The sequence below is a fragment of the Macrosteles quadrilineatus genome, unplaced genomic scaffold (assembly GCF_028750875.1).
Source record: "Macrosteles quadrilineatus isolate MER2022 unplaced genomic scaffold, UCM_ALF_1.0 Scaffold_8__2_contigs__length_117827958, whole genome shotgun sequence".
In the NCBI taxonomy this organism is placed as follows: Eukaryota; Metazoa; Arthropoda; class Insecta; order Hemiptera; family Cicadellidae; genus Macrosteles; species Macrosteles quadrilineatus.
Genome location: NW_026542601.1, coordinates 27,856,525 through 27,928,613, shown reverse-complemented (window position 1 = coordinate 27,928,613; position 72,089 = coordinate 27,856,525).

Below are 72,089 nucleotides of genomic sequence, written 5' to 3'. Positions count from 1 at the left end.
GTTGTTTGAGTTGATCTACTATTACACAAATCTAAGAGATTTTATTTCAAAAGTATTTAAACTTTCATACACTATCAAGTGTTACCTTTGACAATTGTTATAGATCTAATAATTCTATAGGCACAATCAGTACAAGGGTAAACTGGTAGGTAGGCAATCACTATAAGGCTGAAAGGCTTATCCTATTGTAAAAGGAGCTTACCCCGGAGCTCTCTACATTGTCAGTGTAGACAACAACCCTCACTGAGTGTAATGGAATTGCCAAGCTTTACTAATGTCTACAATGTTACATTGGCCGCTAGCCATTACAACGTTACTGAAGCATAAAGAATGCTTTGCTTACACCTGTTGGAAGTGATTGACTTTCTGCAAAAAATGTGCAAGCCGAAATTGTTTAACCGTTTTTAATCGGTTAAAAAAATACAACGTCATCGAACTAATAGTAATTTTGTGCAGATGTGTAAGCTAAGAGTAGTTATAATTTTGGTTTATTTGCGTGGTTATCTTCCCTTTATCTAGAACCTGTAAGGAAATGTGTGCTATGTTGATTACCACACTAGCTTTTAATACCACCTTAGATTAGGAAATTTAGCAAGATCGAGGGGTTGAAAAGCTTTTATATCAGGAACAAAATATATACCCTATAGCACTGATATTCTAAGAAGTAATAAATAGTTTAAAACCAATGGGGATTTTTTGGATCTCTACTGTTGTCTTGATTTTTTGGAACCATTTACTGTGTAGTATATTTAAGTATGGGCATTTCATAGTTTAAATTATTTGCATGCTACAAACTACAAGACAATTGGTTCATTTTTTAATTTGTTTGTATAATAATTAAGTTTTGTCATACACATTGTTTTTGAATCATGATTGTTGTATAATCTTTAAGTTATTTATATTGACATGAGTTACTTTGTAAAACAATTCTTGTACTGAAAGATGCTCGTAAATGTAGGCATGTTTATTCATTTATTCATTTTAAGTAATTTTATTAGTAATATTTTGTAAATTCTTCATCACACCAGAAATGTCCTTTGTGTGCTCGCTTGTCGTCTTAAAACATAATCAAGATTAATGAGTTTACTAAACAGTTTTAACTTATTTTAGGTTTAAATGTAACCCATCGTAATAATGTACAATTTACACAATGATGCTGTTTTACTACGAGGAAAACATCAAGTGACTAAAGACCCCAGAAGAAAGTGTAATTTAGAAGGCAATAAGCAACAGCTGGTCGCGAGTAACACGGTGTCAGCTGCAGAAAATGTATCTTCACATTTTCTTTGTTATTATTCGATGGCATTTTCGCAAAATCACTTTGTTTTGTAAAAAATGCAAAGTATTTTACCGATTGTGTTTTAACTTCTAATCTTCAATTGTACTTGACAGCGTGAAGAAAAGTGATTAACAAAAAACCTACTTTCATCTATAAGAATACGATGTTAATTTCAGTACATAAATTAATTAACAGCCACAACTAACAAGCTAATTGGTGCTTGTCAAGTAATTTAGTTGGTAATATTTTGTATAAAAATCACACAACAAATTTCCCTTGTCCACTCCTTTGTGTTAATTTGTTGTTTGTTTGTTCATTCAATATTTTATTATTTAACCGTAATATTGTTTATAGTTTATATTATAATAACTTAATATATCTAGAGGCCAGCTTATACTCCACTCCCATATGTGTAGGTGTGATATATTCTGTAGTAATTCTCTATGGCAGTTCACTAATGGCCCCAAGACACATTACAGTAGCAGACAACCCAGCACCTCATAACTGTATTAATTATGCCATAAATTACCTCTGTTGGCGTCCACAAACTTACGGAGCTCATCGTAACAGCCGTGTGTAAAGTAAGCTTCACAACTTTCGAATCATATTGTTTATTCATTTTAGTAGTTTTGTCAAAGCAAAAACTCTTGTAAGGAATTTAAAAAATCTTATTCAATTTGCTGATATTTATCACACTTGTTTTTTTTTTAATTTCTCGGTACTAATCCTAAAAAAAACGGTACATTTTAAAAGAGTATTTTTAAATAACAGTTTTAACCTATAATAAACTCATATTGGTTATACTCATACATTTTAGTCTGTCCAAAATATATATATTTAAAAGTAAATAATATTAAACAATATCAAAAAGTAAGGAAGTGCAATTATATTTTAATTTTTTAATTGTATTGTTGTAAGGGAAGAGAATATAATATAAACGCCATAGCTTGTTTAACGGTTACTTCTATAGAGTTAACGAAAGATCGATAACATTACTCCAATACTTAAAAGAGAACTACATGTATATTTTTTCCATTTCAAAAGAAACTACCACAAAAAATTGCGATCTATATTGAATACAAACTCTATTGGGGATATTTTAGATTTTCCCCAACAATTAACTGGTTTAAATAGCTTATCCTGTTGAAGGAATCGAAGCGTGTGATTCCCAATATTCCTCGGATATCTCAGCGACGTAAACATCGTAAACTAGGATCAGGACGAGCCTAGAAGGGATTTCACGTGTTAGTTAACTCTACTGGTAAATATATGGCGACGTGTAATGTACGTTAATTGTCTAGGCATCTGAGTTGTTACAGGGCATGCTTTCAGCTCTGAATGATGATAACTTAATTTTATCAAAATTATATTTTGGATTTTATCAAAGTTATATTTTGGATATAAAATTTAATTGATCTATGTTCAGTTTATATGCTATGTCAGGTAAGACGATTAGAGACTAGACTTTGTTAAAATTGTAAAAGTTTAAAAGTCGTGTATTAACACAAGCATGCATTCCAACTATGTTAAAAATATATCGTCACTTATCTGTTTCTTCAAAATCTATTATTTTTAGCCGATCTGTTTTTACAACAGGAAATATAGCAATAACTATACTAGAGTGTAAAACCTTTCACTAAAACCCAATAGTTAACTAATTTACACAGTGCAATTTTAGTATATTTCTTGTAGACTTCATAATACAATTTAACTAGGTATTTACAGTTAGTAGAGTTTCGTTATAGCAGGGTTTGATGTCATGGTACGATGTTTGTAACTGTATGACGTGTTAAGTATAACAACAATAATACATGTTTACAGTCACGTGTTGTACGTAATATAAGTAATCCACTTACTTCTAAAGCTGTAATGCATTACCTTGTATATAAGATATTTAAATAAGACAAGTAAGGTACCTCATGCATGATATAAACTCTACTCAACATTCATGTGAAGTCCACACAATTTGTCTTGAAGAATAATGACGTTGCCCTCATGAAACGTCCGACACGACAGATTTACCTTGGATATGTTTTAAATTATATTACGTCATAACGTGTTTCTTCTTAACTAAATGCAAAAATAGGATAAATAGCTTAACTATGCAGTTATTAAACAACAGTTATTAACATTTGTGATGTTAAATAAAGTTTACTTGCATCCATTTTCTCTATTGTAGGTCTGTGGTATTTTTGTTATTAATAAAGAAATATAATCTCTTTTGTTAATTTTTAATAGCTATCTGCTAAGCGTAATTAACACTAATGGAATGGAAATGTAACGTTTTAAAGAATGCTTATGTGTTACTTTCTTTTTATTTCACCTGTAAAATATTAATTAGATATTTTATTAAATCATACAAACTATGAATGAAAACCTTGCATTGTTATATCACTAAACATCAGGTAGGTTTATAATGGTTTAAGTACCTGCATTCACAAATCCAAAAGCCCATCCAAATTTGGATTACTGAATGCAGGTACTTAAACAATTATAAATATTCAATCGTAATCCGGAGTCTAACAACTCTTGAATTTGAGATCATGTGACTTATTAAAATAATCGGGGGATTTAAATGGTTTTAAAGTTTGCACTACCAGATAATCAGTACAGTAGCAATATTATTTGTTATCAATTAATTTTGTGCATGATTTGTTACTATGATTGGCCTAAAAACAAATATTATTCCTCATGGACATAAAACAAACATTAACATACAAATGTCCTACAAATAAGTAATAGATAATAAATTGAATTTATTCATTAAATCAAATGGCAAATACCTTTACAGCTTAATACAAAATGCCACATTTTACATAAATAATATAGGGCTGCACCTTTAAAAACCTTTTAAAGTAATTTTTCCGTTCAGAGAACTGTAGACTACATTTATTTGTGAATTTAATGTTTTTGAGCCGACACGAACACTCTCCTCGTGTAGCGTTAATCACAGGTTTTCAGTGTTTCTCTGAATTTGGACGATTTCCAGCAAACACTTTTAGAGCAAGAGCTTGTTGTATAGGAGTGAGTTGCTCTTACGGTTATTTTAATGTTTTAATTACAATAAATGCCTATTACGAATGAAAAGCACTTAAATTTAACATTACGCACACATAATAATAGATTTAAAAATAATTATTTGATCCAAATATTTGTTCGTAGTAGAAATCCCACAGAGAGGCCCAAGCACACATAGGAGAAGGCGGAGGGCAAAACAAACAATGGACACTTTAATGGACAAGACTGAGATCTCTGCTTTGCTCTTATCTGGAAGACAGAGATTTGATAAGCTTATCCTCAAAGGCATTTTAATCTGGTGATTCCCTGATACTGAGCTCAATATTATATTTATAAGCGAATCTTATTAATGTTAGTAATTTGTTTGTGTCCTAATTTACCATACACACAACAGAGAAATAGAACATTGTAATGGTACAGTAAATAAAATCTGCATGAACATAATATAATATAATTAAGTACTTAACATGATCTGTTAATGTCTAGAAATTCTTCTAGTACTGTTATTGTGACCAATAATCATATTGTTTAATGATAGGTAAGGAAAGTAAAGTAACATGTCTATATAGCAACATAGTTTATTTTACATTTAAACGAAAAATATACATACAATTTTGTCAAAAGAAATGCAAAAATGTATTTTTTTACTCAAGACTATATATACATACATGGTGAACATAATTTTCAACCAAATTGATCAAGTATTCTATATTTAAAGGAACACTTTTAATTTTTCTAATTCTTTTCCTAATGCTTCACTCATCATAAATTGAAGCACCCTCTGAAATAATTTTTATAATCCCTGGAAAAAAGTTTAAAAGTTGTTCAGAACTGGAACACAATAACTTCTTGCTCTAGAAAGGTTTACTGGAAACCATCCAAGTCTGGAGACCCTTTACAAAATAATGCTCTTGATTTACTACTTGGGAGTAAAATGCTTAAAGAATCTAAGCATAGTTACATTTTATACGAGCCAGAACACATACAACCACTATTCACCTAGTTTCTTCTTCTTGTTCAAAATCTGACCTAAGCAAGAGTTGACGAATCTTGTGTTTTACAACGTGGATGAGTTCACAAAACACCGTTGGAGCTAAATTCATACGCAAAATTATCATTCCCCAGAGGTTTAGTTCGTTTTAAGTTTTTATTGATTTATTTATAATTGTTATCCCTTTTTGGAATGCACTTTATTCATTGTTATCAATTAATCGTTTTATAATTTTTTGCATATACTCGTATATAGATTTTATAAATAAATTACCGGTACCCATGTTTTACCTTAGTTTCTATATTATATGATATATGTTATAATATATTATATATTTGTCGTATGAACTGTATTATATTTAATCTTGACGTTTGCTATACAGTGTCAAAATTGTCTGAAAGCAATAAAGAAATAATTATTATTATAATTCTGTGCCTTCTTACCTTAGCATACTTTTTTAAGGGGAAATCAAATCAATTGAATTGAAGTAAGCGCTGTAAGACGCACCTGTTATTGCATTTAACCATCTTGATTAGTGTCATGAATGTGTAGAATATAGAATGCAGATTATTATACGAGCCTAAAAATAGGTTTGGCATTTTATTGAAAACTCAAGACTTAAAAAAGGAGTATTTGGGAAGTTAAATTGACGTTGGAACTTAGCAAAATTACGGCTGTTATCTCAAGTGGTTTAGCTGATAGAATTGCCGCCAGGGGCCGTTAGTAAAGCGTCCTAAAGGCGGCAATCTTGTTGTAAATTAAACTGTTTTAAGACTCGGCTCATGGTCTTTAGTTTGACCAAAACTGATCGTGGGATAGTGCTTTGGAATTAATAATCAACTCATTTTATTATCCCAAATACAAACTAGTATACACAAGTCAAACTCCTTTTCTCTGTAAATCATATATAAACTATTCCAACTAAACTTATTAAAATAAAACTGATTATATTTTAATTTACTAAATGTACTTTTATTCAGTTTGTCCACGATAGATTATTAAATTTTAAAACATATATTGCTGTATTAAATATGTAACAAAACAAAATGCTTATCATGCAATTAAGAATTTCTGGTGAATTGCATTCCAGTTATATCTATTTACAAAACCTTAGTCTTTGAATTATTAGCTCCTTAGAAACCATTTGTTGGTATTGAAACATTACGACGAAACAAGAAAGCATCACACGTATGTTAAGGTAGATAAGAGAGGTTGCTTGATACAAAATGTAGTTTTAAAGGTCACTTGGGGCATTACTAACTCAATAGGGACAGCTGGAAGGAAGGGATTTTGTGCTTTGGACCATTAAGTGTCCAATGTTTGCCCAGTTTGGGTTGACTGCTTTTGCAACGCAAGCACCGACCCAGTAGTCTGACTGAGCTAGTCCAACATCGTCCTCTGATTGGTTTCTCGTAACTTGCTGGCAAATATCTAAATTGTATAACTATTACATTACCTATTTCGTTTAGCTGCACAATAAAATGTTTATTCGTCTGCATAAAAACTGTTTCAAAATGTTTTATTTGTTTTCCAGTACAGGATAAATCTCTTGTCTAGAGGGCTGTAAATCAGATATATCAAAGTATCTATGTAGTGAACTACATAACCAAATGGATGGAAATAAATATAATGCATTGTATATAATGCATACAACATTATTTAGAATTTTCACAAATTTAATGGTATTATTTGATACGTTCATTAAATAAGTAAGGGTTTCAACTATTTGTTCCCATACATTGTTAGGCTTTTTAACTGTTAAGTGAAATTTTATGTATTAACTTAGTAAAGTAATATATTGTAGCAGTAATACTGCCATTAAACATCGCACCAACGAATCGAATGGTTTATAGGCTTAGGTATTCCAACAGGGTTTAGTTAAGGGATTACACAACTATCAATCAGAATCATCTGCACTACTGAAATAACTAACAGTGATATCATTATTTGTAATGGAAATTCACACATACAGTATCAACAAGATGTTCATACCTTTATTTAAAATATTAGTTTTTTCGAATCAATTTGCATAAAGTTTGGATATTCTTGAACCATCGTTATCATTACTTTGTTGATACAGTAATTGTTAAAAATTATGTTATTTCGGTTATAATCCTTAATCCATAAGCTTAAAACTACTTTAGTCATTGAAAAAAGTGTGATGTATAGTAATTCCTATTCAAATTACAAAATTAATATCACATATTCATTAAAATTAATATTGTACTTATACTAATATAATGAGGAGTATGTTGGTCCGGTGGTAGAGCGTAGGGCTTCAGTGCCTGAGGTCCCGAGTTGAAATCCCGTCAATCACCAGTAGGTTTTATCTAAATATAATGTATGTGATAATGCCGCGACCTACTAGCGCTAGCCTGATTGAAAACAGTTCGGGGCTAGAACTAGCGTCCTAGGATGTGAAGGTGGAACAAAAAAATATTTAATAAAAAATAATAATACGAATAAAAATATACACTGTATCAACTGTACAAATAGACTAAAAGACCTAAACACATAAGACACTTGTGGTATATTTCGTTTGCTTGTAAATGATTGTGTCTAAACATTACTATATCTCTCTTCGTTAAGAACTGCCAAACAAAACATACCTTAATTTTGTCTAAGGAAGCATTTGAATTACCTAGAGGTTCAGACTAGCTAAGTTAACGAGTTGAAATACGTTAAAATAAGCCACCTAGTTTTGCTTTACTTCTTACTATAGTAGGGTAAGGTCGTTTTTAAATCTAAAGGAAAATGCGAGACGGGGAAAAGAAAATTGTGGAAATAACCAGACACATAAAATAAATGTTTTATTACAAAACTTACTACTGTCAAAGAATGAATAAATTATGGAGTATTATCGCCTTTTAATACACTCTTTGTTAATATATTTTAACAAAAGTAAAATTTATGAAATAAAACGCAACGCTATTTCATATTATTAACAATTCTACTGATTATGGGTTTTCGAGTATTTATTTTTTTTATGAGTAAAAGCTCATAGTCGTAAAGTTATATACTTAAAATTTAGATTGTCAGTTACTTAATCAAATATTGCATTTCACCAATTAAAATACTTATGACTAATATTTGCATGTATTCCATATTTTCAATCGGTCATGTTGGTAACACCGTGTTGTTGGCCACACTGGCGCTTCACATCATCAGCTGATCAGGTATTCAATTTGCTCCTGTGTTGTCGGGGCCATTATTCTGCTTACCGTGTTCATCATTTGCCTTTGACAGACTGATTCAATCATTTCGTATAATGCTTCTTTATAGCTAATGAACTAGTACGGATGAAAATTATGCAAAATCTGTAATAACGTATTGATATTAATAATTGTTCTTAAAAATTGTGTCTGTCTGAGTAACGTCAAAGTTAATGATTGCTGTTCATGTAAATGTATAAGATAGTGAAACTTTGAAACGTATTTTCTCTTACCGGTTATTAAATTATCTAACCATGATAGTTAAGATGTGTAAGTAAGTATTATGCCTTTGTATATTACTGTACTATTATGCATCCATTCAAAATGATGATCAACAAAGAGACTAATACAAAGATGGAATATTATCATACTATCAAGTATTATTAAAATTTACTGATCATTGTTTTTCAATAAAATACACTTTAGACTATACTTATCACTTGCCTTTCTATGTTTTTCTGTTTTGTAGCATTGTAGTATTGGTGATTAATTGATACCTAATAATCTCTTTTAGACATGTAATTTAATCAACGTAATGAAAACTATTCTTTGCTTAGATTCACGTCCATGATGATAACGCTGAACTAAGTACAGTTAGCTTATAATATTTTAGATGCAACATAAGGGATGACGTAGCTTGATTGTTCTCAAACGTCTGCTGACTGTAGCCTCTCATCCCCTAATGAACCTGTGGCTGAACATTTTATGTAGACATGTTCATGTCAACAAACATGATGCTGTTAACAATACAATCGTTGTATTTTATCTTCTGACGTTTGCTAATGAGGACATATACCTTACCAAACTTGTCATTGTCTAATTAGTCAAAAACACCATTCAGTGTTATCCTTAGTAATCGAACCATCCTTTCCAGCATAAAATGTACACACATTATAAAAATACAAATTTATAATAATACATTATTCAATACAAACTAAACTATTTACATTACTTCAGGATAGTCCTAGGGACATTATCACATGGATAAAATTCATTGATGATTGGCGAGATTTGGACCCAGGACCTCATTGCACAGGACACGTTCTGAAGCCCCGAGCTCTACCATTAAAACAGCTCGCTTCCCAGCCCACGACCCATGACAACTAATTTTAGTAAAGATCAAACTACAAATGAATGTATCGTAGTAGACCGGAACTCGTATACTGACTTATATGTATTTTACGAAGCTTGGGACTAGTTTTATAAATAAATTATTACGAATGGAATCTACCCATCTATAGATTACTACGAGGTAACACTAATTGAGCCCCAACTGTCAAACAAGACAGCTTTGATGATTTACAGTAAGTAGTACGTAATATATCTCTGCTTGTCTCCTTTGACCTTGTAAATTAGATTATGGACGTACTTTAGCAAAAGTTGTTTTCATGCTACCTTAATTTTTATAAAGTGATAATCCAACGATTGCTCTGTTAATGTGATTTAAAACTAATTGTCGTGTAATAGGTTTATACTTTTCACATGGTTTAGTAGGATGTTCTGGGTATGTATATTTATTTTTGAGGATATAAATTATTTAATACTTTATAGTATTTTTTTCTGTCAGGAATCTTCTTATGGAGCTCCTTCTTTTACTTTGATGTATTCCCTCTAGTTAAGACGGAACGACAGGGTGTTTTTATTGGTATAGTAAATTGCAGTTTTAAGCCGCATCTTTCTATTGAACATCGTAGTCCTTTGTGTGATCTATTGTGTTTATATTTTTTTGTGTGATAGTGATATACTTGATATAGTATTTCACTTGATTACGTTGGCAAAACCCGAAATCTAAAATAAAAAAAAATCTGATTTGTACATATTTACGTTATACTAGGTCTATTTAGTAAATGACCAACAAAAACTGTATATATAAAAAGGTTTTTAGCTTGTCATTGGAGGTAAACGAGAGTAGTCTAAAGTCAATACTAATGAGACAATCAAAGAACAAGTAATCATAATGTAATATGCACAAGAAGTCAGGCATATGTAAATTAGGCAAAGTGGTCAGAAAATTACCAACTAACGTCCAAAATTAAAGTCCTAAGACAACCCACACACTGAAAGGTATACACATTTTATATCAAACGAACCCGCTACACGAATTTGATTAAAGGTAGATTTTGCACATGGGAATCCAATATACTATTACAGATAGCATACAGCCTGAATATTAACCTGTAAAATTTAAATTGGGATTGTTAGCAAAACATATAGCATAGGATCTAAACTAGTACATTTTAGTTTATCCAACCGATGCATTTTTATTAAACTAATTTTGAGCTTTGCTGCAGATAGTGCTTTAATTATTACAAGCAAAGAAGATTAGTTCAGCAAAATAGATTACCTAAAAGCAAAAAGATAAGTTCAGCTTAGCTTAATGTAAATGAAGCGTAATGGAATGTTTCCCCGGGTTGGTTGATGTAAGGAATATTATTTGTTTGGTATCCATTTGCAAACATATTCCGCTCAAAATTGTTTTAATTTGATCAATTTACAATACTTATTACCCTTCGTTTTGGATTGTTAAATTACTCCCCAATTTATTTAACGTTTAGAGCTCTAAAAAGAAAAAGATACAGTTAGTTAAGAAATAATGGTTTCTATGTGCATACATATTCATCACCTTCTATGATATTCTTCACCTTCTTTAAACAAAACATCCCTTTATCTCGTGCTTCATTGGCTAAAGGCAATCTAAGATAAAACATCTACCAAGAAAAATTAAAGTGAAATCAAAATGGTACCTTGTAAAGGTTTTTATTTTCCAAGGACGATAAGGAGTATGAAGTTAGATTCAACATGGAAATAATACAAATTATCTGCAAAGGAAGCAACTAATAACCTTCGGTAAATTATTTAATGTATTTCATTTTGCAATTATGAACAACTAAAGAAGGGATTTCGGGAGTTTTCACTTTTTTAGGGTGCACAATTCATTTAACAACTGTGTATCAGTTTATACAAAGTATAACATGTATACACCCAAGTACTACATGTAAGTATTTTTTGTTTGTATTTTACATATTATTCACCGGTTAATTGACAACCTATTTACACAAGGACTCCATATGATTTTGGTTGTTGTAATCCACTAAATATAAAACCTATAAAGCGATTTGATTCCATTCCAACATTCAGTCACAAGCATGTAAACTGCAGATAACTAATCAGGTTGATCTATGTTCTAAACATGTTCCAAATGAACTAGTTGACAACATATTATTGTCACTACAAGTGCCAAAACATAGTATTTCATAATTCCCAATTTTCTGAACCACCATAATCCTGTGATTGTAGATCAATGATAACTACTTACTCTAAAATTGTTTATGCTCTTTAGCGACTAAATATGTTTTCATCTTCTTGGTACATCATTAAAGGATGATATACATTTATTTGTTTTAAAATCAGTTTGGTAAAAATTGTATGTCAAAGAAATTTTGAGTTTAAAGATGCCTCAAAATGAATGTTCAACCATAAACAAAAGGTTAATTTAAATGAAGAGAGATACTAGCTAAAACACCTGTCCTTCCCGACGGAAGAGGATGCGTAAGAAATTAATGTGGTTTTTTAGATATGCTGAAATAATAACACTACGCACCCATTAACTGTAGAATAATTAAAGATTGATTTGACCACTTAAAGGGTAAAATACTCATTTTTTTACGTAAGGCCTTTCAATTTCTAAGCGACCTAATATGGTGTACCTATATGCGAGCCATATACACACACAATAAAAATAATTTGTAAAAGGCTTACTTGCATCAAAACCCCTTACTTAAATTATTGAAGTCAATAGGAAACGACTCCCGAATTCTGTAGTGTAGCAGTAAAATCTACACATATATAGTTTGAAACTAGGTCATCCTTGTTAGTAAGACATCTTTACCTGTAGCTCATTATAAAAATTCCAGAATTAAATAACTTAAATTCTTCTAAAACTTTATAAATAAGAACTTCAATAGTCACATATTGAATAATTCGAATATATCCATAATATAATTAAACCCTCAATAAAACGTGTTCATAAGGTTGTTTTTTACTAGTATGGTAAGTATAATACTACGTTTATACATAAATAATATGCCAACTCTGGAAGCCTTTTAAGGTGAACTATTGAACCTTGTTTAGTAAAAAAAGGCTCATGTCCATCTATTGTGTATAGGCTCTGTCTCTGTAATATTTCACCTAAATTAGTCAAGTAGTGACCATGTGGCGACTACATCCAAACATTCAGATTTATGACAATGGTAAGGTTAGATAAGATCAGAAACATGTATGCACTTAAATTAATGTTTAAAATACTTTTGTAGGACTGTTAAGCCACAACAATTTAGTGCTTGATGCACCAATAAATCTAAAGTTTGTTTGTACCTGGTGTCAAGCAAGGGAGTGCCAACTGTCAAACGAGACAGCTTTGGTGATTTAGTATGTTATGCATCACCCATTGTCTCTTTTGTGTTAGAAATCTGAGTTATGTGCTTATATTGCTTTCATAGCAAGTTTTTATGTTATAAAAATCTATATAAAATTTATATAATAATAAAAAAAAATAATATAATAGCTTAGAAATTATGAAGCAAAAAGTTATAACAAGTAGATGAATATTGGGTATTACGAAACTATTTTAATAATCCATGAGTTCTTTGGTAACCAACAAATCAATATCAACGAATCTTTTAGTATAAATCACTTACGGATTAGTAAATTTCAAACCTCTTTCGATAGTACAATACTTAATTGGCTCTCTTACAACATGTTAGTTAAACATGTTATTGAATTAATTTTTTTTACTATATTGTCTAGAAAAAGCAGTAAACGTTTCGAACTGAGACATTCACTGTGAATTGTGAGGTAAGAAATCTGTCTGAGCCTTAAATCTCCTTGGTGTTAGGAGGTTTTATGACCTATAATAAGATGTGTAAACCTACGTAGTATACTTTATTTCTATTATTTCCATAAAATAGTTAATAAAAAAACCACTGAACAGTTTAGATTATTATCAACACCTTTTATAGATCTAGAGACACCTTTTAACTACGTCAATAGTAACCATGTCGTCAATTATTTGGTAAAATAAATTTTACTGAGTATAATTTATATTTGATCAAACATGCAAGCTATTACAGTTGACTAGACAATACAATTTTGTAAAATCTCCATAACCACGGTGAACGTATTATAACGGTTCTACATCATTGCAGTTGATCGCGTGAATATTCAATTTGTTCCAGCATTGCCAAGTCCATTATTGTGTCCGTCCATGTGAATCATCGGATAAATGTTTTATTTGTCACCAAAAATGTTATAAGCTAGTTGGGTTTAGAGCATATTAAATGGACTGCGGGATTTTTCTTGATTTTTTATGGTACCATATGGAATCGTTCTATGCAGTCATATTAAAAAATATTATAAATGGATAAGGATGTCCCAGCAAATGGGTCATTCCCCATGTGTGGGGCAAATGGGGGGTTGATTTTGGTCATTTGACATACCATAAGCAAAAGAGAAATTACCGATTTTGGTAGGATATATTATTTCAACGCTATAAAGAGTTTATTCGTATAGAAGTGCTACGAAATAATATATTGCATTCGTATTTGTTCAAAGATCGCGCCTTTTTACCATCATATAGGCTAGTTTTATAAATATTTTATTGAATCACGTTGAGCGATTCCTTTGACCAGAGATGATTTTATTCTTTCGAATCTTCTTTACATTCCGAATGGCTTTTTTGTATACAACTTATTTTTGTTGTTATGAAAACCAATTAAACTGCGTTGAAATTAAATTTGTAGAACTGTTTTACAATGTTATTTTTTACCTGCATGAATGATTTAAATAAAATCAAATCATTTATGGTTAAATATGTACAATGAAAAAAAAAACTTTGAATGTCTGACTAATGTTACTATACGATCCCCACACAGTTGGATTATAGGTAGTATTACCGTACTAAGGAGGTCAGGACCAGATTCATGACACGTACAGCCTGAGCCAACCACATCACATTAGTGGTTACCTCAACGTCTGTTGTTAGATAGGAAACTTTGATGATGTACACTGATTATACTATACTGCTGAAGAAGATTATACAAACTATTATACTATGGACTTATATTGATCACTCGTAAATTGAGTATTCAGTGTGATGGTATAACTATTGATTCAGGCATGATATTTTCGGTCAAAATACAACCTAAAATCAGGTTCAATGTTGTGTATTAAATACATTAATATAATTTTGAATAACATTGTAACGATTCAAAACAAAACAGCTCTATTTTTTATAAAAGAACTTACTAAGTGTACAGTGCTAATTAATATCTAACTAGGTAGCTGAGAAAATAGTGCTTGCCTCTGGTAAAAAAGAATATCAGTTTGTTCAGAAAAAATCAAACATTTTTATAATGCTAAAACCTGGACCCAGCTGTCTTTTATCACGATCTTTTGATAATAACCAGCTGTCTTAGATAGCAAAAAAAGCTGTCTGCTCATTTAGTTATCAATCACTGTTAACTAATACTTGCCTTGAATCTGGTGTGTCAGCTTATTAAAACTATTAGGAGAAACGTTCTGAAACTAACTGACCAATATAAAGGTATTACTATTTAAATAATTTTAGAAGTATTTACACTCGGCTAAAATAAGATAAGTATGAGTTTTAACAGGAAGTATACGGTCGATTGTTATGCATCTCAATATACTGCAAACATTTATTTCCAGTGGGAATTCCCCTACAGTTAACGGATTTATTTATTTATTTATTCCAACGGTTTCTCCGTTTATACAATTTTGTCTAAAAAACTAGATTTACAAGATGGCAGTTCTAAAGATGAAAGTTCTAAAATCATAATTCGTGCTAATTCAAACTATGAACTATAAATAAAGTAGCAAATAATAAGTGAATATCAGTGGTAACACAAATCGTGCAATAATAATAAATAAGGAAGCTGACAATAAATACATGAGTAAGACCTAAAAACTACAATAAATAACAACAAAGTAGGCTATGCCTAGTAATAATGGTAACAAGCAACAAGTAACAAGCAGTAATGATGGTAATTTTACAACAGGCAATAACAACAACGATAAAATAAGACCAACAAAAATAGACTATGGCAACAAAGATAACATATTATAAACTGTGAAAATAATAATAAGAGACATTAAAAGATTACAAACGCATTAACAAAAGTATAATTTGCGGGAGTGTGTGTGTGCATGCATGACATGGAAAGGACACTGTCAACACCATAAACCATGCTAAAAAGCACCTTTCATTTGTGGCCCTTTAAAGGCACCACCTAGCTTGCACTGCACCTTGCTGAGGTAACACCAGCCTCAAAACAGAACTAAGGTGTGGCACTTCAAAGGCACCACTTAAACAAGCACTACACATCACTTGTTCACACAGGAAAGCAGGAAAATGCTTTTAAGATGTTCCCTCGAGGAAATATCTTGAGGCGTCCCTCTTGAATGAGGAAGAAGAAAGCCCGAAGAAGTCTATGTGAGTCGAAGCCTCTCCACCCAACCTCAGCAACCTGGACATCCCATGATGGTAGGAGTAATTTCTTGCTTGGAATCCTCTGGCGAATAACCTTTTGGATTTGGTTCCTCTAGGGGCAGAGAATTCTATATTATTTAGCAAAGATGTGCAGTCGATGATGCCATTCACGAATTGGAAGAGAAACTGCAGGTCGTAACATCTCCTTCTCACACTGAGTGGTTGCAAATCATAGTATTTCTCCAGGGTGATAATAGGGACATTCTGAAAGTGGTACCCAAATCTAAGACCAATCAGTCTAATAAATCTTCTTATCTATCAGCATCGTGTCTTATCTAGCATATCGATGTGCGAAGATTGATTTTTAACAGATTACACGAATATTGTTATGAGTAAATTATAAGGAAGCTATAAAAAAACAATTTCCTTAACAACTAATTGTGAAGAACCTAAACAACTTTAGACTTTGTTGTGCAACATTTTGTGTTTGGTCATCTTGAGTAAGATAGACGGTATTTAAAAATTGAATTTATCAGTTAACCAGTATTTTGAAAGATAAGATAGGATTTTGTTGACTAAATAGTGCAATATTATAAAAGCATATTCTTTTCCGACACAAACCCCTAAAAATTATACATATACAAATATGCCACTATAAAAAGACGAAAACCAAAATATAATGATGCTGATAATATTAATTATAATTGTTAAGGATAGAAATATTTTTGGTGAATTATTGTAATACTTGAAAAATAGCCTGCAACAATTTTAGTCCAAAGATTACACGCTAAATACCAAAAGTTCGGGGAGTAAATAGTTGATGATTTTGAACATTTTTACTAATACATGATTAAATGTAAAAATCAAATACTCTTCTTGTAGGTCTACTTCAACAATGGTATTCAACGCGCACACAAATGTGTGATTTATCGTTATTTGTATGTTGTCCATTGCTATTGTTAAACGGTCTGGAGCGTTCCTATGAAATGGAAATTCCACTATCATTGTGGTATTTGCATTGCTACAGTTCTCGCCTTCCTATGTAACCGTTGAACGTTTAAATGTAATATTCTCTGTTAATTTATAAAAGAATTCCTATTGACATGTATTACTACTAGTAAAGGTTGTATGGCTGATTTTTATTGGCTTTGTCGATTATTTTTAAACGTAGAGTAGGCCTTTAATTAAGTTTTTTCTTCAAAATTAAGTCCTGGAGCAGATTTGCACCTGATGCAAATCCATTTTTGCTATGAAAAGAATTTTTAAATAATACGATAACGACTTTTTATGTTCCCACCATAGTTACAGCGTATGTTAATACGAACATAAACAAGTTTAAAGTGGAAAACCATTTGTTTAAGCACATTTAAAATACAGTGCAGAGGAAATAATCTGGCTGAAAACATATTACCTAAGATTACATAGAAGGTGGCCTATGTTACCGAGTATTGAGGAAATATTGTGATCATGATCTCTCAAACAAATCTTGATTGGAAAGTACCAAAATATGCAAATACCTTGCAGTGAAACTTAGAGTAAATATTTACATTGGTAGTTAACTTAACTCAGCATAAAAAAACAAATTCAAACGGCTTTTTTTATCTAACTAGCCATCTCCCTAATAAATATACACCCAAAGCTTCCAATAGACAAATCTCTTTAATAAATGACAAACTTAGGGAAATCAGATCAATATTTATCTGATTGGAAGCTCCTTTGGTTTGGTGAGCTACAAAGAGTAGGCTACATCCTAATACATAATCGTCCACTTGAAAAGTACCTACAATAAACAAATATTTGAAACAAGTGTTTCTTGTAATGATAAACTTAAGGACCTGCTAATAATTTCCAGTATAGATGCGGTGGTTTCTGACTCTGACAGTTTCTGTGATCGTTATTAATTGAATCTCCGTGTGCTATGACCTACTTAGAAATACGTAGTTCTATGATAATATGTTTTACAAAATTTAAATTGACATATTTCAATTGCATGACACTATAAAACTGCCTTTTATTTGCATTATTTGTCTGAAGTATCAATTCGTTATATTTTTTTTTATTTTTTTTTATTTAAAACTATCTAACTTACTCCTTTATTCTTTTTGTGTTTGTTTTAGCTTTGATCAGATCGTTTTGTTGAACATTGACGTTCTCTCTTTATAATTCTATATTAGGAAATACAAATTTATGGCCACGTACATCTATTAAAAGCCTTTGTTGATGTTCAACGTTTAAGAAAGAAAGTATATTTGCGATATTTTGAACTGCCCTTGGATTCATAAAAAGATTAATAAAAGTATCAATGTGTTATATTTACTATGCTTACAAGTAAAACTTAATACAAATAAATATAAATTATGAAAGTAATTATGAACAAAGTACTTATAGCCAACTGATGATATATATTCCTATTTAACTTGCTCTGATGCAAACTGTTTCAATTTGCTATGATTATTGTTTACACATGCAGGCATACCAACAATACAGCTAAACCACAATAGTGGCGGAATTTCCATTTCATAGAAGCGCTCCAGGCCGTTTAACAATAGCAATGTAAAACATACAACTAACAATAAATCACAGGTTTGGTCTTTGTTCTACACAATAATTGTTGATAACCCAGGACCATTGTAGCTACTGTTAAGCTTCAATGACAATATTTTGTAACAAAATGCACAAGTTAGTTATTGCTTGGCAATGAAATTCGTAGTAATTAGTTATTTAGAAAGTTAAAAACACATTTTCATTAATTTAAATTAAATAACGCCTATATAAATGTGTTTTATTAAATATATGGCTAAATTTCAAATAACGCCCTTCAACATAACGTTTATATAAGGCTGAGTTGTATTGTATTGTACTGATTACCGAATAGCATGACAGGCAATAGCATTATTAAATTACATATATGTTTTTCATCCTGCTTTAATAATGTATTTCACTTTGGGCGTTATTTTGTTACAGTGATTTAATTATTTATTTATTATGTGTTAAATTCAATTAAATGCTGATTTAAACAATATTGCAAGGGTTGGTTAATGGCATCAGTGCAATTTCCTGTTTTAATTCCGAATATTTTCTTACAAACATTAAACGTGGCATTTTATTTCGAAAACAAATTATCTTAATAATTTGTTACAGATATTTATTGTAAGTATTCAAATTAAATCTTAAGAATGGTAAGGACATTGGAGGACTGTGTAGAATCATGCAAAGAAAACTGTTTAATATTAATGAACGTTTTCTGGATAAGCTAGATTCTTATTTGTGTGAAAAAGCCTCTTTTCTTACAACTTTTCTCGTTGACTGTATTATTTGTTTAAAATATTAAATGAGGATCAATACTAAATCACTTAGGTAGCTTTACAAATACAAATATTCAAATCTTTCTAATAACAAAGGTAATTTTCATAAATAAATGTTATTCGTATGGATCATGAAATATGAAATGATTTATAGCTAAACAGATTAGACAATAAAGTCAATATAGAGTAAATAATGTAAAATCCTTCTTCTACTCATTGTATTTTTTTAAAGGATCGCAGGTTTTAGTCTTTGTAAGTGTTAGGCTACAAGTAAAATAAGTTGAAGTATTATTTTCTTACTAAAAAATAAAACAAACAACCACGCAAGTTTTGGAAAACTGTAAACTGTGATCAACCCAGTAAAGAGGTGCCACAGATTAAGCTGTCTGTCTCGGCCATCACACAGGGATTATCACTTTATCATGTGAGTGACGTCATTGTATAACAACATCTATGATAGTACAACATACCACTCCCCGACATTTCCTTGGTTTGAGATTAATAAAAAAATATTTTTTTAATTATAGTAATTAACCTGTTTTTTTTCACGACGTGCGTGTTAAATTTTTTTAAATTCCACATAAAAAAGAGTAATGAACATCTTATTTTCTTTACTTAAAAGGTTTTGTATATTGACATAAATACTCCATTATAAAAAATAAAGTTCTAGCTATGATTACAAAAAACTTATAAAGATCTTAATGTTGTACTGGATATTTTGATTTCATATTATACTAGGAAATATGCGAATGTGCAGTCAGATTTGATGATGTTCGATTATGTAAGTTTTCACGAATCTGCTCAGTGGTTTTCGCATTTACGTGAAAAAGTATAGAATACAAGTTTTTGAATATTATATAATTGATCATTGAAGATCTTTAAGCTGCGTTAAGACACCGCAAAAATTTAATACTCATAGTTTATATATACTTAATATTTTGTATTAAAATTTTCAAAATTTTATAACTTTTATAACTTTTTTATAACTTGTTGTTAGTTGCATGTCAAGATTATCGATAGTTAATATCAATTACCATTTTGATCACAATCCGTCACCATGTAAAAAAAAAAAACAATAAGTTTCAATGCCCAAAAAATGGAGTAAAAATATACATATACAACAACCTAGCATTGTAATATATCTCTCCAGTATTTTTTCTCGTATTCCATTTTCCTACCACATTCCAGAATCAGTGTCTATAGAGAAATAAGAGGCTATGTTATCAATATCGAGGAATCAGTGCAATATACTGTGTAGATATTACACTTCAATCCGACACCGTTGAGGAAACATTCAATATCTTCCAATGCCAGCATCTCCAGAGCAGAAGTATGTGACACCAATTTATCAGTATCAAATCATGTATTATTAGCCAGTCTAAAGCATGATACAATTTTCTAAAATTTCAAAAAAATTACAATAACTCCGTTAAAAGTAATACTGGTTATATTATTTGCTTGTTTGACAAAACATTTTAGGAAATATCCCTAAAGCCATTCGTTGTAGTTTGAATTTTGAGACATTATACTTGAAAATTGCTAAGTCGTAAAATGGATTAAGACTAGTTTTTATTACTATAAGACTTTTTAACATGAAATGACAAACAAATGGAAATTTGTGAAAAGTTTATTTTCTTGTCCTTAAATAAATTAACCTGTACACATGACATGTAAATAAATTACTATCTATATTTGATCCAAGAAGTAAATCCGTTCTAAGCATAATTCACAATTAACAACGCCTTCTGCGTGCAGCGTCAGCAGAGCTTAATGAGGGCTGAACCTAAGTTTCTGGATGACGTTACACTCTAATGATGCTTCATCAGTAATATTAACAATTTAAAAGTATTGCGTAAACATTCTTTTCAACGGATTTCAACGATTACACATGAGAAGTACATATGAACCACATTTCAAGATGGAATGAATACAATTGCATGAATATATACTGTATAATAAATATTAGAAGATATTTTATCAATGCTTAAGAACAACAGATCTATACAATGTAATTATCAATTTACGAAATGTTTAATAATTGTAAATTAAATCAAAATCCACCATCTAAAACTATATCTGAAATCAACTATTTATCCTAACATTATGATGTAACAACTAAAGAATATATTGGATCAAAAGTAATATATAATGATCATTAATGCAGCTTCGCAAAGAAGTATTTTTGTATAATTATTTCACTATTAGACGTGTTATAATAACATTATTACGAAAATAACCAATTATAAATTATTATTATATGGATTAAAGTTTTTAACCATCACCAACTTCTAAACTAATTATATATTTTCTTTTGCGTCCTAATTTAATCGGCAGTAATTTAAAACTGTGTATCATAAATAAATAAAAAAAACTAGTGTTTTTAATAAAAAGAATAAAAACTGTAAATGTTTACCCATTTGGTAATATGACGGCTTACAATGAGAATTTTACGTACATGACACATAGATGAAATATACATTACGACATTATCAATGTTTACAAAATAAATTATGAATTAAAATATATAGATTTTTTAAAGTAGGCATACGCCGCCTCGTAGTAATATTTTTTATACGTTAGAATTCAAAAGTTGTATTTCTTCAATAGATTATGTTAAAAACTATACTCAAGGTTTCACACAGCGTTATTATGATAATGGTTATATTCTTCCTATCATATAAAGGATGATGGTAAAATAAAATAATGACGTCAATTCAAAGTTGAGATTACGATCGTTACGTAACGAAGCAATCTAACGCCTCGTCAATCACGATCTCGTACCAGCTGATTGGAGTTGACTCGGAAAATTTGCATTTCTACAGTAAAATGACGGCAACTACTTCTACTGTAACCTTCGTTGATATCAAAAGAATTGACATGCCTTTGTATTTAATTAGAATTAACGGAGGTACAATGGTCTGATAAAAGTTAATCCATCAATGCTAGTTTTATATTCGATTTTGTAAGAGTTACCATAATCTGTAATTTTTGTTATTATATGCTGTTTCAAAATACATATGGTAAAACATCAAAGATAAAGTATAATAGTTTTAGTTTATAATGAGGGCTTTTGATTACACATTAAGCCAACAATCACAACGTAGGAGGAAAGATACTCTAAATGGTTAGATATTCAACCACACCCCATTTTCATAGAATTTATATTAAGTGTTTAGGAATACAACTACCCCGTTATTGCATAGTGTAGTTGATTACTGTTTCATACACAGAGCAATAACGTAAAACCACATAGAGGACATCTGTTGCTTGCAATACGACAACTCATGCATGACTATAACATGATGCTGAAACTGAATGAACATAACAAGACTAAGGTGCGTTGTAATTGTAAAACAATACATTTCATTACTAAATGATTTTTTGTTCAAACATTATCGCCTAAATTTTCACCTAAAACTGCCGTAAATTCTGTGTATCAAAATGTTACTAAGATATAAAATAGGTTATTAACTTTCAGAAGACATATATATTAAAAAATATATATTTTAAACTTTTTATGCACGGTTCTGATACTAGCCTCCAAAATATAATTTGGTATAATAAATATGACTAAGGACAATAAAATATTATTCACACTCTTTTGCGTAAATGCTTAAAAGAAAATTAAAACAAACAGCTTGTAAATAAAACAAAAAACCAAGTCGATTTAGAGTATTGGATGGAAGAGAGCAAAGGTACCAGCTACAAATTCCAGATGGTTCGTGATTTTTTTCTAACCAAAGGCTAAAACAAAATCAACCATTTAACAAAAATAAGATCGGCCATATTACATATTGGCTGATTTCCATCATTATGTTTGAAATAAAATTGCACAAACATCAAAAAGCTGAAGAAATTAACTCAGCCGTTTTGTATTATTCCTAAATTCGTTTAACCTTATTTCAACTTTGGGGTGTTTCTACGATAAGGTAGCGTTTTGTAAAAAGCCTACATTTTTTACAAAATGGATGATTTATAATTTTACTGTGATATATCCAGCCTATACATTTTGAAATGTAAATTAACCTGAGCAATCCTGGGTCTTGCTGCTCGTAAAACTATACCCATTTAAGTAAATTTTATTTATATTCTTAATTCAATCACCGTCTTTTAAACTACGGTATTTCTGATTTAAAATCACTATTTATATGTTTATATTAGTTTGCTAGAAACCCTTATTTCAATGGTTAGTATACATTATATAACTACGCCTAATGTAATTCGAAATCATTGGTTTATAGGGAAAATTAAAAGAAGTATCTCAACTTTGTTATTGATTACCTTAACAATTAAATTACCACTTGAAAATTCTCATAATATAAAAATATAAATACCACTAAATGTATAATGTAGAGGACACAAAATTAAAAATTACAATATTGTTTAAAAGATGTCTGTGAAATTTTACCTGGCAACTATGAATTCAAACATATTATTTTGTTGGAAATACTTGGGTGAAATGTATATAGCATAAATTTTATATTTTACCCGTATTCCTAATACCAGTAAGATAATTGAACTTTACCCTGTAACGCAGCCAAGCTTAGTGATATATGGATGACAGGTCATGAATTACTTGGGCCGTAAGCTATTTCCAATATTATCGTTTGAACTCTAAAAACCTTTCTCTAATATATCAGTTTAAATATGATATGCCTCTAAAGTAGTTTGGCCTTTCATGAATAAACACAATTTCAGCCCTACTTATGTTTCTTATTTATAATAGTCAACTGTAGGTTGTTCGTAAATTCCAGTGTTTCTGGTGAGAATTTTATTTTTACAACTCTACATGGATTCTAGTTTTTATTACAATCTAACATTTGTTAGCTTTTACAAATGTACAAACCCCTCCATTTTCTGTCTTGAGTTCAAATGGCTGGGCCAATTGAATTATTATGGTTTTAAATGGATGGCTCAGATAATGTTTAAGTGAAAAGTATCGTATTAAATGAATTTTTAGTGACGTCTTAAAATCGCCTACACTCAAACTCAGTCTTAAAGAGTTCGATTAACAACTATTTTTAACATAAAAGGTTAGGGAACACTTGTTTACGATGCTTCTCATCTCCAAATTAATGTAAAGTGTTAAGTCTAATAAAACTCATATAAAAAAAATATATTTAAAAATCCAATGTTAAAGTTCCATTCTTGGCTCAAGCCAGTAACCATAGGATTTCCATGAGAATTTTATTGGCTGCAGTAGTATTTTTTTAAACCAATTAGATACGACGATTTACAGAGAGTGTAGTAGAGTATCAAAAGATTTTAAATAGCTTATTAATCGGGTTAGTTGTAGTATTTCGGGTCGGGGGTAGTATTTCATATTCCTCATCATTTAGAAGAGAATCGATCGAATTATTTAAACTAATTGAAAGATAATGACTGAGAGACTCGATCCCGGCATAACAAGGCAATCTTTCTATTTGCTAATTACGATCACGTCGTTGGCAAAACTGGTATTTCAACATCGAACGATTTCCAATATTATATCTCACAACTTTTAGTTGGGTTTTACCTCTAAAAACTGTTGATATTGAACATAAGATTATGGGCTTGAGTTGTCATATCATAGTTAAACATGTAGTTATAGTTAAAAATTATAGTTGTATTTATGTTATATAGTTAGTTTTTAAATGATATAATAGCTACAATTATACACATTTATGTATAATAGTACTAACTAAACTGAATATCTTAGAAATTAAATTAGTTTAGTTTTTAGCGAATTTCCCTATAGGGAAGTAGCTATTACCGTAGGTCTCATGGTAAGACTTAGACCCGGGACCAATTTACTTTTTCATTTTGGTGTCCCCAGAGGCCAAAAACACCATCATTCGTTCAAATTTTTATATATGTATATATATATATATATGTTTGAATTCACAGCAGTTTGAAGTCAACTTGCACTGACATCCAGCACTTCGGCGTCAAATCGTGACGCCGAAAGCATGACGCCGAAATGCTGCACTTTGAGTTATTTCACAGCACTTTGAAGTCAGACTCCGAAAGTCTGTGACGCCAAAATGCTTTGTGGCTCGTGACTTCAAAATGCCATAGCACTTCGGAGTCAGGGTATATAACTTTTGTCTTAATTTAATCGTTAAAGTGGTTTTTATAAAAGTTAGTTTTATCACAGTTAGTTTTACTTCGTTTATTCCACTGACACCATACTTTTACACTAAGTTTTGTGTGATTCCAAATTTTATATCCAGACCTGGTTTTGTGAAGCTACAAGTAGGCTTTGCAATCGTAATTTTATACATAAGGTATAAAGAATTTTTTTTTGTTTACGACATTTTGAGTTTTGGGAGCGAGCTGGTCTAGTGGTTAGAGCGCGGGACTCTGGTCTCTGAGGCCCTGGGTTCATATCCCACCAAATCACCAATGGATTTGATGTAAGTAATGTGTTTGATGTAAGTGTATTGCCGCAATCCCTAGGTCCAATCTGAAGAATTTTGAAAAGCAATTCGGGGTTCGTTCCTAGCGTACTTGAAAAAAAATCGAGTTTTTTATAATCTATATATATAAAAGGTTAAGCCCTCACTGACTGACTGACTCACTCACTCATCACTAATTCTCTTACTTCCCACTTACCTAGGAGGCTGAAATTTGGTACACTGATTCTTTAGGCATTAATAGGAAAACTAAGCTGTTTTTATTCTGATCGGACTCTCGGGCTCCGCCCCAGTGGCTCTGGAGTTTCCCATGTTAACCTTATGAGTACTCATATTTAAATGGAATTAATGAATCTTAACAGCTGTTTCAATTAAACAAGTTGGTTCTGTTCTATGATGTTTAATAGCATTTAAGTTACAAGGATTACCAACAGGGTGCAGCACTATTATTTCTTTTAAATTTATGACAACAGCTAATTTGCAACCAAAAGGTGAGTGAGCGTAGCGAACGAACTTCAACCAGGACGTGATTGAGCCTTGCGAACGAGCTCACTTATGAAGTTAAATGGGACAAAGCCCGCGGGTACAGCTAGTATTCATATAAATATAAGAATGTGTTTCAAAATATTATAAACACAGTTACAGCTTTTTAAAGTAATCGTCCTTTGGTTTTGTAATGTATGTGCAAAATGTACGTTTGCAGTATTACGGTGTCATCGATCTATCAGTTACTGATGTAAAAGTCCGAGGTATTTTGTATGGGTTTCTTTTGAATTATCTATCAAATTGAGATATTTCTATTATGAAAATGTATTTCCTAGTACTGTATTTATATTACTAACGCAATTAGTTAATCTATATATTAATATGCAAGCAGTTTTATTTTCACAGTTATAACTCGATAACGGGTTGACGGATTTTAACGTTTGAGGTGTCAAATTAAAGGTATTTTCACGTAGATGTGCAAATACGTCTCGGTAAATTAAGAGCATCCCTTAAGTACAGTTAAGGCCAAAAGTTAAGGAATGGCAGCGCTATCTGTTGGCATTGTATAAAACTCAATTCCCTTTGTTTACAACTAAACATATGAACGTAGTTTGAAATGATTTTTAAGGTTAACCACAGACCGCAGGGCTTATTACTTCCAGAGCAAAGCCGGAATTTATACTTTTATTTACACGTATGTTAAATAAGTCTGGATCATAAATTAATTAATAGTTTCTTAGCAAGACTTGACAACAAATTGTTTGTAATAGTTTAATTTATTTACCATACGTTGTATTTTACTGAATTATCGAGTTGTTTTGCTTACAGTTCGGTGTGATGAAATGGATGTTTGAAAGTGATTACAGTATTTACAGTGCAGTTACCTGTTATATTACCATATCATGTAATTTACAAAATTCTGTTGTAGTGTTTTCTGTTTTTTGATTAACCATAGTATTTTATCCAAATTTAAAATTAAATGCCACCAGTAAGACGAAGAACTTTGAGTAGCTGGAGGAAATTTGAACGTGGCCGCTTGCATCAATCACCTAATGGAACATTTTAAGGTTACAGAGTTGCAGTACCACCGTGGTGATACATCTAGCCTCGGAAAAATTAACGTTAAATGATAACATTTTGGTGGCTTACATTTTAAGAAAAAAAGACTGGCCGAGACAGTTCAATTGTTACTCTTTGTTGCCATAAATGAGAGAACCGTGTACCTTATCTGCGGTATTCACCACACTTTCAGGAACTTATTGGAAACTCCCAATCTGAAAACAGAGCTCTGAGGTTTAGATCTAGAAATTATTTGAAAAAAAATCGTCAATTCAATTCCGCCTTTGCCATGGTCAGCTCTGAAGCTCATTTATATGAGAGGATCACCCAGGGGATCTACAATTTCAAGATCCATGACAGGTTTTACCTCCGAGTAGGTAATCTAATTCCTTAAGAAGGTCATCCTGAACACACACAGATGTATAATAAGGACGATGTTGGCTCTGGAACCAAAAATTATCTCATGAAAAAATTAGCGCATGAAACACAATTCAAAGAAAGAATGCAATGAAAAAAATATGCGGGAAAAAGGGTCACATTGCCAACCCATTTGCCCAATCTTTCAAAAATGTGACAGAAAAATGTGTAGGGACGATAGCTCCAAGGAGTCAAGTGAGATCCTTATGTAGGTACATGATAAGACACAAAAGAAGTGACTTTCCTCGCTACCAATGGTGCTACCTGTATAGATGATGCAGCTATTGAAAGCTGAAAACAGAGCACCACCTGGCCGAATAAATCTTAGTTTCTTTTTTCATAAACTAATGTTAAACGCGAATCTGTTCTAGATCCGTCGTTAGATCCACTTGCTAACCCTCTAATTTTCCCAACCGGACACTTTGGTTGGGGCCCCTAATTTAAACAAGACAAAAACAGAACCTATCGTAGAAATAATTTAACAATGCTATAGTAAGTGCCATACTGGTTGGCGTCAAGAGAGGAATTTAGCTTGCTACATTAGGTAATGTTTTGTTAAATGACATGACCAATGCATGTAATTGTTATTTTGGTTAAATAAATGACTTATAGGTCTGAAAAACTCACTTTAAAGTGTGTGGTTGACATTTACGTTCTCATATGGCTACGTCAGCTTATGGCTTCTAATATGCATTTTGGGGGTTTTGTAAGTGCAATGCATTTCTTGTGAAATAATTCATTTATGACTATATTCAGAATATTTTTTTCGATTAAAAAAACATCTGAGCCCTCATAAACTTAAAGTCATGCAAAACTTACTGCTTACTTAAATTAAGCGTGTGTGTTTTAATACTAGTTAGAAGAAAACAATTAATGACAACCTACATTAAATTAAATTAGAATTGCCTATACATGATAAAGAAGTAAAATAAAAATAGCAAGCCTATCCTCAAAGTGCTGCGTAATGTTTTTCTCAAAACCCAATATGTCATAATTAAAGCAATGCTTATTTATTCTATTGCTATTAACGATTGTAAAACTATCAGCATATGATTCAAAAGTACACGGGAATTTCTAAGTATTACTTAGAATATTAGAACAATAATATGATTTCAGCATTTTTATTTTACACCGACATCAATTGGCTCTAAATAACTTAAGAAATTGAAAGTTTTTGGTGTCGTTGGTTGCAATATAAGCTATAATTGTCTATAATTTATTTTCCATGATCATGTTCTACGAAATAAATCAATGACGTCAATGTGATGCGTACAACTATAGGGAACTAACAGCATTTTGGCGTCATAATTGCACTGTGGTTTCAAAGTGCTGCGAACGTTTTTGAAAAGTTGCAGCTATTTGGCGTCATTGACCGATTTACTTAGGTGATTGGGATTTGATCGTAAGCAATGTGTCATCCACTCCATTACAAAACTTTCTCGTGTTATTTACCATTTTACAAATCCTATACTCTAAAATAAGAATGTTGACGGGCAAAGTTTTTTCGTTCTAGGATATTTGATTTTTTGTTTAAAATAGGGTATTTGGCCACGAAAAAACTATTGGAGTTGGTCACAAGGCTGGGAAAATCCAGTTACCGTCCTACACTGCTCATGTTATTGTCAATGTCTTTTTGTAGCTGTAGTTAACCAAATCAATTGTTTAAACAGGTAACATGTTGTCCATGGATCATGCTCTACCAAATAAATGACTGACTTATCTGTGATGCGTACAATTAAAGAAGACTTAGAGCATTTTGGCGTCATAAGCATTCACATATTTCCTAGTGTTGGAAAATTATTGAAATTTTACAGCATATTAGCGTTATTAATGCTACCCTCCTCTATTAGCTGTGCACAATATTAAAAATCTCAAAGATTTTGTGTTATTTGTTTAAATTTTTTACCTATACTCATTTTTTTCCTATAAATCATTCAACAAATCTATAAATGTATGTCTATGGTTGATATGCCATGATAAAACTAAATACAACTGATGACTTTAATGTGCTGCGTAAAATTTAATAAACTTACAGCGATTTGACGTCGTCAATGCATGGTCAATGCACTCTGTTTTCAAAGTGCTGCGTAAATTGTTGAAATCTTACAGCATTTTGGCGTCATAATTTCACTCTGTATATTATACACACTTTTTTATGCATACATAAATTTTTAAGTGTTGCGGGAAATTATGGAAATTTTAGAGCATATTAGCGTTGTTATTGGTACCTTCCATTATTAGTTATGTGATTATTGCTAACTTCCTCTATTAGCTGCGTACAATATTAAAATGTCAGCATTTTAGTGTAATTAGTTTTAAATTATAACCTATACTTATTTGTTTTTACTATAAATCATTCAATAAATCTCTAAATGTATGTCAATGGTTGATATTCTATGAAAAAAACGAAATACAACAACTGACTTCATTGTACTGTGTAAAATTCAATAAACTTACAGCACTTTGGCGTCGTCAATGCACACTGATTTTGGATTGCTGTGTGAATTTTAGAAATCTTATAGCATTTTGGCGTCATAATTGCACTCTAAATATTATACACTTTGTACATGCAAATACGGTAATTTCTAAGTGTTGCGGAAAACTATAGAAATCTTACGGCATATCAGCGTCATTGTATTTTGCCAGCTTATGTGACATTTTCAGTGTTCTTTTTGAGCTATCTTCTTATCACGAACACTATGGTCTATAATTACAAAATATAAACGCCACATATCCAACTTTGAGTTGACCGATCAACCCAGCCACAATAGTCTTGACTGACTGCCCTTGAGTAAATATGATTATCCTCTAGACTCCTTAAGAAATTGATAATCTACCGACTTTAATATAACTGTTTTTTGTCGGAGTGAAACTGAAATTTTCAAAACTCCTAAATAGTGTTATGTATTCTTTTCTAAGTCCATTTAACCAATACTAAAAGTGTCATGCAGTTTCAAACAAAATCTCAAACCAAAGAGGCAAAGCAAATATTTTGATTTTAACTGATTCATTAAGTCAAATAGATCAACACATGTTTCCATTATAAACAATCTAATTATAACCAGCTCTTTACAAAGTTAATAGTTTAATTTAAAAAGTTGCAGCTTGTTACAAAGTATACACCTGTTTAAATGTAAAAAAAATTGTTCTCCATAAGGAACAACAAATAAACCATTGTTCTACAAACCTTATAGTACAGGTAAAATTATACTAAAAAACCAGTAGAAAACATGAAAATTAGTCCATTCATGAAACTTTCAGGAAACGTATTAATTGCCATTATGTATTGGAATTTGAAGAGTCCCTAGTGATTGTGGGGGTGGAAGTACCATTTTATGGGGTTTTAAGTTCATGGGGGTAGTGATTTTGAGAAAATTTTTATTTATGGGATCCAAGCAAGTGGGGTGTCGTTTTCTATATTTCTTAGGATGCAGAATCGAAAAAGAACACAATAAAAGCAATAAAACCAACAGTTTATCAGAAAAAGACTAATTTATTAATGAAAATCTAAATACGACAAATTAGTTAAGGTAAAATAATCCAGTTAATTAATATCAATCACCTATTACAAAATTGATCATGAGTCTGTGTCACATGTTAAAGTTGTAAGGAAAAATTAACCAAGAAACTGGTAGTTACGACTCTTTAACCACCACGTGTCATATTGTTCATCAGCTACTGATGCATCATCACCTTCCATGGAATCGTCAGGGTCTCCATCATCGTTTTGACTTAACACTGGCAGCTTAGTAGTGGGGATGGGTAGCAGAAACATATTTCAGTTCTGGCGATGATCCTGCAGCTTAGGGTGCAGGTTCCTCAAGAAGGTTTTGACTACTAACCCCTTCATCCTTTTGCGCATGTACAACGCCTGCCTAGTCGAAGGAGTTTTCCCCTCATGCTGGAAAACTGCTAGGCTTGTGCTTGTTGGGAAGGGGAAGGGAGACCCAGACCTGCCATCCTCTTACAGACCTCTGTGTATGTTGGATACGGCTGGCAAAGTCCTCGAGAAGCTGATCCGACTGAATTCAGCCGTGGTCGCTGCGGGGGATCTGTCCCCTCGCCAGTATGGATTTAGGATGGGGCGATCTACAGTTGACGCTGTAGAAGAGGTGAAGCAAGCCGTGATGAGAGCTGAAGATTTTAACCACTACTCTCGTAGGGTTGGGCTACTCGTAACTCTCGATGTGCGAAACGCATTTAATTCCGCGAGGTGGTGCGATATGCTGGATGATCTGGAGAACACCTTCCACGTTCCGGTATACCTCATGCGTATCATAGAGGATTATCTCCGGTTCCGCCTCCTCATGTATGAAACTACAGAGGGCCCACGGACGATGAGTGTCACTTCCGGTGCTGCCCAAGGTTCCATACTCGGCCCAGACCTCTGGAATGTCATGTATGACAGCCTCCTGAGGTCTGAAATGCCTGAGGAAACTGCTTTGGTTGGGTGCGTAGACGACGTTGCAGTTTTGATAGCTGCACGTAGCGTTGAGCTGGCTCAGCTAAAGCTGAACCGAGTTATGCGTACCATAAACGCATGGATGACAGACCACGGTCTCTCGCTTGCTTTGAGCAAAACTGAGATCGTGATATTAACAAAAAACGGATTGACACCATCGTGCCGTTGAGAGTAGGGGCTGTCGAAGTTCAGACCGTTCGTTCTGCCAAGTACCTTGGGGTTATGGTGGACAGCAAGCTTAGCTGGCGGGATCAGATTTTCCGGACAAGGCCGCTAAGGTGGTCTCCTCTCTTAGCCGGCTGATGGCCAATATCGGAGGTCCTCGGTCCAGCCGTAGAAGGCTATTAATGTCTTCTGTCCAGTCCGTACTCTTGTACGCTGCTGAGGTGTGGGCAGACGCTCTCAATAAGGAGGTATATAGGATGCGACTTGCCCGAGTGCTGCGTCAGGCAGCACAAAGAGTTGCATCCGCCTACCGAACAGTGTCCGAACCCGCTGTCCTGGTGGTTGCTGGAGTCATCCCGGTCAAACTTTTGGCGGCGGAGAGAAAGGCAATTTATCAGCGCCGTGGGGGGGACCAGGCACGAACAGAGGAACGCACCCGCACCTACCAGCTGTGGCAGGAGAGCTGGGAACAGGAGACTCGGGGACGCTGGACCAGGCGACTGATACAGCAAGTCCAACCTTGGGTTAATCGGCGGTGCGGAGAGGTGGACTTCTACCTCACCCAATTTCTGACGGGTCACGGCTTTTTCTGGTCGTACCTGTTCAGGATGGGCAAAGCCGTGTCACCCGATTGCATATATTGCCCAGGCATTCCCGACGACATGGAACATACCTTTTTCCACTGCCAGCGTTGGGAAAGGCCCCGCCTGCAGGCCCAACAGTTAGTAGGACTGCTGTCAGTAGACACGGTCATCCCGATGATGACGGGGGGTGAGGACAATTGGACCTGTGTGTCACATTACATCCAGGGTATTCTCCGCACCAAGAAGCTCGACCTTGACCGGGATGCGGTGTAGGTCATAAAGTATATAAAATCCAAAAACGGTGAGAGCCCTGAGGGCTTTGGTCACATGTTGGCCTGACTTGAAGTAATGTGACAAACAATTCCAGGTCTGTGTCCAACAGAGTAGAGGGGGTTTTTTAGTGAGTAGTCTGTGATAGTCTCACACTACAGGCTGGCTACCTGTGTGCAAAAAGCATTTTCCCTCCTCTCCCTAAAAAAAAAAAAAAAAAAAAAAAAAAAACTGGACACATCAAATAACTGACTAAACTAACCTAACCTAACTTAACAGATTTCTAACGTCTGATAATAAATGACATGGAACGCCCTTTGACCTCCAAATAGTCGCCTGCTCTGAATGCTTGCTTCCCGGCAAAAAAGTTCTTGCATTTTCCAGTTACTACCAACCAACAGAACAATGAACGGTAATATGAAAAAAATTTAAGTAGACCATTACTTGGCTAAGAAATTAACCCCAAACGGTAAAACGGTCGCAAAACATATACCTTCTTATACGACTTCACATATCAATTCATTTAGAAAATAAATAATCAATAATGATAATATTGGTACACATAACCGTTGACCATAGCATTTTAAATCTAAAGACAATGGAGGTACGTTGACTATTATGTGCTCGTACAAACAGTCTTCAAGACCAAATAATACAAATTGGCTTATAAAAAGGTTAACATAAAAAATATTTATATTTCTTGAAAATATAGGTATTTAAAAAGTAGATATAGTGATTATGTGCAATGTAAGCGAGGACTTAATAATCCCGTTAACAATTATGAGCAAATAGGTATGACTTCAAACTGCTGGAATTTCGAAACGAAATCGTACCATTTTCGATCCAAACTTTTAGCATTTTGAAGTCATGGTATAATCGCCCGTGACGCCGAAGTTCTGTGAAAACGTCTATATATATATATATATATATATATATATATATATATATATATATATATATATATATGTGTGTGTGTCCGTGAACACGATAACTTGAGTAATTTTAATCCGATTTTGATGAAATTTGGTTTTAAGGTGTAAGGCGGGATAAACTTGAATGAGTTCGCGATCCAGCATGATCGGACCATGGGAACAAGGTTTTATGGGGGGTTTTATGGGGTAAAAATAGGTTTTTCTCACTTTCGACCCTCAAAACACAAAATTTCCCAATTTTTCTCTAAACCTTCTTAAAGAGCTTTAAAAAACAAACAATTCAGTATATCAAAGTGTTTTTGAACGGTTATTTGTTACGGAGAAAACAAAAAAAATGGTCAATTTAAAATTCCCATGTTATTGTTATGGAGAATATTGTAAAATGTTGTAGTTTGCTTGTTTATAGATATCTTTTGATCAAACTTGGCAAATATATTCATTTTATACTAAGCAATAATTATTTGACTTAAAACACACACTTTATTAGTTTCCTTGTAGCAGCAAACCTAGGTACTCGTTAAACCTAATGTTATTTAAATAGATCAATTGAAAATTTATTCAGCCAAATGGAAATTCACTTAGATGGCAGGTTTGCTGCGGCCGGGGTATTGTATGTTTTTATTGATTCTTGATTCAATAATTGACGTCATCAACATTCTGCAGACAAATTCATCATATAATATTTTAATATATTGGTATTTCAAAACCAAATATGGTTATTTGCATCAATAATGGACTCGAAAGTCTCATTGCAATACATATTAAGCGATCGGAACTCCGTTAAATATCTAAAATTGGATCAGAGCCAAACTGGTGATATACAGCCTTGCGTTACTGCCAAAGATTTTGGAGCGTTTTCCAATACCACTTCCTACTGCATTTAAAACGTTTTCTCAAACACCGTGCACTAAACACAATTGTAACCGTTGCCACCAACTTGAATTTAAACCTCTTTTAAATGCATGGAAATCCTATTTAGCATACACAGCTTCATTGTAAAGTTTGCAATCAAAACAATATGCCATAACGAATTCGAATTTGCAATGTTTAAGCTGCATAACCGTTACCCAAACTTAGAATTAAATAACAGTATTATACATATTAATAATTTTATCATCTTGTTATAGTTATAAATATTTTAAGTATTTACAGAGGGTTCATACAATTTAATTAACTGAACTCATGCATACGAATAATTCAAATTCAATAAATTAAGGTTCCTCGATGAAAAACTATCCTCCATTAGGTAATATGAATATAACTGGGGTCAAATCTAACTAGTTTACAATAGAATTTCGCGTAAACCGACACTTGCACGTCGATGCAAAAGCTATTCCCCCAAAAATATTTTTTCTGGTCCTTTTCTGCAACTCATAAAATAATTTCCACAACTCACATGAAAGAGCAAACAACTCCAAGGGACAATTGAGGACGAACGTCCATGGCCTGAGTAAGCTGAACGTGGTTTGACTGAAAACCCAATAAATTCTCAGTCTTTGGTGACTGCAGCATTTGAATATGTTATATGTCTCGATTGAGTAGTATAGAAATAAAGTTAGTGATGATTTGCAAAAAGAATTTGCATTATGTACATAAATGGCATTCTGCATTTGTGAAAGATCAGAAATATTTTTTAAGAAATGTTGTATACATTAACTGATAAAACGGCATTTAGCCTGGCATTATTTAAACTAAAGTTATTAAACTTTAAACAAATAAAAGAAAAACTTATAAATTCGCCTTAAAATGCAGCTTTATAAATAAATAGAGTCTCCAGAAATGTTTTAACCAACGAATCCCATTTTTAAATTGTATGATTTTATTGAAGTCAAATACCATAACTACACAAACCTTCTAAGAATATATTATAAGCTCCTACTATGTATTAACATTTGCTAACGGTATGCTATATTTTTTTTCAACATACACATTACCAGTGCAGTACCAATATACCAGCATTAATAATAAAACGTAAATTTCTCTTATCTGTTACCACCTTGAAGATGGTTTCAAGCAGTTAAGAGCAATACTTTTAGTGATTTGTTACCCATTTATTCAACTGTGGTGGTTTTAACGGCTTCTGGACTTGACAAGCGTATTGTCGCTTGAGAAAAAGAGGAGTGTTTATCGATTCGTTCATATTTTCAGAGTATTGAATTGAAATTTAAAATAACATGCAGTAAACTTGCTAGTACGTACACACACTATCCACAAATGTCTTTGCCGATAGGTGTGGATAGTTAGATCTTTTGTGGATAGTGGACAGTTTAAAAAATGATAAATCTAACCATTTTAGACTTAATAACTTTTCTTGTTCGGTTGATTGGCCTCAAAATGTTTGTATATTTCTTATTTCCCTTGCATACTTTAAATTTTATTATTTCTTAAATCTATACATATACATGTATTGGCCAACAGAATATACAGGGTGTTTCATAACTCTCCACCAGCCTTAAGGTACTTTTTCTAATGCATAAAGGATGTAAATATTACATTTAAATCATCTTTAAGTCAATGGTTACTCACAGAGCCACAATTTTGTATTTTTCAATTATTGATTTTTTTCTCAAGATCTTTGAAATTGGGCGTGATAGTCTTGAGGCGGATATTTCAATTTTGCTCACAATAATAACTTTTATACCGTAGATCTTATTTGAACAAAATACAGGTAGGCTACACATTTTTATTGTGAATGTTAAGCTGACATACTTACATCTCAAAATAGAAAAAAAAAACAATATAAAATAACAGAGATATAACATTTTTGAGGTGAATGCTGCTAAGTAAATAGGCCTACCTGTTACTTAGATGTAGATAGGCTATTCACTCTGTGTTATGAAGGACTATAATTAAGTAAAGTTAAAGTTTAATAATTACTCCACAATTGAGCTAATAATGCAAGTCACTCACGGAGTAGGACTCGTCTGGTATTCTTATTGGCGTAGTTTATTCCTGCATTTCCTACATTGCAAAGCTGAACACGTACGGCTGACCAGTTCACTGTGAATGGACGTTTTAAATTGCCCTCGTCAAGTCTTCAAGTTGTTTGCTTTTTATATATTCCATTTAGAATTGTAGATCATTTAGTTAGTTTAACGTAAGTAGATGGGTTGGTAAGAATTGCCGATTTTGTTGTATAACTAAATTACCATTTCAACACCAAGAAGTCACAGTCCTATAACTGGCGGATTACAGAGAGTCTACTGTATTACAAAATAAATGATAATAGTGTAACAAAAACTTTGACTGTAAAAACTATAATGTTTGATCGAAACAGGATTATTGTTTTGGTACCAGTGGTCCGTTATGAAATTAAGTTGGCAAGAAATAACTTTGTAGCATCTTACATTTTGTACTGAGACAGGTCAACTACATGATTTTAATATTACTTTATATAAAAAATAATAATAATAACTTGTTAACATTTTAATAAATTTATTAATAACTTTAGAAGCTATAAATGTTAATATACATGGTGTCCTGCGACCAAATAAACAAACTTTATCACGTTATTCAGCAAACAAAAGAAACAAAGAAATTAACATAAAATATTGTGTCCTATCTCATTTTATTTTCGGTATATATGTCTGTATGTGATTTATACAAAAACATTCATAACTCCTTAACTTCTTAAGCTTCAGCGTTTGAATTCTGTAATTGGCCACCGTTTTCGTGCAAAAGATTAATACAAATTATTTAACCGTTTAAAAATTGCGGATTTTTAAATTATTTAACGCCAAATTTAATGAAAATTATTACTTTTTTTATATTTGCAAGGTACGTAAAATTTAGTAAATTTTATGCAAATTACAACGATATCTTATAAGTTTAGTATGGACAAAGAACAACTGAGAAAGTAATTTTTCTTGCCATACATACAGTTTTTTTTCATTTTCAACAATGTTAAATTGATAAAACTACTTTTTGGGACTTCCATTTACTGAATGGTAACTATATATTTGATGGTTTTCTCTTCAGGTTGTTTACATCGGATCCAAAAAAAGAGAACGATAGCAAACAATGTGTGTACTCGTTTTAGTAACTGTCTGGTAGTTTTTGTTGAATTTCCAGTAAATTATTTCTTTTATTCAGCAAGGCGGTTTCAGAACGTGTTGACGACACAAAGAATTCTGTATGGTTCTGACTCTTGTAAAGATTGGGATTCATTTACGTTAAAATGCAAATTTCCCCTTGAGTTGCTCAAATCAGTGAAACGTGATCTCCATCCGTGAGATACATTGGCTCATCACGACCATCTCAATCAGAGTTTCATTACCTATCTCTTACAGCATAATGTTGTATGCTATGGATCTTAATCTGTCCTAAATATCAATTAACTCCTTCTATATTCTAGTTCATCTGTTCAAACAAACAACAAAACACATATTTTTTACACCTGGTGCATAATATAATTATTATATTATTATTGCTAAAAGCTCATAAGAGACGCTTCTAAATACACGGTGAAGGGCGTTTTAGCTTACTATAAGACCCTTAAAAGTTTGATATCAATTTTGAAGTTGGGCCTCTATCTCTGGCTGATAGAAATTCGCAAAACGGCCCCAAGCTTAAGCCTGGCGTGGTTGTATGTGAAGGTGGGATATTGTATAAAAACCCATACGCCCTACACATAGGTTTCATCTCTTCTAAGTGTGAAGATTGAGGTGTATTTCAAGGAATGTCTACAATAAGCGGATATATCCTATAAAGAAAATCTAAGTCAAATAGATGATACAGCCATTTTTCAATCTATATTTAGAATTTTGTATTTCTGCTGCCAATATTCTGTATAGACAGGTGCCTGCCAAAAAACGCCATGGAATTAGTAGAGCTATACACTTTTCTTTGTTAAAAAGGAAAAAAATGTTAATTTTGTTTGTGTATTTTTGTGTATCAATTTGGACCTCGCCGAAAAGTTTTGTAAACTTGGTGGGGCCAAGATGTTGTATTATCATAAATAAATATATTTGACTTTGAATTAGAATTTATTGTTATACATAAAATGTGTTTTAACCTAGTTCTTGAAATTAAAATCACCTGATGTACCCAATATAATAGCAGATTAATTATTTTGTTATTGTTGTTTAAACTGGTAAAACACAAGTTATAATTACGAACACGAATATATAGAACAGTAATTTGTTGCAGCACTAAAACATTATTGCTTTACACAATAACACTACTTTATTAGTGACAGTTCAGCTACGCAAATTAGAAAACTTGCTAGGTCATTATGTAGTAGCAGTTTACACTTTGTTTAGGTTATAATTACATTCTGCACAGTAGAAAACCCTCTCATCTTACATAGATGTTAACTGTGATATGTTTTATTTCTCTCATGTTTCCAGTGTAACAATATTATATATATGAGGTGCCAACTAAAAGGTTCAAAATCTTCAACTTTTACCAGACTCCTCTCCCTGACAAATCCTACGCTCGAAATTATTAACTTTTTATCATACAGCAAGGGGATAATATAGAAAAGTTTTGAGTCAAAAGTTAGATTCTACTCTCTATGTTGTGGTTAGGGTGTTTTTAATAACTCCACTGTACCACAACAGTTATCATCACATTTTCGTTGTGGTAAATAGTAAAGTAAAGGGTAAGTGCCAAAATATTAAACTTGACTGTTTACCTCCGAAAACTTGTGTTAAAAATTGGGTGTTAAAAATAAGTTTTTAATAAACAGAAAAGTATTACGTTATTTCATCAATAGGTTATGTATATGAACATGTACATTGAGAACACGTATAATAACATCAACGTTAAACGTAGGTCGTTAGGTTTTATGGCTTGTGAACAATAAACCCAGTGAGTTACAACTTTATCCTCATAACTTCATAACTGTGTGTGTATATTACTCTGTGGGCATGTATAGTTTCATTTTTCGTTCTATTTAGATATCACGGACATGTATTCATCACTCCAATTCAGACTTACCTTGCCCATTAAATGTTATTATCGTACAGCGTTACCATTAGATAGAGCTTTGTATGTGTTACACGACTGAACTAGGACTAGTGATGTGATGCTGTTAGAAAGTCATAAGAGTTTTAAGTAAATTTGAAGAAGGTTTAAAAATGTTCGAGTCATTTGATTTTTTTTTAATAGTGATTAATATAAATATATATAGTTTGAAGTATGTCATTGGTAAAACCTAAACTGGTTGCCTTATGATTATCTCATCACATAATATTCATTTAATGCTAGAAAATGAAAAAAATGGTGGGAATATTGCAAATTTCATTATGTATCTATTTATTAATAGGCAAGCTTGTTTCTTTAAAACCTTTTTTCTCAGCTTGTGTACATTGCAGGGAAATTCTACGCACACTCTTTTAGAAAGATATTTGTCTGTAGATGCGCAGAATCCCTTTATAAATTCAAATAGGCTCATAAATAAACACAAAAATGAATTTAAAATTTGTAAAAAATTAACATGGGCAAAAATTGACAATAGGAAAAAATCTATTGGTACAACTAGAGATTTTATATGGAATAACACAGAAATAAACATAATGTATTTGCTGACGAAATAACACCGAAATATAAACTTAAAAAAAAGAAATTCCAATCAATTGATTTATTGAAGTATGCACAATAGAGATTATTTTTGTCGAGTTTTCGACCACGGGACGACCTCTAGTAATAATTACTACAGAACACCCTAACTGTCCTTTACGAAACACGATAACATATCGTATTTACTCAATATTAATCTGGTCTTACGAACGGATCACATTCAGGTTCTCTTCATCATTGTTATATTGCCATCAAGGTATATAGAAGACACTTATAACGTTAAAACAGTAATTATGTTTGTGTTCATATGCAAATTGACAATAGGAAAAAAATCTATTGGTACAACTAGAGATTTTATATGGAATAACACAGAAATAAACATAATGTATTTGCTTAATAAAAAAACATATTCATCTAATAAATAGTCTTATAAATTTCTAAGATAAACCGTAACAGATATGTTGATTAAAACGTCTTGTTTAGAGTATGTAGCTTGTTGTTAGAAACAGCACACATTTATGGAAAAGGATAACAGTGCTTAGCTCTGCAAATCGAACAAAAGGTAAGGTAACCATCGAACCTTTCTTATATAATTTAGAGGAAATTGGAAAAGTTCAAACGGTTTGGGACAATCCAATACCCAATAGAAACGCTTCTCCGGCAAAAGTGGGATCCGCATTGCAATCCATAAGGGAGTGTAAGCGAGGTGTTTCTTAGATGGGTATAGAAAATAAAGGCAAGTAATTTATTTGCATTAAAATATTTTTATATCATCAAAAATTTTATGTAGTTTAATTATGTACATAAAGATGAACTCTGTCATCGGGAAAAAAATTCTCATCATCATTTACCTTTTTTATATAAAACGATTGGATACCCAAATTAAATCTATTATATACATTTATTACTTGTACACAATGCTCAAATTATGTACAAACTACTATTAAAAAGTTTACAGGGTGTCCCGTAAGTAAACATCCAACTGTGGGAAATGGTTCTATGGGTCAAAATAAAGAGGTAATGAAGAATATTTTTTTCCAAAATCCAGAAATCCCCCTTTTTCAAATAAACATTTTATCATGAATTTGATTTAACCGATCATTATGAAACTTGGTATGCATGTTGAAGTAAAACTAACTAAAAAAAGGAGAAAAAAACTATCCTAATCCAATTCGAAATGTAATTCTAAATCAATTTAAATTAAATTAAAAAACCCCCATTTAGATGGCGGTCATTTTAATTTTATGAAATAATTATATGGAAATTTTTAGTACAAAAAGTTCGAATATCTGATTTAAAATAATTGAAACATCACGATTTTGTGTATAAAATGAGGCAACCCTCATGCTTAGCCTCGTTTAACATAATTTTACAACTAAAAATCGTTACATTTTTGTTTAGATCTTTTTGAACTTGGTTTTGTTGGATAAGAAGTTTAAATGCTTAATAAAAGTGTACAAATAGACATTCTTTTATAAAATTAGCCATCTTTTAGCAAATTTTAATTTAACAAACTAAAATAGTCTTCATTTTTAACTTTGAATTGGATAATGATTTTTATCTGACGTGAGCCTGTTTGACTTCGATATATATACCAAGTTGCATAATGACCGGTTAAAAAAATACAACAATAAAAGTTTTAATAAATAAAATGATAATTAGAATTTGGGTGTTTCTTGATTTTCTCTTTATTTTTACCCATAGAATCATTTCCAGCAGTTTCGATGTTTACTTACGGGACACCCTGTATATGTAGCTTAATCAAATAGATTTTTCAGTCTGCCTGTGGATTGGTTTGCTTAGTAAAAGATTTGTCAAGTAATTTACAACGAAATAAAACAAAATCTGCACAGTAGCAAGGCAACACCCGTAATGCAAAATAAAAATTTACGTTGAAGTAACGCTTACTGCTATTACTAAAAAATATATATTTTAACAGTTTGACACATAATATAAGTTATTATTTATCCAATTGGTACTTATACCGTACACATCCAATAATTATGACCTAACATAGCCTAAGAGTGGACTATGTTTTAGGTTAGGTTAGGTTAGAAAGGTTTTTTTTATTTAAACTAAAATTTAAAAACTAAAATCTTATTTGGTTGTCGATTTAATGGTGTGTACAGAACCAAAGTACTGTACTATATAATTACAATTAATTTGAAGAAAACCTGAACTAGATTAGGATAACTTCATTCAGCAAACAGACTTGTTTTGTGATTCTGGGTAGGCATGTTTTGTTTATAATAAATAAACAAATAAAAATGCCTTTATTTATCAAGCGTTTCTCTGTACAACTGCTTTTCAGAACACCTTTCGTCAATAACAATAATTGCTCGTTTAGGGCTATTCATATGATGATGGGGTTAAAACGTACTCAGTAATTTTATTTTCCATACAAAGTACAGTAGTGCATTACCAGGCTTGAAGGTTGATGTACGTCTCCGCAAACTACAGGGATAGGTTCACTTCATTCAAAAGCGTTTGATTTGGATTCGAAACAGCAGGTTCAAGATTTATGTAAATTTTAATATTATTTCAAATTTCGAAAGCAGTCTCATCTTACTATAACCTCTATTATAAGTTATTGTCGAGAAAAATATAAGAAAACAAATTTACACACACAACTGTACAGAACACAACTACACTACTTTGATATATTTTATAGATTTATATATTTTGTTCATAAATGGATGAGAAAGGTTTTGGTAGAATATTCGTGAGGATGGCGTTATCTATCGGTATGACAGATTGTGTAGACTTCTCATGAATGTAGAGTACAGACTGGACCTTCTATGAGATTCGTCCCTTACAAGGTATGTATATAAAAAGTAAAAAAAAAACTATTGTAATTCATTTTGGTAGCCTAAATTTTTCTTTGAGAAATACAAGAAACAAAGAAGTGCTAAGTTTCTAAGATAAACAAAAATAACACTTTTTTGTAAAAAAAATTGAACTTTTTTGTATCTTGTGTTAACAACCTCCTAGCCCCAAAAAAATTGTTTTTACTTGTAAAATTGTAAATAAGTTGCTGTAATGCAACTTATTTATATTTGTAATAATATATTTGTAATAATATAACCAATCTGCCACATTATATTGTCAGTGAAATGCATCACCTATCTAGGTTTAAATAATAAAAAACCTTATTTATTTTTATACGACTTTTCAATTTTTTGAAGCAAAACGTATTCATAGAAACTGCTAGCTGAGAAATCAGCTGGTTTGTAACTTAATTTTAGAGAATTAAATGCCACTTTATACTACAGCTGATAACATTTTTTGTCGAGTTTTTTTCATCTTGTTCGTATTTACTAGAATTCGAACAAGTGGAGATAGGATAACATAGAATACATTTGGCACATGATTGGAGGCATGCACCGTGTTGGAACATTGAGAACATGTGCGCCATCTGTAGTAACAAGGCAGGCTACTGTTATATAACACTAAATATAGAGCATCATGGTGCACTAACAAAGATTCCTATCGATATGTGCATTGTATGATTTAAAGTAGTAGGCAATTAAAAGTCGACAATCGCTTTAAAACTTTTTATCTTTTTAGAACTTATAGACTCATTCTAAAGCATATACTGCTTATATTTTCCCTAACTTTTCATAGGTTACGAAAATCATAAAAATCAATCAACTACTCATCAATTTGTTTACTAGTACATGTTTTGAGTAATTGCACATCACGTTTATATATTATAATGAACGTAACAATATGATATTGGTATAATTTAAGCGACAAATAAACCCAAGCAAGTGGCTTTCTTACTTAGGATACATAACTAGTATAATGGTAGTAAATTATAACTAGCAAGTCTTTGGTCAAACATATGGATCATTAAGATATTGCCTGGAGTAGTGTGTCGCACTGCAGTATAATATGCCACAGTAATATGGCTGGGACATAATTTCATTTTGTATGTGACTATAAATATTAATGTTTTCTTAACTATTAAATACAATATACAATATTTAAAACAATATTTACAAACATAACTAACTTCTATGATTGTTTTTTTTTTTTTTTTTTTTTTTGTAAGGCTGCTATTTACTGTATGTATTTATGATTTTAGGTACAAACTATTAAATAATCGTGATAGGCCTAACTACTTAATAATAAACTTTATGTGAATATGCAAAATATATCTTTATCATTGCAATGAGCGAGAAATCAAGGAAAACACGAATTAAAAAAACCATAGTAAAATTTACTTTAATAATAGGATTACTGTTGTTTTCACTAGCAGAGAAACTGTTTTATAGTACAGAACCAGTCCGAACTACGGTAAACTGGTCTGAGAAAAATCAGTATATGACTGAGAGGCTTACCCTGGTGTAAAAGAGGGTTTAACCCGAGGTTCCGTAGGCGTGACTCCGTTGATAAGGATATTTCTCTGGAATAGAAAATCTTACCTAAGCTGAAGTTTTCGTTTTCCGATCCATACGAAAAATACTTGAACATAAATTGAGCTAGAAAACTATTTTGAGTTACATTTTTGATCTCATTAAATACTAATACAGGTAAGCACCGTTACTAGCCATATTGTATCTTAGTTAAAACTTAATTTTGTTTGTAGAATTTTTCAAATATTAGTTAAGTGATACAACAAGGCTATTTAGGCTAGCAACGTTTTCTTAATTTTTAGTTCTTGAGGCTTTTCCCATTTACCCCTTTCATGAGCCAATACATTTATCATACGTAATATTTTACGAACTATTTATACCAAGCTCCATTGTAAAACAATGCTGCAAATCTCTTAAGGGAACTATATATAAAAGCACAACATTATCAATATCCAACAAGCAATAAGTTTTTTTCTGGAAGACTAATCAATAGTTGGGAAAAATCATTTATTTATACACAAAACCCACATTGTATTATCATTTCAAAATTACAACGTGCTTAGATCATTTTAGTAGGGACCACAAGAATAAGCCGCATTTTTATTAAAAATTATGTTCTTACAATGAAATAGGTACAATAAAAGGTGAAGTAGCGAAAATATATTTGCCACAGATGGTGACATTTTACGCACGACCAGCTGTTGCATATTGCCCTCTAAAATATACTTTCTCCTTGAATCTTCAGTTACTTATGTCTGATTCGTAACAAATTATTTGAAGAATTTATACATAATTTGCCTCCAGGATTGATCTATTGACATAAAATAAGGTTACTAACCTGTCGTCAATCAGTCCTCTATTGTCTTGGATGACTAGTTTCGGGGTTAAAACCCCATTTTCAAATCTCTTCAGTCTTCCAGAAAAAAAAGAAAAAAAATATGTTTGACTTTTGAAGACTGAAGAGATTTGAAAATGGGGTTTTAACCCCGAAACTATTCATCCAAGACAATAGAGGACTGATTGACGACAGGTTAGTAACCTCGTTTTATGTCTATTTGAAGAAGAACATGAAGAGTCAAGAGGGAAAGGGCGCACAAAATACTATGTACTGCAGGTAATATTCATTGGGTTGGATCCGCTTCATTTGATTTGGTTATAGTCTTATAAAAAATAGCTTAGCATTATAATTACGGAGCTAAAAGTAATTGGTGAACAGAAGCATTACGTTCTTATTCAAATTTGCCTCAGTATTAACTGATAACTATACGTTGTCAAAATGTTTTAATATGCATTTTAGTGCATGTGATTATAATTGTTAGGTATGGAAAATATGATAGGCATCAAGTGAATTATATTTTTATTCCCTGACATTTAAAACTGAGATGTGTTGGTTAAAGTTGTGGCATTGCCTCCTCTATTACCATCCTGCGGAGAGACATAGTGGCGCCATCCCGTCCAACTGGAACAGCTGTTGAAATAATTAATAATGGAGTGTCTATACAGTAGACTAAATTGGCAACACCGCCATCCCATCCAACTGGAACAGCTGTTGAAATAATTAATAATGGAGTGTCTGTGCAGTAGACTAAAGTGGCAACACCGCCATCCCGTCCAACTGGAACAGCTGTTGAAATAATTCATAATGGAGTGTCTGTGCAGTAGACTAAAGTGGCAACACCGCCATCCCGTCCAACTGGAACAGCTGTTGAAATAATTCATAATGGAGTGTCTGTGTAGTAGACTAAAGTGGCAACACCGCCATCCCGTCCAACTGGAACAGCTGTTGAAATAATTAATAATGGAGTGTCTGTGCAGTATTTATTACTTTATTACTTTATTTTATTTATTTTTACGTTTGTTATTACTTTTATTAAAATGACAATAGGCTGGCTGATGCGTCATTGCCACTCAACAACGCCACGGCCTTGTATTAGAGGAGGTTGTTCGATAAAGCACCTACTGTAACAGCACAAATACAAATAAGCCTGTTCAAAGTACACAAAATATTAGTAAAGTAAACAAAATATCAAATAGGGCATGAAAAATCCTGCTTGATGATTTTAATTCCGCTAAGTTTTTATTTGGTCGACAAATGCATCAAAATCAAGTACACAAAAAATAACTAAATAATGAGGAACAAATTTGCCTTACGAAATCGAATAATACTTAAATTAATAGTTTAATTATTGTAATTATTAAACCGCAAGTGGTCATTGTATGGCAAGTGTTTGTTATGCAATATCTTTAGTTAATTACTCCTGTAAGTCAAGAAGGTAGTAAGTTTTAATGGCGTTAGTCTAATATCATGAGTGTTAAGAAGCTGTTATTCCCCCAGCTATAGGTTAATGTTTCACATAAACTAATTTATCCTCAGAATAACATTAAGCTTAATTTTATGTTATACAACTGTTTATGTTAACTTTTACATAGAAATGTTAGTTTTCAAAGGATATTTTACTATGATTTTTAAGCAATTTACTCTTTTGTATTGTTTTATAGCAAACACATTTGTTGCTATTTTTTCATATGTTTATTTAAATCAAATTATTTTGTGAAATAATTATGGTGGAATGTGATTAGACAACAAAAAGCTATAGTATACGCCACTTAGGCATTATATGAATGCTAAGTGGCTATAGAACAAAAAAGAGGAGTAATAATTCAATAGATTTTATTCTTGAGTTAATTGATAGTAAATCGTATTCTTGGTCAGTAACGTAGACCTACAAGGTGTCTTAAATTATCTATGCTCCCTCATATGTTAAATTATGATTAAAACACTAACATCGCATATCTGTCGTAAATAAATGAAAAGCTTTAGAAACTAGGTTAAAATACTAGGTTAAGGAAATATTAAGACCATGGTGAGTTAGATTATAAGCACCTTTGTGCAATTTAAAACGTTCGAACTCTATGGATGGGTGCAGTACTATGTTTAAGGGATTTTGTGGACGCGATAGGGCGATCAAGAAAAACTAGATAATTCTATTCCAAACTAGTTTATCCTAAAATCGGGTTTGTCCCGTAACATACATTAGTTTGACAAAATATTGATATATATTGATTTATATACTTTGAAAAGTAATACATGCGTCGTGAGTCTTAAAATCAACAATATAACAAAAGCGTATTTAGCATATTTAAAATGTTTATAAAATACAAACTTTATAACTGAAACATAGCCAACTTGCAAAATCAAACGCATCATAGATATTAAACTTGTAATTTACACTGATAATTGAATTACCAACCAAAGACTCAGCACTTCGCAAGTTTATAAGCTATCCACTAAGCTAAGTTGAGTGTGTATCATATTAACGGCATTAATTAACCCATGCATCATCTGATACGTTTTCTACACCATGTTAGGGTTTCCAAGGATTCAAACTATAGTAATGTAAATCTTATGAGGAATGTCAAAAAACGTCCTAATAGTATATTTCGTACCTAGGGCCGAAAATGAGGTTTTGCCGGCTCGAGATAAGGATTGAGTAATAAGCAAAAATAAAAATAAATAGTTGCTAGGCAACGGTGACAATAACACAATTCTATTGCAATGCTATGGATTTTTATTGTGTATTTAAAATGCATTCATGTTTTAAGTAAGTAAGTGGACAGCTGATTTTGCGGCCCCGGCCTGTAAAAACCTGCTCGGTCCCCAAATTACGATGACAGCTGACATGGCCAGCAAAACGCAACTTTCAGCCACCAATTGACGTATGTAATACAGCCAAAAACATCATAGTGTGGTGAAAAATGTATTACTTTCAATTTCTTATTTATTCTGAAGACAACTAGGAAGATAATGAGTGTTTTACATTATTAAGAGACTGAACTAGTTAATATCTTATAAGTCATGAAAGCTTATAATTATGGTATCTTAAAACTACTCAAATACTACATATTTTACTTATCTTTCTTATTACTCAATTTAAGATAGTTAAAACTACTAAAATATGTCCAGCCTGTCTCCAAATTGTATTCTACGTTAACAATTAACAGTAGAGTAAATCCGTATATTACTTAATGTACATGCTAATTTAAACCTCCGGTAGCTCTATACACATGCATATTGCATAATAGTATAAAGTCAGATTGTTTAAAAAACCTTAGTGCAACCGACCTAAGTCCACCACCATTTTCAACTAAACAGAATCATTCCCTTTAGTGTTTTAGTACTTTAAAAATTGTTTAGTTACTAACATCTGGAAAACCGTTAATATGTATAACCCTGAAATACATAACATGTTAAGGGGGTTCTACCTTAGATAAAACATACTGCTTAGTCTATGGTTCTACCCGGTCAATTCAAGATGGCGGCTAAACATGCTAATGTTCCTGAACATGCCTCGACAGTACAAGCTCTCAACATTCTAAAACTAATTTGTTTTTTAATGATTGTGTGCTTGTTGTGCTCTTAAATATCAGAACTTGCAGTGGGTGGGTGAATCAAATCCTTTTTTAACCTATTATTTGGAAGTTCAAATCACATAAGTAAAAGACTAGTTTGCACATTTTCAAAATGATTTTTTAAATACTTAAATAAACAATTACGAAGTTACAGTTTTGCCAGTGCATAGTAAAGATCTTTGTGAATATTTTACCGTTTATTTTAACTCGATAACACTTTAATAATGTTAGGAGGTTCTTTTTTGTAGGACCATGTTTACGTGGTAAACAGCCGGCCTGTGGATCCCTAACGAATAACAAAAACAACATTACAACATTTCACAATTTCAACAATTAACATCAATACATTTAATGTAAGATGTGATTTTATTATTGCTCTATAGAATATGCGCAAGGTTTCATTATGATATTGAAGATACGAATCAACATTACTATGCAATCTGCCCTGAGAATGTCTTAGTGTGCCTTGTTACAGCAGATGGTGCCTTCGGAACATGTTCTCACTTCTGGGATAACCTTACTTAGAAGCGATGTAGCTCAACGATGCCATTATTGTAACACAAAATGGCACAAGTGCTACTTCTTGTACTTTTTACTAGGATTTAACTTACTACAATGGGAAAATGTTTTTTTTTTTAAGGAAACATGAATCTTTAAGCATTTTATATTAGAAAACCTTTGTATGGTGCTTAATCAGTGTTTTGGTTGCTTTTACCATTTAGAGTAAAATAATCTTAGGTTTCTACGAAATAAAGAAAGAAACTCTTACCTTTTTCCGTTATGATTATAATACATTTTAGAGGCATCATTCAAGTACCTGATTTAAAAGATTTTACATCTATTTGTACTCACCAATACTGTTTAATTATGAATTTAATATTATTTGTCCAAACCTTGAGTTATAAAATTAATCAAAATAAAAATGCCAAAGAGTGGCTCACTAAACACTACTTAACAGCCTTAACAATTAAATCTTCACTAATTGTTGGACTATTCATCAATAAATTATTTGGAGAAGACAATTAGCGAGGTATTATACTTTCGTAAATATGAACGGATCATTAATTTGTCTAAAATATATCGAGAATTTTCCATAACCACCTCAATTTAAAGATATTATATCAATGTACAGGGTGTTTGGTACTCAGTGTGAAAAAAAAATTTTTGGTGTAAGTACAAAGTAAATGCAGTATGATGATGCATATAAAATGTCCCAAGTCTAAAAATTAGCTTCCCAAAGAATTATTTTATGTTTTTCAAAAATAACTATGTTTTTAAACTTAATACAGCTATTTCTCAATTACCTGTAAATGGATTTGAGTAGACAATGTCATTTTCGTGTTCTACATTAAATTTTGAATAAGAATAATACAAAATGACAGAGGATCAGTTGTAAAAACTCCATCGTAAATAGATTCAAAGATAAAAATTAAGATGTCTGATAAAAATGCAAAAAACATTGGTCAATTGCATTTGTTCACACCCTGTATACAGGAAAGTGTCGGAATATGTTAAAAACTGCGCCATTTTATAAGCTTTCCAACCATATGCTAGACATTTTATATGCATCATCATACTGCATTTACTTTGTACTTACACCAAAAATTTTTTTCACACTGAGTACCAAACACCCTGTATATCTTCGAAATCAATTCGTAGTTTGTTTTATTCATTACCACGTCATCATTTTTCGTCCGTGTAAAAAATATGTGAGTGTCAATGACCTGTGACCTAGAAGGCTGATATTTGTATTTATTGATATTACGCATTTAACACCTTTCTGTTTTTGATTGAACTGTAGGTGCCAATTACGAAGTATGATTTGGTTCTTGTTAATGAACACTTTGAAATCGCATTGTTTCAATTAAATTTGTTTTTGATGAAATTCAATAAAACGTTGAAACATGTGCTTCAAATTTATTACATTTATTGATGATTAACTCAATCAACCTTTACACTGATTTAGCTTTTATTTTTTGTGTTGTGAAGTTAGGCTTGACTTTATTCAGCTTCTACTATATGTTTGATGTAATGTATTGTAAATCTATAGTAGATGTGATAAGTACACTGATTAATTAGGACTATTACTTTTCTCTGCCTTTGGAAATATTATCAAGCAAAGCAAAAGATTGGATTTACGGTTTAAAGGGTACATTATCTTTGCAATACTAAGGTAACGTTTTAACTTATTTACCATATAAAAAGGAAAAAAAATATATAATTAGTATTTGATGATTTCGGTTAAATATTTAAATATAAGTATTACATATCTTAAATAGTGCTCAGTGTTAGTAAAAAGATTTGCTTTCCCCCTTTATCCGTATTTCTAATAAAGTTTAATACTAAAATATCTAGCCTATCTCCATAAAATTCCTTTTGAAAACATAGAACATCAAATAAAAAATAAAATATCTGATTCCTTAAACTTTTGGGAGGGTTTTTTATTAACCTCAGGTTATCTAGGTAGTTGTGAAGAGGTATAAAATAACAGCCTAAGTAACCCAAATCATACCCAATTCGCAATGAAAACTTTTGCATGTTGTTTTGCTCCAAAACGAGGAGTGTCTTAGAATAGTTAAACTTACAACGAGATTAGCCGCCTTTAGGTAGTTCCACTAACGGCTCTTGGCGCCAATTCTATCAACTTTACCGCCAGAGATAACTGTTGTAATTCACCACAAATCCACCGCTAGCGTTTACTCCCACAGCGTTTCCTTACTGTAGGATCTTAATTATCTTTCTTGATAATACGAGATTATATCACCTACGTTCTGTCTTTTCGCCTTTGTTATTTAATAACACCATTTTAGTTTTAACTTCTTTATATTTAACGAATATTGTATTTATTTTTATTTTATGATTAAGTAAAAACTGGGAAACTGCTTTCATAATCATTTCCGTATACACCATTCCATAATGTTTTTTTTTGGTGGTGTTGCAACAAGTAATATGATATTTACGGAAGCTAGAGCAGTTTCTTGATGAGCAGGTTCGTAGATATATTTTTTCCGAGTATGCTAGATCCTAAAGACACAGACAAATGTGTTATAACGACACTTGTGCAACCACTTAACTGACAACAAGTTTAAAAGTAATTGTCCACTAAACAGACACTTAAACCTCTCGATGTCGGTGGGTTTTCCATTTTATATTAACAGTTTAGCAGTCATGAATTTCAGGCACTATAAATCACATATAAAGAAATACAATTTGATTAGGATTAATTAAGTTTTTTTTTTTTCATTTACTAGCTATTGGATGAAACATTGTCTGATAAAATAAACTTAAAAAATGTTTGGTGATCAAAGACGTTTGGATAGTATAAATACATATTTTAAGAGGGTAATCAGAGTACTGCGCTAGACGTTGAGGTTACCACTAATGTGATGTGGTTGGCTCAGGCTGTACGTGTCATAAATCTGGTCCTGGCCTGCTTACTAGTATACTGCAGATAATAACTTTGCATACAAATAATCATCATAATTCCGTATTGATTTTTCCCTAAAAGGGTACATCAAATGTTTACATTCTAAATACAATCACATGAAAATACAAAGGTTGGTAAATTAGTTTCACTAATAGCTAGGTAAATAAATAATCATACGCATTGAAAAATAAATATCAAATTTAAATGTTGATCTTTTTCTTTCAATGATCTTTTAAAAACAAATGATTTCGAACGTTCACCTTCTGGTATCAACGTTAATATTTAGTGGGACAAGAATACAAAAAATAGAACTAGATTATAAAATTGGTTTGATCTTACCACTAAACTCTAAAGCAAAAGTCTACAAACGTTACCAGAAGATTGAATATTAAGCATTCAATCGATCGCGTTACTTATAAAATTATATACTAATACAGTTAGAACAATTAGTATTAATAAAATTTGGTATAACAAGTTGTTATAGATATAAGAGATAAATCATAACAAAAACAATAACAATCCAAAAATTAGTTAAGGATGAGTGTAGAACATTGAAGTACTTGTACTTGTAATACTTACATTGATGGTGTAGAAAAGCCGTTTCTTTAGTCATGATCTACATCTTTAGGCCTGATAATACATAAAGAATATGTTATTTTTCTACCAGTTATATATTGTAATAGTTACAGTAAATGTAAAAATACATTTAATAACCTAACCAACAAAGTAAGCACTTACTTAAAGGTACAACAACTTGAGAGGCAAAGATATTCGAGGCCTGAGTAGAATTATGTTAAGACAGCTGTTTAATATTAATGAACGTCCCCTGGATAAGCTTGTCTTATTTGTGTGACAAATAGCTCTTTTCTTACAGCTTTTCACGTCTTCTTGCAAATTCTTAAAATTCTTAAAGATGTCTAAAATATCATCATTTGAAAACATTTATTGAAGAACTGTAATTTTAAAGATTAATAATTTAAGAAAATAGCTTAATGCAAAATTAATAAATCCTTAATTATTATAAATATAAATTACCACAAAAAGCAATTGTCTGCTTGCATGCGTTGAGATAAAATATAATTGAGAGTTGTCACCGAATAAGCTGTCTGTCTCTGACATCACTCAGCTATAATCACTTGATATGCGTGACGCCATTGTATAGGTGATGCCATAATACTATTACCTTATTTACTAAAACTTACGCTGAGAATTATTTATGAAGTAAAAAAATAGTAATTGATACCATGATTTGAATGTAATCTTTTAAATGTATTAGTATTTGTTGAGCAGAGCTTAAAGGCTTTTACATAGTCAATTTAATACTAGCATTGCTTTAAGGGCACTGAAAGCGGTCACATTTAGTTTACCCGTGTTGTTAGTGAGCAATTAATGTCCCTGTTAAGTCAGTTTTCAGAAAAATGTTATGTCAATTACCATATCATAATTATCTTTAAGAACTCATATTTATTAGCCCCATCAACGGATTTTCTACCTGAGATTCGACGCCGTCGAACAAGAACGGTGCTTCCTTGGATATCCTCCTTAACTATCTTCCATAAGGCATAAAGCCAACTAAAAATCTTCAATTAGGTGATTTAGTTTTAATTAATCAAGAAACACCTTCGTTGACTTGGTCTCTAGCTCAAGTGATCGATGTGGCAACTGGATACTACAACTCAACAGGGCACTCTCATTCGACCGGCAGTCTAAAGCTGGGTTTTCCTAGGTGCGGAGTCGGCGAGCGGAGAGAGGTAAGCGGAGAGCGGAATTGAAATTAACATGGCATTCCGCTCCGCTTTTAGGAAACAGTAACATTAAATTGCCTAATGCTGGGTTTTCCTAGGCGCGGAGTCGGCGAGCGGAGAGTGGAACGCGGAAAGTGGAATTGAAATTAACATGGCATTCCGCTCCGCTTCTAGGAAAACAGTAACATTAAATTGCCTAAGACAAGTGGAGTCCGCTCTTCGCGTTCCTCTCTCCGCCCGCCGACTCCGCGCCTAGGAAAACCCGGCTTAAGTAATTTTGCTGCCGTTTATAAGTCACACAAACTAAAATCCAACGGATTTCAGCTGTAAATAGTAAATAGCTTGTTTCATATCATGTTTGCAATGTATTCATGTTTATTTTTTTCTATGGGATTGTGTGTTTGTTGAATCAATCATATTGATTCAAAGCCGCCGGTATGTTAAGTAAGTTCTCAGAAAAATTTTTTAATGTATATTACCATATCATTTATGCATTTGAATTTGCCACCGACAGAGAGAAAATAGGGGTTTTTAATTCAACCTAGTTGAGTATAGCACAATTCTCCTTAGAGGACATGGCAGAAGGATATTTTTGTGAAGTTTTAGCGTCGCATCGCGATGCTTGGTCAGTCTGTCGGTTGCAGGGGTTCACATTACACATGTCACTTTGACATAATATATTTTTTTTCCATTCCTGCTTTCCCCCTTATTTTTAATTCTTATTTAATAATATTTTAATTATTATTTTTATTGCCACTCGGATTATACCGTTCTTATAACATTTTTATCTCATTCAGTTAAATTAATTTCTAATTAATCTAGAACAACATTCATAACATGCAATTGCATGTTCATATGTTTTCCATGCGTTTCTGACAAGGTGGAATTTAAACATGTCATTTAGGGTTATTGACCTTTCCAAGAATTAATGTCAGTTATTAGCTATCTGAAATAACATAAATATTATCTAACACCCATCTATACATGTCGCTTAAAAAATACAACCGCACCAAGATAAAACCAGTTGCTCTATTTATTTGCTGGTAAAGTTGCACAATCCGATGATGCACATGGACGGACACAATAATGGACTTGGCATTGCTGGATCAAATTGAATCTCTACGTTATCAGCTTAAATGATTTAGAACTATTTTAATACGTTCACCATGTTTATGGTTGTCAGTAAACCATATAACAGAATCTAAATTATCTTCTGGTGTTTTATCTGAAGATTTTTATTATTCTTGCAACCCATTTTGCAACGCAGTATTTGCAGAAATGCAGTATGTTTGCATGAGTATTTTTCTAAGCAATATGATTGGCAGTTAAATGGCCCCAAATGATTAATCGCTTGGTTACCATACCAGGAAGATTAGTGTGGTATTTTTGTTTTGATATTATTGACATAGACGTTTTAGCAATTTACTATTTTTGTTGTTGTTATTTTTTGGTTAATTTTGAAAATAAATCATTTATATCTAAAATTATTAAGCGTTGTTCACAACATTACAGCATGGAGATCGTTATACGACAGGGTTTTTTTATGTGGCGATACAATGGAATAGCCAAAAAATCTAATTGGCTGTATTTTTTACAAACAAAATTTTAAAATCTTTGAAGAGAAGATTTTCACGATTATTTAGGTAACAAAACCGAAGGTAATACTAAACGGTGAGAAAAACTACATGATCGGGTGGAAATAGTGTATTTTACACAAATTCATCCTATTATTTATGTTGAATGAACAAATTGTATGTTCCACAAATGTTATTACTTCATTGCATTAAATTGAGAATTTTTTACCATTAATTGCACTTCAATCGCGACTTTAAAACTCACATATTAGCGTAATGTTACGTTTTATTGTTATTGTTATCCTTTTCTGTATTCCTACTCTCGGTCTATACCATCTAAAACATGTTACTAGATATTGGTATTCCAGATTAAATCCTTTAATTACTTCCTTTCTTTGTAAAAAAAGTGTCTCTATCAACACATTTACCTAGTTTGTTTATATTAATGGGAAAGAAACTTCTTTTCACACTAATTTACAATTCTTAATATTATTAGTTTAGTGGAAATAGTTTAAGACATGACAAATCAAAATTTAAAAAATAATTTAATGTAATTGATTCCAGAGTATTATACAGGTTGGGGCAGGATACATTACACGTCAGGCCGCAGTAACCACATGATATAGTGGTCGGGGCAAGGAGGTAAAGACTTTAATGGGGATCCCAACTCAGCCGAGGCAACTAACAGGCCTAAACAGACTAGACAAAATTGACCACTTGTAATTATGCAAGTCCTGAAACAGGAGACAACAGAGGTAAATGCATCCTATTTGAATCTTAGAGGCAGCAAAAAAATCTTTTAAAAGACTACAGATGTTATCGGTAAAAGTACTATTTTTTTGGTCTAACCCTGTTTGAATCCATACCAATTAAAATATCAGACTTATTCATATTTAACTCTACCTATATTATTTAATGCCCTTCCATACAACACTGTCAAATATTATGAGGGTATACTAATGTCTAAATAAATCTTTATTTCGTAAGCTAAATTTTTTATGAATATGCATATGTAAATTACTACTAAGTACACTATTAAGTTCAACAGTAGAAACCAACTTAGGAAAAAAAGAACTAGTAAGTAGGCAAGTGCTTTCAAATAATTTGAAAATTTTTTCGTCAATAAATGGTTTGTACATTCATGTCTTAATTTAGTGTAATACTTCTGAGTGTGATCACATAGTATTGATTTAGTTTGACTACGGTTTTGTTTTTGAAATGATAGCCGTGAACATAAATTAAAACAGTCCGGTGAGTAAAAATTATCTCTCTATGGTAAAAGGTTCATATAATTTAGTATTTTAGCCTTGGAGCAGATCACAAAACTAAATATTATAATAATTTAAATAATAAAAAAATACTACATGTAAAATTTGTGTTTTTATAAACAACTTTACCAGATTTTAATCATATAAATAAAAAGGTTGGGTTATGTTTAAACACCTTAGTTTTGTTATAGTTAGAATCTAAATAGATACCTTTTTTGTCATCTGTATATCTGTAGATAAAAATATTGTACTTATTATTACACATACACAAAGTATGATTGTAAATCCAGCTTCAATCAGGAAATTATAAAAGGAGGATGATGAATAAAATAATGACGTCAATTGAAAGTTGAGATTACGATCGTTACGTAACGAAGCAATCTAACGCCTCGTCAATCACGATCACGTACCAGCTGATTGGAGTTGACTCGGAAAATTTGCATTTCTACGGTAAAATTACGGTAACCATTTCAATTGTTGTCTTCATTGATCTTCAATAAATTTACGTGACTTCGGTCTAACTAGAGTTTACGAAGTTATAAATGTCTGACAAATTTGATGAACATCCAAATCTGCATATATAAAATTCGAGTTGTCATTACCAGTTATTACTATGAATAATAATGGCAGGTTTTTTAAAATACTGTAAAAAAAATACATACTATAGCAAAAGGGGAAATAATACAATTAATTATGCATTATTTTTTTTCGTATTGAGGGATTGTTTTAAAAGCTTCAAAACAATTCCAATACAAAAAGATAGAATACACTAAACTTTACTATCATTACATGCTATATTTCATGATAATAGTGTTTATAGTGTAGTTAGAAATTTAATTCATTCTTATTACATGGAATATTTAAAACTGTATCACACATAGATCAATAATGTCAAACACATATAGAACACCTGCTGCTTGCAATATGACAACTCATGCATGACTTAAACATGTTGTTCTGCTACACTGCATGGACACAGCTCTTTATTGTCTATTGTAAAACAAACGAGGAATTCTTAAGCATATTAAATTTTAAATACAAACGAAGCTATATTTGTTAAATTAATGTATAAAACGAATCATAACAAATCACATTTATACATTTTTAATCTGTGGATGTTTATTTATTTTAATATATTTTTAAAATCAAATTAAGGAAAAATGATGATATAATTGTCAGAACATAAATAAAAAGCAAATACGGGTCTTTTTGAGAACAGGGCCACTACTTTTTAAACGGTAAAAAACCCAGAGTTTAGATTTGGTTATTTTTTTGTTTTTGTGATTATTTACAGTAAATAAATAAAAACGAGTGAGTAAAGTGATAAGCTAACCTTACCTAACCAAAACTGTTGGTGTTCCACAGTTTGAATAGTGGCGGCCGTCTTTTGAAAAAAAACTGTTTCTTTTCTCATAAATCCTCATCATTAAGCTTGACGGTAGTATGGGGAGCGTGTGAGTGTGTATATAAATTACAAGGAAAAATGTGGTTTGGATTCCACAATAAACTGTAGGTCCCTCAGTTGCCATTAGCTGTATGGGCTATTGATTAACAGCTGTGTCTAAGGAACATGTCGGCCTTAGTCACTGACAAGACTACAAGATCACGCCACTCATCCTACACTCATCCCTCACTCATATTTGGGTTAAAATACGCACATAGTGGCGTGATCTTAAATAATTGATAAATGATAAACAAACTATTTTGTACATAGAAACCAGACAAACTTACTTTTTTTATTATTGGTTATGTTTCGGACACGGTTCGTTTAAGATACTCGTCTGCAAGATGAAACAACCGCATGTTATGTTGTTAAATGTAAGCTTGTTACACTTTGTAAACATAATTTGTTGCTTTAAAATTCGTGACAAGATGGTTGCAGAAAAATAATTTGCCATTAGCTTTCACTTACAAAATAATTATTAATTTCCTTTGTTTCCTAAACAAAACAATCGGTACCAAACTATTTTTAAGCAAAATTTATTATAAACGATTGAAATGTTTATATCGTTTAAAAATACGCTTGTATTTTGATTGTAACAGAAAATATACCTTAATCATAGCGCTTTCTTAACTGTACAGTTCAATTTATACTAATTAAGGTAGGTAAAACAAAGTTTATATTGCCTACATGCAACAGATAATTTACTTCATTTTTATTCCCGGAACCAGTAAGATTATTGAACTTTACACTGTAACGCAGCCAATCTTGGTGATATATGGAAGACAGGTCATGAATTACTTGGGCCGTAAGCTATTTCCAATATTATCGTTTTTAAACTCAAAAACCTTTCTCTAATATATCAAATGAAATACGATAAATTTATAAAATTTGAACCAACAATTAAGAGTTAAATGTCTCTTGTTCTTTCTGTGAAACTGTTGAATTGCAGAACTGGTGAAGTAGTTACTAATGCGATTGTTATGGTTTTGCCTAACTCTATTCCAGGTCATGAGGTTAAAAATCCTCAGATGTTGCACTTAACATCTTTTCAAAACACCATTCAAGATAGTTTACCGAATCGATTAAGAAATAACAATAATAAGTGATTTAACAACTGTGCAGAAAAAGACATATCACATTATTTGAAACTGTAACAGCTAATCTTATAGCGTAAGTCTACCTGAAGTTGAATCAATATGATTCATTATTTGAGATAGGATATTAATAGTACACCTCATTTCTAGAAAGTGTTTAGTGTTTGGTTAGTGAAAAGTTTGCATTTAAAGATTTAAACATGTTGCAAATAATTTTAAAATGGCACAAAGAAAACTATTTAAAAAAATCTGATTTTATGAAACAATAGGACTTAAACGGGAACATTAGTGTGTATAAGTGATTTATAAACAGTTAAAGTAAAAAAATAATCACGTCCCTCTTGGTAATGATTCATTTCAACTCCAAAAGTACTAAGTCTGAAATAAACACTGGGTAACTCCACCATAACTCAAGTTTGTCTAAGCAAACAGCCACACACGTAATCCTGTGCTAGATTTACTGTATGTATATATCACACAGACAATAATATAACGCAGTTAATCTAAAATACCTTTCTGGAACAATCCAAAAATTCTAAATACAATCAGGTGGGAATAAATAAGTTAAAATGTTTATTTAGTATATTGGGTATGGAAAAGTTATTTATAAGATACTGTTAGGAGAATTTGTGGAAATGATACAAGAAAAGACAGGAGATTAAACATAAAGTTATTATCTTTGTTTTTTTGTACAGAAATAGAAGGGGTAAATTACCTGTCTTTTATTATAATTAAAATTGTCAAAAATAGTTACATCCATAGGTCTTTGACATATTGAAGTAGTAAAAAGGGGATGAAAAATATTAAATCTAGATATCATTGTGTCGTTTTAATAAGCAATGTGATCCTAATATTGCATGAAGCAAGTGTTTGTGAGTTATACATTTCATTTGATCAGTATACATTTAAGATACAAAACAGCGTGTTTCACTTACTGTAAAATATTTTCAAATAGATTAGCTCCAAAATGTTTCTAAATTGTAGTACTCCTTTATTAAAGTACAAATTACAAATTGATTTCGGATATTTAAATGATTAGTGACTATTTGATCTTGACATAAAACCCAATCTTCCGAATCTCCAATCGAAATTACTGTTACAAATTTCACATATATGATACATTGATATATTGATACATTTCAATATATATATACTAGCTGGCCCAACAGACGTCGTCCTGTCCTAATGTAGTTTTATGTCAAATGCTTGTTAATTTTCAAGATCCTTGTTGAAGTTCGTTCGCTACGCTCACTCACCTTTAGGTTGGAGCTCGTTCACTGCGCTCACTTGCCTTTTGGTTGCAAATTAGCTGTTGTCATAAATACAAAGAATATTAGTGCTGCACCCTGTTGGTAAACTTATTAACTTTTTAATGCTATTGAACATCACAGAATTTGAACCAGCTGTTAGGATTCTTCAATTCCATTTAAATATGAGTACTCATAAGGTAACATGGGAAACTCCAGAGCCACTGGGGCGGAGCCCTTTTGACGGATCTGCACCAAACTTCACGCAAACCATCCTTGAATAATGCTTAATAATGCCTGAAAGTTTCATTACAATCTGTCAAGCGGTTTCGGAGTCCATAAAGGACATACATACATACATACAACAAACATACATACAAACATACATTGGATTTTATATAGATAGATTTTTTAGCCAAGGGTGGAGTTGTATTAAATACGTTTGTTCCAGTATGATAATTGTCCTAGTATGTACTCTAAATTAAAAATGTTTTTGTTTCAAAGCCTTAACACATTTAATGAAATATAGAATTTCTTAACAATGGCTTACAGTTAACTAGTTTTAGTAATGGACATTAATAATTTATGAGGAAAAGAAACGTAGCGTGGAAAGATTCCAGTTATCAAGTCAGTTTGGTTCGTTAACTTTGTTATTTCGTGAACGTTCTGTAATTTTCCTTCATTTCTGTAAACCTCCTTTTCCATTTCCCTTTCTCTAACCTGGACCATTTTCAACGTTTGATCATTTGGCTCTGGCTAGATAAACGTACAATGAGTGACTTGGATGTTTTGGTTTAATTCGTAAGAAAAGTGGTAGGAGTAACATTGTCAATTACATTACACACTTTTTCATGAGGTATTCTGTAACATTTGATGATCTATAGAGTATTGTTGTTGTTGTTGTTGTTTTTTTTTTTGTTTTTTTTTTTTTTTTTCAAGCTATGCTTCCTGTGGAAGGTAAATTAACTTTTCTAAAGAAACCAAACACCCTTGTGTATAGATTAATTTCTAAAATAAAATATCCATAAATAAAAAATAAAAATAAATTAGAATGCCTACAAAACACTTTGTTTACAAAATGGCAGTAAAATAATTTTGCCATTCGGAGTTTTCGTTACTCACTAGTTCACGTAAATTGTGATCTTGTCTTTTATAAATACAGTAATTCATTTTTCGTATAATTAAGGAATCGTATGTACAATGTAAGATGGAAATATTTTACTTTATTAATCCTTTAAAAAACTCAAAAGCAAGGTTACAATAAAATAATAACTAGAAAAAACTAAAAAAAAATGTGTTTTAAGAAATACTCTAACGCACGTTAAAAAACCAGTGGGCCAAAATTGCAGAGTATTTTTAAAAAGTATAAAAATGTTGGTTTACAAAGCAATTTTATAAATTACTTGTTCCGTATAATCACAAAGCCTCACAGAATGTAACCTCATTACCATCTGAATGTAAGACACAGTGTAGAGTTGCTTTACCACAATACCCTCCTCAGTACAACATCCTGACTGTGGCTGTCTTGCTATTGTTGGGGCTTCTTTATACGCTTTGTTACAACAACTCGGATTCATGACTCCCTGTGTTAGAAGACCTCTCTCGAATCTATCTTTAATTTCGTGTTGACATAATTTATATTTTTGACCTATACTTTGGGTCTAAAATATTGGAATAACCTCTTACAAGTTTTAAATAAAAAAAAAAAACATAAAGTGAGGCTATGAAAATTTGGTACCTTTAAGATAAATAAATATAGTAAACCTTACTAATATCATAAATGTGTTTGTTTTTTGTTTGTTTGTTTGTCGGCTTGTTTTGTTTGTCTGAAGTACAATCACGCATAAACTACTGGTTGGATTGTGCTGAAATTTGACATTATGATATCTAATATTCCCGATTAAGATAAGCCTGTTTTATCTCAAAAATCCTTTTCAGGCTACACCCCAGTGGTTCGGTGATTTACCATGTTGATCTTATGGACTATTCATATTTAAAGGGAATTAAAGAATTTTTCAGCTGTTTTAACTAAACAAGTTGGTTCTATGATATTCAATATCATAAGAAAGTTACAAGGTTTACCTACAAAGTGCAGCACGTAAAGATACTGGCAATGCACCCACATAGAAAATTTATATTGAAAATATATAAAAAAAATATATTTGAAATATAAAGCTATATATTTGCTAATATATATTGTCAATATATTTTAAATATGCAAATTATGGGACCGAGTAATATATCCAGTTATATTTCATTTGTGGTATTTATATATAAATTATATATTTCAAATGTGTTTTTATAATATATTTTAAATATGGAAAAGGGCTAGTATATTAAAAATATATTTAATATAATGTATTTCAAATATATTAATAATATATAAAGCTTTTTAAACAGTGTTTGTGAGTCGCAAAAGCGACGCATAACACCGCGGTGGTGTGTTATGAGTCGCTTTTACGACGCTTAACATTCGGCGGGTTGAACAAAACCAGGCCGATAATTTAGGACTACTTAGACAGCTCTTTTATGGACAAATGTTATGCTTTTAATTGAGAGAAGCTTTATCCAAATGTATTATCGTAGTATTTTAGGTTTACTAATTACACAGATTTGCTTCATTCGGGATGTAGGCCGGCCTGATATCGTTACTATAGTAGTAAAAATTCAAACTCGCGCACATATTTACAAAATAGGCTAGAATGCTGTTTGTAAAAATAGATTGAATAATTATTTTTTATTGGTAAATGTACCGTATATATTCTAATTTATAAACGGTTGATCCACTTACCGTAAAATCGTGCAACTAGGCCGTATCCAAATTACTAACACTCATGTTTTGAGGTTAGGTCCAAATTAGCACTCATTTTTATTGACTTGCCTGATAATTACACATATTTAAACACTAGACAATTTCACTTATACTCTTTCTTGTTTCTTCAGCAAACATTCTACAGATACGCATATTAGGCATATTGCCCTAAGCTAGAATCGTGCAACTAGGCCGTAACCTAAATGACTAACACTCATTTTTTGAGGTTAGGTCCAAATTAGCACTAATTTTTGTTGCCTGGCCTAATAATCACACACACATTTAAACACAAGACACTTTCATGCATACTCTTTCTTATTTCTCCAGCGAAAATCCTGTAGATACGCATATATCTGTTAAGTCCACAACATATAACCTACGGACGCAGTCCTACACCCACCTATCGCCGGCACAACACTGCTCAACTGAACATAATTAAATCAATATGGCCGCATATATATGTGGAATATATTTATAATATAAATCTATTTTGTATTAGAAATGTAAATGTTAAAATATATTTTTAATATATTGAACAAATACATTTAAAATATAAATGTAAAACGTTGAATACTCTTAAACTATATTTAAAATATATTTAAATATTATATGAAATATATTTACAAAGATATATTATAAATATAACATACAATATACACTTTAAATATATTTTAATAAATATATTCAAAATGTATTATGAGAAATACGATTAATTTATAATAAACTTATATTCGATTTATATTTAAAATACATTATAATATATGTTCTAAAGTATAAAATTTATACATAATGCCAACTATTTTCTTTGTATATTTATACTATATTAGGAATATAGAATGGAATTATATATTTGTACAACTATATATATTAACTATATTTTGAGAAATTTTATATATTGAAATATATTCTTAATATATTTTCATGAATAATTCTTTTATGTGGGCAGAACAGACGTAAGAAATCAGTTTTAGGTGTACATCTGGAATGCTAACATAGTAAAAGAAAACCTCCCCCCCCCCCACCACAGCAAATCTGAAGACCAAGTGAGATTTAACATTTACTTAGGTTTGCTGATTTTCATTATCAATTAACAAAAATAAAAGAATGACGACAATACCATCGCAGGCAAAGCCGCGGGTTCCAGCTGGTCAGTTATATTCTTGTATATTTGACAATGTTGTAGTTGTTAACAATGAAGTTTCCAGAGTCACGTTCTCTGAAGGTTGCCATTTTTAATTTCAAAGGGTCTGACTTTTACTAGGCCTAGTTTTTTTTCCTGTGCGTCAAAAACATTAATACTACTTTTTCAGCAGTGCTATGCAGTACATTTTAACCTGTATTTTGTATACTCCATTGTTTTAGCTTTATAAGGCTGATACTTAGTGGTAGGTTATTATTCTTTCTACCATAACTCATAGCAAATATAATAATTATTACAGTTTGTCTTTCAAACACTTCCTTCAGCAAAAAAAATGCGGAAAGGGAAATGGCAAGTAGTCGTGGCGGATACAGTACTGTCACAATCATTTTACTAGCCAAGGTATTTCTCAAGGGTTTGCTGAGTACCTGCTTGTGTAAAATATGTTTTTAGAAAACAGTTGTGTATTAAAAAAATGGTACAGGATTTTTGTACAAAATTGCAATTCCTAGAGAGGGGGAAGGGAAAGCACTGGGGGTATGTTAGAGAACTTTTGGTAAAATGTTCATCTTTTTGTGTACTACCCAGTGGTGTCTAGTATAGCTTGTCTCTTTTTCTGACACACGAGTTCTATAGACAGTAGGTTAAGTTTTAAACGTAGTCTGCGATTCATCTGAACAATTGTTCCAATATTATTTATATAATGACTAAGTAATAAACTTTTAACTTTTCCCCTTCTATCTGTAGCCAGTAATTTAACACGTTGAACTCGATTGCCTGATAGGCTTTAATGTTTCCCACTTACGTATATTATTACTTTGCAAATCCACTTGCTAAATAATTCACCCTGTGGAATAAACTTTATCTTCCTAACACAATTATGTTATATTTACAACAGTATTGGTAATCAAAATATTCTACTTTTGAATTAGTTGAATAACATAAAAAGAAGTGTTGCATCCTGAAATACACCTATAAAACCAGACACAGGCTGTAAAACTGTCTGGACTTACAAGTTACAATGTAATAACAACATTATTGTCTTGTTTTCAAAACTGCAGAGTAGGAACTTCTTACTTGTTATTTTAATCTGAGATTGGTTCTTAGTCTATTTTATTTCTACAGTTTTTAATTTGATTTACACGATTATTACAACAAAAGTAATGCACGATGTATTTAGCACAAATATCTCAAGAATGTTTATTAAATATATTCGTGTAACTATCAAACTACTTAGACTTTTAATCATTGTTAAATTGTTGGAAACATTATGTTTTCCATAAATTAAATGCACAAATAGGGGTTTTGAGAATCTCAGTGCAATATATATTTGGCTATCGTAACTCCGTTAAATATCTAAAATTGGATCAGAGCCAAACTGGTGATATACAGCCTTGAGTTACTGCCAAAGATTTGGGAGCGTTTTCCAATACTACTTCCTACTGCATTTAAAATGTATTTCTCAAAGACTTAATATTGAATATGAAAATTTCAAAACGTTAACACCTTGACTATATATTAAATGTTGGTTTTATGGGAGAAAATAATGAAACATGTTTATGGTTGGAGTGTTTCACACACTGGTCACCCACATTATGTTTATGTTTGTGTCTACATAAATACTGATTCGTTTTTACAGTTTAATTACATTATAAATGGTGTCTTTGTGTTGAATTGATATTTTTATTTTTTATGCAATTGATTAAATTAAATGGTATACAATCATCCTGAGTTTAAATCTGCTGAGTTTATACCTTCAAGCTTAACTTGATCAAAATCGGACCAAAATTATTCGAGCTTAAGCGTTAAGGGAAACAAATAATACCAAATTTAACTATTGGCGATTTTGGCCTCTGAAGACATCAAAATGTAAAATTAAATCGGTCCCGGGTGTAGTTCTAATCCTGCCAGCTACGGTAACACCTATTTTCCCATGGGTAAATTTGCCAAAACAAAGTAAGTTATAATGTAATCTTCTGTCTCTAATTAACAAAATTATATTATTTAAATAAACATATTTGAAACTTTCAAAGTTAACATTATACTTTACCGTTTTAAAGATTTGGCATATGCTGCATATATGACCTCTCAATTTCATAGTAAGGAACTTATGTTTTATAAATTAAGCTTGTCTTTTTTTGATAATATTCAAATATTCCCACTTCAAAATGCAGATTTAAGGGTACTGATATTGGATTAAGCCTATGAATGAAATGACAGATGAATAAAAGATGAATTGTGAGTAAATTTATTAAAGTGAATTGCAGATTAAAGAAAGTATTTTTTAACATATTGCAGAAAACCAGGCAAACTATGCTGAAATGAGAACAATAATCATATACAACAATTTTTCAAACAACTACAAACCTACAACTGTTAAAACAAAACAATCAGGTAATTTTGAGTAATGGTACATTTTATATTATTTATAGATTGTTCAAGGAGTTGATTGTTATAGCGTGTTTGAAAATCGAGGTGAATGTTTATCAATTTTATCATAATGTAAGTGATCTTGAACACTACTAAATGCGATCTATTAGTGATTTATGATTCCAATGAAAACCTTGTTTTGACGAAAAACTTCTACCTTTCCGTAAACCAAAGGATTTATTTATCTGATAATCCAATACACATACAAAGTAAAGCCAGTAAAGCTTTCTTATTGTTATAGTTTCTTCCGCATTTCTATATTGATAAGCAGGACACGTAGGCCTACGGCTGACCAGTCCACCACTCTGAACGGTCGTTTTAAATTGCCCTTTTTAAGGCTTCACTGTTGTTTTCCTGTACATATTACGTTAGAAGTTACGAGTTTTAATACCACTGTAGTGTTTTAAAATATAGGATTGTTAGGGTGAAATTTTGTTCTTAATTTCCACTCGATTTACAAAGTAAAGGGTATTACGAATGTGGTGAATATATGTCAATGCCGAAGGAGATTAATATTCTATTTTTACATCTTCATAAATTACAATCGTTTAGATTATCTTAATAAAACTATGGCTGGTATATTCTCCTATATAAATACTTGAAAATAAAAACTACCTTATTTTTAAGTATTTGTATAAAAAAGTGTAATAGGTTATGTTTTGACCACATGTAAAATTAAAAAAAAAAACTGAAACTAGATTACACTTCTTACTCAGGCAGGGAATATCTTACTCTTTGCTACCAATATTAGTTCAATACATAGACGTTAGTGCTTAGTTCAATTGACTGAAAATCGGATTTTAAAACGAGCACTGAACATTTCGGATGACCCACCTGGAGGGTTGTAGTAAAGTACGAAATAGTAAAGCAGTTATCAGAACGTGTAAACGTAATAGATTTTTATAAGGATTGTGAATCTTGTAGAGATTAAGATTCATTTAAGTTGAAAATGCAAATTTCCCCTCGAGTTGCTCAAATCAGTGAAACGTGATCTCCATCCGTGAGATGCAGCAATTGGCTCGTTACGCAACAATCACAATCACAGGTTCATCACCTTTAACTTACCTTCCCAGCATAATTTACTGTAGTTCGGTCTATATTTCCTTTTATAAATACTGATTTTATATATATTTATGTTGTTTTGTAGTATTGTGTAATCGAAAAATGCCTATTGTGTATTTGTTATATTGTTTTTTTTATGATCCTCGAGATACTGTAGCTTTAAAGGGCTGGACCGTGGGTAAAAGAAGGTAGAAGGCCTTTTGTTATGGACATTTTTGGTGTTTCAAGTATATGTACACACAATGTTTTACGTGATTCTTAACCAGTAAAACGCTGAACCATTCCATGGCAAACGACCATTATAAGTAAAAGGGAGTAGCGTTGTAACACCTGGGACCTGTATCAATTGGCATATTCCTGTACATAAATGGACGAAATACACAACGAATTGTTCATCGGGTTCCAAACTTTCTTTAATGAAAATAGCGTAATAGGCCTATAAGTTATAGCAAGTTGTTGAAACAATAAATAGCCATTAGCCAACTCTAGTATATATTTGTAACAAATTTATACGTTGATTGATCATGAATAACATTACTATAATAGTCAAATGCGTTAATGTAAACCACTATAAATCAACCTAAAATGCATTAATGCCAATAAAAGTGTCTTAACAGGTTAGTATAGGCTATGTTGAGTGCACAAATAAAAACATTACCGTGTAAACGATGATCGTTTGGTTTTATGGCTTGTGAACAATAAACCCAGTGAGTTACAACTTTATCCTCATAACTTCATAACTGGGTGTGTATATTGCTCTGTGTATTGGTTCAGCTTAGTTCCATGTTTTATTCGCACCATAAACTCATTATTTTACGTTCGTACTTTAGCCACACCCTACATGTAAAATATTATACGTTGTTATTCAAAATCTATTGATGAATACAACTTAATGAATATTGATAAAATATATTGGACAAACAATTATATGTTGTATAGTTTTATTCTTGAAACCATAAAATAATATAAACTCTATAGGCTTTACTACAAACTTGAAATCAACTATACTAGCATCAAGGTTTTGACAATTTATTTAGTGAGTGATTTTTCAATTTTTAATTAACTTTAACCAGAAACTTCTTCAGAAAAACCAAATTTAACAATAATGCCGATAATACTCTGAATATTAAACTCTTTTTTTGATACAACAGTCAAGCGACTTCATAAAATGCTTGATTTTATTAATTTTCTAATCTCTTTAATTTGCCAAAGTAGTATACATTATTTTTATTAGACCCACAACCTTTCTTATGTTGTTTAGCTATAACCATCACAACATGAATATCACACCAGACCCTAGTATTAGAGGATTGTGCCATTTTTTACCGCCCTTCGATGCATATTGATATAGTAAGTCAAAAGAAACTATAATCATTCACCTTTATCAAATCTACAATACTTTTATTTTGTTCGGTTATTTGTTACTTTGGCCATAATGTGTTATCAAATTCTCATTATGTCATTGTCTAACAATATCATTACGTTAGACAATCAACCTAACAATGTAAATAAATTATCTTGATTTAGGAAAAAAAAATTGGAAACACAAAGAGTAAATAATATGCAATGAAACCCTTATAATAAAATTCAGGAGAGAATTGGAAGAGTTCAAACGCTCTGGGACAGTTCAATACCCAATAGAAACGCTTCCGCAGCAAAATTGAGACCCGCATTGCAATCCATAAGGGAATATAAACAAGGGATTCCCTAGGCCGGTTTTTAAGAGAAAGAGGAACCTTTTTTCTCACGTACGCTTTCTTACAAAATCAATAAATATTTACCTATAGAAAGCACTAAGAAAATTTTATTTAAGTTTATAAACATGTACATTTTGTAGATGAATGTATGAATGAGTATAATATTTATTTATTTATATTATGATAAATGGGAAATCTTGAAAAAACATGTTGGTTTATGTCAAATATTTCTCACCAATGAGTGCAAATATCGGTCTGTACTGATAAAGGAAGACACATTATAATTTCACCGCGGCAGCCGAGCAGAAGGGGGCTGATGTATCAGTGCTGATGAAATGAGAAACTGCTGATCCGGAAAAAAACATACAAATGAGAACCAATATATATTTTACTTATCATTTTCTTATTAACTGACTTTCTTCCTACAACATTCTCCTCAATTTGTTACTTCATCTTTTTCCTGTTTTATACGCCTGTGGCATTTTTTACGTTTTGAAAGGGAACGGCCCAAATCCATAGCAGAATTAGTTCATTGACTAACAAAAAATAGCATCTGGGTCATAAAACGATTTCGCTTGGAATCGAATCAGCTACCTTCAGATCTAAAATCGAACATTATAATCACTCGTCTATCCAGACAGTTGTATGACAGTTGTATGAGGTTTAAAATATTTAACATGGTGTAAACCAGTAATGTCCTATAAATTTATAAATAATGCATTTATTATAAAATCTCTGAAATATGACCGCAGGGGTTATTTAGTGGTATAGTGTCTTGCAATTTCTAGCCCAGAATTTCTATTTTGCAATAGCCGCACGCTTATGTTAATAACCAATGTAATGGAAATGCAAATAATCCGTGTCACAGTTTTTAATCGTCTTTATATTTATCTATCATTACAAGTTATTAATGAAAAGTTGGATGCAAAAAGGAATATTATTGGAATTTCTAAACATTGTTCTACGGATTAGTCAATATTGATGTAACAAAACCTCTTACTTCTAGCCTAGTGACTCTGATATTGAAAGATATTGGAATCTTTCTTCTAGGGTGTCAGATTTCGATTGAACATTTCTTGGAGACGTCGTATATTGCAGAGCTTAGTCGATTTTGATTTATGGGCGTCTTTTAGAAAGCTCGTAGATAAAATAATTGATTTATGTATTTTTTTAAATATTCAGAGCCAACGGTAAAATACAATTTGAAACTTAACTGATACTACACGTTTCTTTATAATGATGATACATTGTTAATTTTTATCGGGAATTTAATAAAAATGTAATGGCATCAGCAAATGTAAAATCTTTAAACTTTATCTCGGTTCTCATAGGATATGAACTTTAATAGATGAATACGCTCTGCTGGAAAAATCTAAGGGCTGGAGATGAATGCACCATCTATCATGAGGACGCTGTTCTGAAGAATGCTAATTCAGCTATGGCTAACTAATACCAACCAACTAAAACTTACCAAGGCTAACATAATACTAACAACGAAGGCTAACTAATACAGCTAAGGCCGCTGTACTCATAGGCTGATATCATCGTCAGCTCTGACATTTAGGGCGGATAAAGATATCTTGACTAATTTCGTTCTCCAGGCAAACAAAGCATTGTATTGCAGATTGATAGAGTAGTAACGCCATAGGATTTTTCGTTTTGTTTAACAACATAGGCTTATGACAAAGCGCCACAATGTTACGAATAGACTGACAAAAAAAAAACAATGAGTACTTAGTGAAAGTAGTGACAATAATTTATTTGAACCATTTTGACTAA